Source organism: Mizuhopecten yessoensis, unplaced genomic scaffold (assembly GCF_002113885.1).
Source record: "Mizuhopecten yessoensis strain PY_sf001 unplaced genomic scaffold, ASM211388v2 scaffold8149, whole genome shotgun sequence".
Classification (NCBI taxonomy): Eukaryota; Metazoa; Mollusca; class Bivalvia; order Pectinida; family Pectinidae; genus Mizuhopecten; species Mizuhopecten yessoensis.
Window position 1 is genome coordinate 167,458 of NW_018407403.1, and position 72,089 is coordinate 239,546.

Genomic DNA, 72,089 nt, shown 5'->3' on the forward strand with positions numbered 1-72,089 from the left:
TTGTCATAATAGATTGGGGAGGACGAAAAGGGCGAAAGTTAAACGACAGCGAAAATGTTCCGGTATATATACCAACCTTTCACCTTTAACATAACATACCGTTAACAGTTATTTTACAGATATTATAAAGATACCAATATTTACGTCAAGTCCAATTCCTGTTTGTTAGACTAACAAGGCGGAAGGAAAAGTGAACATAGGATTAGACTGACTTCCAAAGGGTCTTTATTACAAAATAAACTCACAAGTAACACACAGGTGTGTGTAGGTTTTACCTGGTAACTATAAAAAAGTCTGCTTATTTTACCTCATATTCAAACAAACATACGTCTTGTAAATATATACTAATTTTTCCATTTTTGCATAAAAAATAATAACTAATGAAACTGAACCGTACACTTTGATAGAAATACGGTAAAAATGTTTAAAAACGTGTAAATTTGGTACATAAAACGATTACGTTTTTCCTGCATTAAGTTGACCAGGCAGTGTCAATAATTGTGTAACGCCGGGAGCCGTCTTAGTAGCCTTGTTTGAACATAACTATCGGTTTTCAGTACCTGTATAGCGACTCTTTGATGTTCTCTGGTTTAATATACTGTCAGAGAGAGAGAGTCCAAGTCCTTAAAACTTAAACAAATATTTGTGAAATATTGTTTGCACTAGTAATATTTGTTTATCTTGAAAAATCTGACCTGCAGGGCTCATATTCCGCCATGTTTCACAGACCTGGGTTAGGACGAAGAGTGATTATTGTATCTTATTAACCGGCGGTGGCGTCTTGTATTACACTAACACGTGTGCAGAACAAGTATTTATTTGTCATCTACCCTTTAGATTTGCTGTGTAGCACATGCTTTGATGAAGTGCAACAGTTACATTATTTCGGTTTTAACAAAGGATATTTTCTTTACTTGTATGTTCTCTGTGTGTGTTCCGAATATATATGTGTAACACCTATTGTCTTAATGTAAAACCTACATTCATATTATATTGCTGTTATTTGGTTCCGTCATATTTCTTTGCTGCTTATTTCTGACCCCACACTAATGTGTGTCAGAATGAACAATAACATCTTCCAAATCTTGAACTGTCTTAATTTGCTTGTTGCATCAATTGCCAAACACCCATTGTCAAACACCCGTTGCCATACACCCGTTACCAAACTTTATTCCTGATATCTTTCACTTTTATACAAGCATCATTTGTTTCGAAAAACGACAATGAACATTCAACATCTGCTTAGAGACCTCTGTTTATATCTTCATTGTAAATTAATGCCCAATAAAAACACAACTGTGAAACAAAGTAATCATTTAAAATAGAAACTTTGTATTATCTATTGCATCTTTTTGTCTTATATAATATGCTGTGTCATATTATATATGTATACAATGTCTAAATATTATTGATATGGCGTCTATTCCATTATAATATGAATAGGAATCTGGCTATTTTAGAAATGATTCATATGATCCTGTCCGGGGAGCTTTCCAAACGTCTCATTGCAGCGCGTGATAAACATGTGATAACTTGCCTTGCTGAAGGTTTACGGAAATAGCTATGTGTATCCGTCATACTTCGTGTTTCACAAATTTACTAAAAAATGCTTGTCATCAACATAATTAGACAAAATCAAAACTCGAAGTTGAACCGAAGAAAATTCAAAAGAAATTGATGGGACAATCACTGAAACAATGTACCATAAATGAATAAACAATTCTCGTCGCGAAACCTGGTAACCCGGGACGGTAATAACGTCAACTTAAGTACGTTGTTTACCATAATATACGCAGTTTAAATGTTCCTGATATAAAAGATGACATAGGTCATACATTGACTACATTTTCCATGTACGCAGAACGCAAACATGTATGATGAAACGTCTTCCTCCTGCTAAACACTTGTGTTCCAGGTCACAGGTACAAATAATGTCAAGGAGTAAAACAACATGTGGGTTTTATCATTTCATAATATACCTGTTTGCAAATTAGGTAATGCTGATTTGGTAGCAAATCGTTTCTGCTTGTGTTAAGCGAAATGCATGTTTGCCGTTCTAAACCGAATCCGTTGGATAACTATACGCTGACGTAGTTTCCTTCAAGTAAGGGAAATTGAAATTAAAGCATGTTAATGTATAAAACAAATGCTGATTTTTTTTATTGAGTTCTTTAAATTCCACAGATCTAAAAATCATCTCACGTTCTCAGTAATGCATCAATCATAGAAGGAATATCAAATTGATCGCCAGCACCACTATATTGAAAATTTCTTTTAATCCATTCATGTCACTAGATATAAACATTTTATTCCGCATTGTCTAATGGTTGTCGATATGCCGGATAAAAAAAGTTAAAGAGTAAAGCCCTCAGAAGAATAGAGAGTGATACATATTTTTTGCAATAAATATTGAAGAGCGACTGTTTGTTTTCGAGTCTTAATTCGATTTCAAACTAAAAATGTAGCGATTCCGAGTAAATAGTTGATGAGATAGCGATCCTCCACAGATAAGGTGTATAATGAGTTAAACTCATATGGCGGTAGCATCCAATCGACTTCTTTGAACTGAATTAATTAACTTTAAAATGTGTTCCCTCAGCCTATATCATTTTCTACCCTTGATTGTATCTGATAAATACTTGATACCGCTCATTAAACAGCACTTGCATTATTTCTAAGGGAACATATTCTGTTTAGTGGGTCTTTTCTTCATATCAATATGAACACCAGTATTCAGCACAATCTGGTTCGAAACATTTGTTCTCCCTGCCAAAATTATTGTAGCATATGACAGGTCGTTATCTGATCTTTATTGGCCAAATATTAAGACAAACAAGATTATTTTTAATGCACGATTGCTGGGATTCTGCACGTTATTGCTTAGATATAAACATAAAATAATCAGCAGATCTTTTAATTTGAAAAAAAACCCTAGCAGCATTATCTTCCGATTAGAAAAATAACCAGTTATTGTTGATTCCTTATTTGAGATAGTGATTTTCCCCTTTTTTCTCACTTTGAAATTAACATTAAATTAATTATCAAAATCTTCTAAGAAAATAGCTAGATTAAATCAGTATTTTATGGATCAATATAACAACTTTATTATATCAAAGGGTCCATTTTTTTTTTAGAAATCTGCAGATATTCACTCATTGAACATGTGACCCAAGTTATGCAATGAACGATTTCCCGAAGATAATAGTTGGAGTTTCTGCGTTATCTTACAAATTTTTCTAAATGTATATGCTGCATTGTTTGAATCAGTGTAGTTATGTAAAAAGCGCGGAAACAACAAGTTGCTTTACGTAATAAAAATGTGTCTCAAAAATGGCACAGTTAGTCATGCAACCATTATTGCTTGCTACAGCTGTTTTAACAAGCACACTTGTGAGCAATGCATGTATCACTACATGTGACGACACGTGCATGGCACGCTTAGTGATTGGATGATGCAGAGTAGGGACAATAACATTGAACGAGAATGGGGAACAACACTGCAGCCGGCGCGCAGAAGACGATGCGACACTGACAGTGTGACACTTAATAGTTCATTTGTGTCTGCAGCTGTTATTCAAAACATCCTGCTGCCTTATTATTCTCCTATTTATCCGCTGGAATGTAGTTTAGCAAGAACACATCGTATCATGTTAACGTCACATGGTCAACAATTGAACTTCCCGCCATGCCAAGCTTTCGCCGTTCGCCGGTATATTCCATATTCGCCTAATATTATTTCGCCCCTTACGTTTAGTTACATTGTGTATTATGCTATTTACTTATATTCACTGTAATGAAAAGATAGCCCTCATTACGGAGGGCGAACATTTCCGGGTATACAGTAGCTCGATTTGTTTTGGCTGAAATCTTGTATCGTACGGGACTTATTTACACTGAGTGCAAGGAGTTCAGGCTTATTTTGGTATAATGTTTGGGATATTTGTCGGTTTGTAATAAGGTACATTACAATATCGCTCCCAATTCAAAGATCCAATTATTAACATAATACAACAATTCATCGTATCATTTTGAGCCCAGGATATGTTTTCATATAACTGTTCTCCTGCTTATACTTATAATAAGTTTGATGCATTACACATTCTCTTCGGGCTCGAGTACGCAATATGAATCTAAGTATGAGAATGGTTTAATGAACGCTGGATCTCTCTGCTACATATGTACATCAAACAATGTGAAATATTGCTGAATCTATGAAATAATGCTGAAACTATCTATGAACTATTGCTGAATCTATCTATGAACTATTGCTGAATCTATCTAAGAAATATTGCTGAATCTATCTATGAAATACTGCTGAATCTGTCTATGAAATATTGCTGAATCGACCTACTCTCTCTGTCACGTTTTATTTGATTGATGTTATTTTGTTTGACCTCTTGTTACACACTTTGTGTGTCAGAGCGTAATACAAATCTTGAATCTTGCTAACGAGTGGAACAGACCAGGATTGGAAGTCGGTGACCGTTATATACAGGTTTTAAGTTTATATGTTACACAATATTATTATCACTATTTTTTTGTTAGCTCGCCCGTACCGTCAGACATATTCGCAATACATGAGCAAGGTAACTAAATAGGTTTTCTGTCTACCTTTACTAATAATCGTATATATACATGGTCAGTAATCACATTATCACACAACAGGCGAATATGAGAGATATAATAGATTATTTACAAAACACACATGATATCAAATATATATATATGAAACCCGTTGCTCTTCTTGACAACTTTAATGAGTTCATAGAGCAAGAAAAGCGAAATGTCTAAAAGTGCGTGTTTATCACAGAGGTCATGCGGTACAAACTGTCAGATCCCCCAGGCCTGTTTTTTGCACTTCCGTTACAGCTGACATATGACGCTATCTATATTTACAATCAAAACAAATAATACCCAATACATATCCCTACTACAATAACATCTACCTTATCTCTGGTAACGTCAGGTTGATAGTGGCATAACTACTATGATCCACCGGCGGATTGATTTTGTTTGTATTTACTCAATGAAATATTCATACGCGCGAGTACATACTCTTTAAAGGAACACGAGATACAATTTATTTTTTAAATGGAGTTGAAAATATATTTAGAGGGGAATTTATTATATACAGATGTTTTTTATAAGTTTTTATAGAGAAAAGATATTGATCAGTGATTTTTGTTTGTTTATTTTGGTTCGAATTTGAAGTAAAATATGTAAAAATTGTGACACTTCATGTGTATAGTGACACAAAACGACAACATTCAAACTAAATAACGACAATAAAGACAATCACTGCAACCGATAATTACAATATATATTGAGTCACTTGACCGACCACGTGGGTTTCTTCGGCAACTCTTGTTTCCATCCATATGAAGACTCCCTGCACACTCTCATCCGGACTGACAACAGTGAGTTATACTTCTGTTTTTGGACCAAAACAAATGAAGTCTATTTAACAAAAAGACTTGAACTCGGTAGACACAAAAACAAAGGCAGCACAAATCAAACATCAGGATCGCGAACCCAGGACCATTTTCAAGAAATTGTTTGCATTGTTACATCTGGAATCGTGCTCAAGTCCTATTCCTTGTTCTTGTGGTAAAACTTTTCAAACTTCACATGTTGTGCTTATGATTTGGAGGAACTTTCGAGTAACTTGAAGCCGAAATATGTTTCCTATTTTCATTTTTTGACTGTGTCGTATGATTTCAGTTTTAGTCAGAGTAGAGAATCATTGCCTGAGGACAATTGAGACAATAGCTATGATGTCATGACATTGTGTAACCTGTAGCAATGTGTAGCAATGTGTAGCATTGTGTAACCTGTAGCAATGTGTAGCATTGTGTAGCATTGTGTAACCTGTAGCAATGTGTAGCAATGTGTAGCATTGTGTAACCTGTAGTAATGTGTAGCAATGTGTAACATTGTGTAGCATTGTGTAGCATTGAACACAAAAGACGTGTAGTCAAAATAGCAAAATTCAGCACTTGACGTTTCTGTATTTTATTTCCGTTTAAATAGTAAACCTGTTCATTTCACATTATTAATTGAACTTCAAAACGTTTTCGTATGACTTCCAAAAAGTAATCCTCTCCCATTTGCCTTTAATATTGAACTGCAGTAGTTTTCTAAGGACATCTATGTTGTTCTGCTATTACGAAATTTAATTGTTGAAATAATAAACTTGACCCTTTTCGCTTTAATATACAACGATTATTGAATACCACCCGTGTCAGTGTTTCACTGTGTCAACAGTAGAATTGACTGCCCTATGCTGTCATTGTCAGCTGTTCCCGGTAGGGTAATAACATCGCCTCAAGGCTCATTTCAAACTATCGATTTGATGAGAATCATCTAGTCTATGTTTGCTGATAATTATCTGGCCCCGGATGCACGAAGCGTGGTTATCTTTAACAAGTGGTTCGAGCAAAACGCGAATATGAATACAACATAATTCAGATGATCAGATATATTTTCACTGTAATAATTTTGTTAATACGTATATGACTGGTGTTTTATCGAGAATTGATTTGGCTTTTAAAGCCATTGTTTCTTATTGGCAGCGATTAATTTTCACTAACAACTGGTTTAAGTTGACAAACCTTTGAACAACCGGAGCCAGATTGAAAACAAATAGTACAATGGGTGTAAAAACATCTTCTGTTGACTATACATTGGTTTAGTAATAAATAAATTCATCGGTCATTAGGTACATTGCTTTGTTAACTGTTAACACTGAGGAAATAAATCAGAGGTAAATAATGACCCATTTATCATAGCCGATGTACAGACCTCGTAAACCAGGTGACATGAACAGTTCGCTTCTTTTTTTATTAATAAAGAACAAGAATTCGGTAGATTTTGTTATATTTATGATATGGTATAAAAAGGTCATTGTTTCTGTTACTGAAAGTGTTAAGGACGTTCAGGTCAAATACAATTCAAAAGAGAAAGCAGAAAAGTTACATAAAATAGCAATGGTATGTCTGTTCCCTCTGTGGAGGGCACACTACTTCTCCTTTGTCATTTCCTGTATGTGATTTGTATACTTAGTGATAACCATTTGACATATGTACGTAACACACACTCACACACCACACACAGTCATAAAAAGGTGAGTACACCTTTAACATTTAGTAACAGATACTGCATGCCAAACAATGATTTTCGCTACACCATACAGCTGTCTCTTCCCTCTAGGGTCATCGGTGCTTGTAGGGGCAAAGCAGTTGGACATTCTAATTGTCTGTACTTCTGTTTAAATAGAGGTACAGGGGTTATTTCGTCAATTTAGATCTCAAAGGAGGAACTTATATATAATTAAGGTAAAAAAATGAACAATCCATGTAGAAATGCATTTAGTATTGAAACATATGTAGAATAAAGCGAAAATAGAAAGGCGTTCATTTACTCTTTTTTTTTCTTTGTAAGAACTTGTTTGTATTTTATGCGGATATGCATACGTTTGTACACTGCTACACATACACATGTTTATATTCATATACTCGCATACAGAGCTATACATGTTCATGTATAATATACATATTCACATATATTCACATATACATATAGACATGTACTACACTCAAAAAATACATACATGTTATTACTTTTTTTTACCAACAGATTTACAACGATGTGTTTGTTACCACTGATAATTTGTAGTTAAACTAGTATTCAAGTAAACTCTGCCAGAAATGAGTCCAAATTCAAGGCTGTAACCAACCCTAGGAGGCAGATTGTCCAATATCGTAAACTTTGTTAGTTATCACCAGATATACGATTAAAAATGTATGCATGTCTATGATAAACATTGAGCTGTTTTTATCGCAGAAAATATAGCATCTTAATATCTGATACATGTTTGTTTGTGTTTTACGTCATTCTAAGAACAACTATGGTCAAATATCTGATGCAGTGGTTAATTTGTTTGTCTAATTCTAGTTTATAGAGAATGGTGATGACCAGCCTTGTAGCTGCCATGTAAACAAACAAGCAGTTGTATGCACATAAAAAATACTCAAATGTACTGACAAACGATAGAAACAATTATCTGTAAACAATCAGTGACAATTGCGTATTCGGAATTGAACGTACTGGATGACAGTTATAACATGTAGTTGCTACGCTTTCGATTCACACTATAGATATTTTGTTTACGTCTATCAGTAGTATAGAAGTACTGAACTTGTGATTTATTTGATTTAAACATATTTTTCTTTACATCTAATATACAAAAGGGGTTGGGCACAAGTTGTCCAACTTATGTAAAGCCCTTTCCCGATAACATAATGAAATATAAACAAAATGGCAATTAATTAATATGTTCAATTAAGTGTAATGTTAGTTAGAGAGGGAGAGAGAGAGAGAGAGGGGATGGGGGGGGGGAGGAGGTCATAGGTTGAAGATAATTAATGTGAGATCGTGGTAGTGATCTTTGGTTTATTTGTTTCTATCCAAATGGTATTTAGAGGTGTTGGGGTTATGGTATATTTCTTTGTAATAAGAGGATGGTGAATATTAACCTGTAGTCATATATCAATATTCGTATACTTCTAAGTAAAAATGCTTTCATTGAATTATAAAATTGATTCCTTGGCGATATTTAGAGAAAAAACAACAACATATTTTCCTTATTAAATTTATAGAATAAAATGTTATTAAATAAGAAATAAAATGTTTTATACCGACGGCTATCTGTTAATGTTTTTTTTTTTTTATCTACGTCACGTCTCAATAACGTCTCTTTAAGGTCGACTTTCCATGCCGGGCGCTGTTGTTAAGCTGTTTGTGATAATGGTGAAGTACATATTTTACCGTTAAAGGAAATCGTAAATTAAATAGATTATTTATGATTTATAGTAAAACTTACATACAGGATATTGACAAAAAAACGTCATGGGAAGAAACCACAAAAACCTAATGAAATTATCTTCTTTCAAAAGTTTCAAAAGTGGATAAACCATTGCCCGACATATTTAAATATCTCAATTACTATCGGAATGAATGGGATTCATGCTAACGCATATCATTTTTACATATTAAAGTGTTTTGAACCTAAATAACGAAAGGAAATTGATATCGTCAATAACGAGAGCACGTGCGTGACGCCCGTTCATAGTTCGATAAGGTACAATGATACAGTAGAATTGACTGTCCTACAAGGTGTTGAGAAGTGATTTTTTAAAATCTTTTTTCTTTAAATTTAATTTAAAATATGGTCTGTTCATTTTAATATATATATATATGCCGAATGTACATATACAATTCGTAACCGAAGTGAAGTTATTTGAATTATTTAAAATACATAATAATTTGAAGAAATATCTGTCATTATTTACTCGAAGGATATTTATTCAAACAATCAATTGTATTTATGTTAATAACAAATAATTTTTGAGTGTCATTATTTACCAGAGATAAATAATTTCTACATAGAATTCAAGGGTACATACAGACAGCACCGCGAGTCTGCCAATAACAGACTTAAATTCCGACATTTTATTCCGTTTTACATTTCTCTGTCGAGCAAACTTTTACAAATGCAATTATAAAAAATGATATGCATGAAATAGTCTCGACAAATGACATGGTTATTTCTTTTGTTTGAAGATTTTACATATTGATTTCATAACCCAATACCCATCCTCAATACTCCAGGGTTAACTTTCGCTTTCTGCACTTTTCATTGGAGTATTGAGGATGTCCAAAACCGTTACCGTTTTGCACATGCTATCGTAATAGATGTTTAATTGTCAAATCTTTAAATAAAGTTGTCCTTCTGCTGGCTGTCATATGATCAGATAATGAGCTGATATCATGTTGACTGTTCCAGGATTATAAAACCACTAATGGGTTGTCGCGAGTAAGGTACTCCTCAGTATCGCCGGGTTAATTAGGTGTGGTAAGTCAGAAGGCACACGTGCTATATGTAACTGTCAATACATGGTGTCTGTGCGTACGTGATATGCCGTGTTATATTAATGTCCCACGCAGGTCGCTATCAACCACAAGTTTGTCGCTTAAAATTATGATCTTTGTTATTAATGTTTTGTCAGTGGTCATACAGTGTTTAAACTACACGTTGAATCACACGCTGAGCTATAACGCATTGTTATAAAACCATCACATACATTTTTCATATGTACATGCGTAATAAAAAGCGTTGTGGTAAAATTGGGAACAATGTGATGACGACTTGAGTTGCCGCAATCGTAAAAATGGCGGGAATCTCTGTTTGTTTGTCTATATTTTGCTTAAATGGGACCAAAAAGAAAACTCCTGAAGCCTAGGTTAAGCATGAATTATTTACATACATGTTTAATTTGCAGTAAATTTGTAATAGAATATGCTAAAAAAAATAAACATGTGTGCCGAGACTGGGTGACTTATTTCTTACCAATTGAATCAGTTGACTGCACGAACATGTTTGCTTTTGCATATCTAATCAACTTCACGTAATATATGAAATAGCTTTCCGAGTATAAAAAGAGCAAAATTAGCTCCCATAGACGTCATTACCATTACATATTATACAATAGCAGGTGTTATCATTAACCTAAATTAGAAACCTTCATGTCTCATATAATCTGTTATGGCTGCCTATCACGTGACTCTTTGTATGAAGGTATTCGAAATAATCTCTCGTTAACGTTGTAATTATATTCGCATTTTAATTCGCTTATTTCTACTGAAGTACATAAGTAGAGAGCGTTGAAACATCATAAAGCATTGTTTTTATCGTTATTATTAATGGATAATGTCTCGTGCAATTCACGTATTTTTTATGTTTCAGTTCTTGTAGTTTGTTGTCTTCTGGTCTACATTCGTCTTATTTATATCTTATTTAAAATGTCCTTTTGTTGCATTGCACTTTATTATGTTTGTCAGAAATAAATGCAAAGAATTAATTAAAAAGGCCTGTCATTAGCATGGTAATTACATTTAGGATCCATTAACATCGTGTTTAATGACTACACCGGAGTTCACCACACAACGTTCTTAAAAATGGTTACGGCACATACATATGTAATTCTGGACAGATTGTTAAAGCCACGTTTGGTTAGGATTAAGTTTATAAATCTTAGAGTCAAATCAACAGGTATGGACATTTATGGACGTGCCGCCATATGTACAATGCATGTGAGTGTGCAAAAAGAGTATGTTGGTTTGATTTTGCCTCATTGCAATAGCGCTGATCAAATGAGTTTTATATTGCTGTCTCACCAAAATCCATCATATTTCTAAAACGTAAACGTTATGCAGTACTTTTTTCAACGACGAAACAAATACTTAAAATACGGTTACAGATAGAGAGGTGTTATCTTGGCGTTCGGGCACCTCTTGTCCTGTCATTTCTTCAAACAATATTTTCTCCGCGAAATTGTAAGAACAATCAACGAGTAGCGCCTGAGAGTGGTGTAAGGAAGGTCACGTTTAAGATAAACCATTCACCTTATTCTACGATCCCTGTGACCGTGAACACTGTCTGATAGGTATTTAGTGTTCAATCTTAATGATTGAGAAGATAAGTATCTTTTTCATCCCACGCCATATGGTGCAGAATAAAGGTATGTCGACTCGATCAAAATGTTAGTTTTACCGATGCGACTAGCCTACCAATCATGGGGTCACGCCCCCTCACACCCGGCCCATCACAGCAGCGCCGCCCACCTCACGGTAGACTTAGCATCGTCTTTGATCCAAGGACATCGAACTAAGATTCCCGCCCCGTAGGGAACATGCCACAAATATATACTTAAAATACATCTGTCTCGGTATTTTAACTGCTGTACCAGTGATCAGAGTAAGTCAATGTCTGTCCCTACAGACTATAAGGTCTTCAGTTAGTAGCACCTGTTCGGTTAGTCTTAGGGCATAGCAATAAAACATTTTCGGTGACAACGCGCAGCAATCACCTGCTAAGACATGAAAGGACAGTGATCACATTTTGTAGTTATTTCAGATAAAATGAGCAATAACTAAGACCACACGAACAGTTACACTCAACAGTTAAACTATACAAATATAATGAGGTCACACATACCGAACATCATTTATATTTTGCGAAAAAACACACCTGTCGATTAAAAGCAGCTAAGTTGTATATATTTTTATAGTAAACATATGAACTGAAAATAAATAACAATCCATAGTCATTTAAACAGTTGAGGTAATTCAATGTTTTGCTTCCACGTGCATAAGTTGTACATGCATGCTGGAGACAAGATGTATTGGTGTATTGGCCTCCTTGTAATAGCGTGGATTTGATGCCGTTTTAGAGTGCTATCTCCCTGAAATACAATGCCGAAGGAACCCAGCATAGTATACATTCCAGTAACATGATACTGAAAATGAGTTAACAATTAATAAATTTATTTTTATAGAGTTTAGTGTTCTGTTAACGGGTAAGGTCCTTTAAGGACGTGATTCGATGTGAAATTAATGCGTGCTAGAGGCGGTATGTTGGTGTAGTTGCCTTCTTGTGATAGCAAAGTAAGTCAACTGGTCGCATTATACTGACTACGAGTATGCTTAAATTTACCTGAAACTTTAACAAGGAATAAGAAATACCACTTTAAGGACATCTGTCCCACTGGCGGCAATCTTCTAAACTTCCACTGAGTTGGTACATACAGTAACCACCCCTTAACATCGTTTTGGAGAACAGGATACTGTCGTTGACCAGGTACACGTGAACCTCGGTCGGTTAGAGTGATAGTATAATGGTCGGATGTTCAGGATTCGAATCCTAGTCTAATCCCGTAGCATTTTGACACTTTGAATAATGTTGTTTTTACGATATAATTATTTTTGTTATTTCATCTTAATTATTTGTTTGTCATAAAGGATCGGCAGGTACGTGTTTTTTTAAGAAATGATTTCTTAAAGCTATAAATAGGAAAAAGTTTCGAATTCATAGATACAGTTCTTGGTAATGGAACGGGAATAATTAAAAACACTGAAGAATTTTTGTTATTCCTGTTGTTTCTATGTATCCGTAGCAGTCTTCTCGTATTGAATTTAAGTTCCATTTTTGTCCTCCTGTGTTGACGTTGTGATATTTTTTTGCTTTGCTATTCAATATAAAAAAATGTATGTAAACTAATACAACATGAATAGTTGCAGCTGCAATGTATCTAACTGCTTTACGTAGTAAATATAAGATCATCTACAATCGTTGTCAACAGTAAAACATATTGGCTTTTGAAGTAGGGCGTTGCTCCTCTAAAACCTTCAAAGGACCAGTATCTAGTGATTGGTCATTTTTTTTTAACAGACATCAATCAAATAGCTAGCCATGTGCTTTCAATTTTGCCATGACATATTCCAGGGGTGCAGAGAGCGAAAGTGAGCGTAACCCCTGGATATCGAGGATGGTAGAGTAAGTTGAGCACTTACAAAATCTCAATACTAGATATTGGCTTGCCAAACGTTGCAAAATTTGAAGCTATTGTGACTTTTATTATAAATCTGTGATTTTAAAAAACATCTCCTGTGTTCGATATCTTGTGATTTATGTTGTAATACTTGATATTTAGTGTCAAAATCAAGAAATATAGATAGAAAATGTATTATTTATACAATAAATGTTCTGATAGTTTTTCAAAATATGGTGATGTAAACGTATGTAATCTTAAAAAATAAAACAATTGTGATTTGAATCCAAAACCTGTAATGTATATTCATTTAATTTCGATACTTTATCTTTTGATAATGTTTCTAAAATCTCCCTTGTGTATCCTCATTTTCGTTCGTTTGCGTTGGCTTAAGATCAATGGATGTTCGTTTCAGGGTATACTGTTATTATATTTGACTTTAGGTGCCTTGTTACGTATTACCCACTTATCAACCACAAAATCATACACTTCAGACTCTAACTATCTTTCTTTACATTTCGGTGCCTTCACTTCCATTATTAGCTCATTACTTGAGCCACATTGATAAGCCATCTGCCAAGAAGTTATTTCAACTGTCATCGACTAAATTGGTAGAGGAAGAGCTGTCTCCTCTCAAGCTGTTGTCTACTATAAGCCGGGAGGTCTTCTTTTGTAGACGCCCATCATTAATTATGTTCTTGTTTATTCATACGACCGGCTTCCCTGCTATCTATTCCAGAGAGGATAACATTTTAATTGGCATAAAATCTGCTGCTTTTCTGTGCGGTAGTGGGTTTAAACTAAACCAAAACACAACGCTAGCCCGGAAACTTTTGTCCCCACTTGTCACTTTGACAAATAAATACTCAACGAAAATTACAGGTCTGTCGTTAAATACACACTGCCGTTGTATTTGTGTCTGTTGTCCGGAATCTGAAGTCCCGAGCTCGGTTTAAGAATTACATGGCTATATTCACGAGGTGATAAATTGATATACCTGTTCGCGTGAGATTTTCATTCTTTTTCAGAGGCTTTTGAAGTGATGTTTATCAGTCATACGTCTCCATCGTTTTCGAATTGATTGAAGGTTTAACTTTTATCTTCGCCTCTTCGGGGCAGAGATAAACCCGTCCTCACACAAAACACATAGCAGATGAAGTCAGCTGCCTGGCCAGATAATAACACGGTACAGGATTCCATTGGTTAGAAAATCCGGAAAATTGTTATAAAATTAGTTTGACAGTAGCGATAAATCAGTTTCCTTCTCCATCCCGAATTCGTTTATTTAGTAAGATTTAGCGTTTGACCTACAGGTGATAAAGAGGCTTTCGGACCTCCCAGGAAGGTTAAAGGTGAATCTAGTCGGGGGTTTCGTCATTTGTACACTGTCTTATATTTTGACAACCACACGACTGAATTCTGTCTTAAATAGACTATTAAAGCAATACAATGCAGAGCAGAGCAGAGGACAGATGTCGTTTTAGAAAAACGGCACGAATCACATTGGCAATATCATTGAAAAAAATCGTTCATAAAAGAACATTAGTGGAATGCCTGTGACAAATATCTCGTTTTCAATTGAAATGATTGTTTCCTTTATTACTATGTTACTGCTTTGTTAATTAACTTGGTCCAGACAAGTGATTTCAAAGAAATATCCTCTTTATCCTCATCTGTATCATCTGAAGTGAGCGTCTCCATAGCAACAGTAGCTTACTCCTACTCCTTTGTAGTATTGCAATGACCGAAGTCTATTCATACTGATGAAGAAAGCGTATCCTCAAAAGTGATGGTGATCTCTAGCGACTGTAGCTTACACTTACTCCTCTATACTGACCGTAGTCTCTATAGCTATTATAGTCTACAGTTTTCTCAAAAGTGATAGTACTCTCTAGCGATTGTAGCTTACACTTACTCCTCTATATTGACCGTAGTTTCCAACATAGAGACCCCCTGCCCGTCAACATCCGGGTCAACAAGAGTTGAAAAAAACATGTTTCATAATTGCTGTAATATAAATAATTTTATATTTATACTTATTAATACAAACAGAAACTAAATTGAAAAAAGTTATATTTATACTTATTAATACAAACAGAAACTAAATTGAAAAAAAGTTGTATAATTTAGAATTCGGAATGGTCGATTGCATGTTACATAGTACAATGGAAATCTTTTCCTGACCTACATTGTGTACATTGACTGGAGTAACCATTATTTTAGATCACATGATATATTATAGCGGTTAACCATTGTTTTATGTCTAGTTAATCAGTGCCTGAAACAGCATTATGGTTTAAAACCACGAGGCAGTTTGAGCATAAAATGTTGAACCTAATCGATAATACAACGAAAATCAAATCAAAGTATCGATAATGAATGATAAGTAGTAATAAACATTGCTAAAAGGGAGAAGTACTAAACATAACAGTTCCCCGGCATCAAAGCACGTAGGAAAGGTGTACACATTTCTTAAATCGTTCTCCCTGCAATCATTCTCGCGCTCAAACGCGGTTTCTGAACTCATGATATATTCATAATGATGAAAGTGAGAAAAGGATTTTCATACCTTCCTATTGTCATATTTACTAAAGTTACTTAAGATGAGGCTTGCAACACATCGAATATTTTGATTTTACTCTTTGAATATGTCGCAAATCCGTGCAGGTTAGGGGTAAGAATAGGCCTGCTGTATCTACATGATCGTAATAGGTTACTAATGTACCCCCCTCCCCCCTCCCCCATACCCCCTTGCGCACCTGCACCCCAGATTCCATCCTCGATATCCAGGGGTTACGCTCACTTTCGCTCCCTGCACCCCTGGAATATGTCATAGCAGAATCAAAGGCTCAGTGTGCAACACCTTGTTGATGAGACAAGAAGACTAGTTCTATCCTTTGTGTACATAGAATATCAATATTGGGCGTCTCTCCTTTGTAATCTTCAAAAGACAGGTACCAGCCTAGCGATTGGCCGTTTTTATTTTACCCGAGACCAATCAAACAGCTATATTCGTGCCTTCAGTTTTTCTATGACATATGCCAGGTTATGTAGAGAACGTAAACCCCTGGATATCGAGGATGTCCAGCTCCTCGCTTTCAAAACAATAATTGCTAAAATTATGATTAAAAAGTGAAACAGAAATAAAATAGCGTCATAACATAAGCATTTGAAAATGTTTAATGATGTTAAACCAATAGATGAAATGATGCAACATCAACAGAAATGGAATGGCATAATACACTTTAATGAAAATCAAATCTAGGTTAGAAATAATGAAATGTATTGGTTAACTAGTACTGGAGCCATCTATCCCGAAATTATGGACTTTGGCATAACGAATTGATTGTGGTGATGTAAAATCCATAAGTAGGGAGGCTGATATGTTATCTGTAAGAAAAAGAATGCTAATGATCGTGAAATGATTTCGCCACAGAATTTGAAACTGTATTAACATTGTTGTCATACTGTAGTACAATGGAATAAATGAGGATAGTGTAATCAGCTAACAGTTATGTCATACTTGAGTAAAGTAGGATAGGTAGGAAGCTAAGGAGTCATCTCTGATGTAAGTAAAACCATTTTCACGAATGCTCATCTCTGTACATTCGTCAAACCTACAAAAAGTTATACAATGCACTCCATTGTGCAAATACATCTGATGAAATGTTCACCAACATTTTGTTTTCTGTGTTATAGTTGTAACAGTTTCAGCATTTCTATTTATAGGTGTATACAGAAGGAGACAACAATAGATGGGTAAGATTGTCATCGGTGCAGATCCAATATTTCATGTCAGCAGAATCTGTTTCATGGTTTGCAAGTAAACACATTACATTCCCGTCCTGTGTCTCTTTGATGTAGACTTTTATTTTATTTTTGCAACATGCCTTAGCTAGTGGGATGGTCCTGAGTATGTCCCTTTGCTATATTCATTCATCATATGAATTTGTTTATGATACCTAGAGTTGTCTAACAAAAATGGATGTTCGCTTTGTGGTTTTCGTTGAAGTATGCCTAAGGCAGTGGGATGATCCTGGTTATAATTTGTTGTTATATTCACTCATCATATACGTTATGTTTTCGGTAACTGTAGTTGTTGTAACATAACTGAATTTCCATCTCGTCTTCGAAAGAAAAAATAGAGAGAGCTATATTCAGAACTATTTGTTCATCCTTTGTAAAGAAAAATATTGTATGTGCCATCTATTTAATATTCCCTGTGGTAATTAGATGCTGCATTATTTCATATATTGAAAAATCGGAATATCCACTGTACACACATTAATCATGTTCCAACTTATAATGTGTCTTCCAAAAGGATAACATTAACACACATTATCCTATTGAATAGAAGCTGAATACAAATATTAGCGAACACAAAAATATCGCACTTTGTCATTTCAAAGAAGTGTATCACATAAGATATACATAATTGATTTTGATATCACACATAATAAGATTTTTAACAATAGACATCAGTCTTGCAAAAAGATTGATTTTCCTCCCAGGCTTAAATGAGATACATATGCATGCAAGACACTAGTTCAAAATGACAAAAAAAGTTCACATTATTAATAAGTAAGTTTTCGTTGTTTTTACATTTTCTCATCAGGAAAGTTCATTATGGCGATGAAACCCGCTGATATTTGGGCCACTCAGGGGGCAATTTGATATTGCAATACTAAACCATAGGCAATGTGAAGTACGATAAAGGAACAAAAGTATATTTCTGTTGTAACACAGTAATTTGAAATCTGTAAGAAAAATGCAGATAATCGACTTTTTATCTAGCTCTGAAAATATAGACTTACGCTTAGATTTATATATTCCAGGATTCTTAGACGATGTTCCTTTTCCTAAAACATCAAACTATCCTTTCTATTTGAAAGTGAATGGAATTGTTACTTTTATATAAAAGTACATATACATTCCATGATTACTTTGGGAAGAAATTGGAGTATCGCATGTAGTCTGCTCCTGTTTTGGCACATATCAAAGAGAAGCTAATTACAGGTGTTCTAATTACAGGTAACGAGTACGTGGTCGGTTAGGGAAGTTGTCTGATTCGTGATGAAGGGTTATTTATAATCGGGATAGCCTAACCCTACACTAATGACAAACCAATCGCCTGACATTTCCCCTATCAATCACGTTAGCACTAGTACTATACCCACAGACAAGAGCATGTTAAGGAGCACTCTTAACCAGACTCCTACTTAGTGTTTTGCTAAGCAGCTAGAGTTACCCGAGTTGGCCGGTTTTATGGTCTTCCTGTGGGTGCCATCCCTCCGCTCTTCCCTTATACCGCGTCCAACATCTTGGATAAACGCCAGGTTACCAGTTTTCGGCCCAGGAGTCGTCTTGCAAAATTATAATATCTCCCGTGCAGGACCTATAGGACAGACGACTCCTATCTTCTCAACCTCTACCCTCTCCCCTTCTCTCCTTTCGCTACATGCCTTGTCCATTCTATTTTCTTTTCTATCTGTTCTTAACCTGAAAGGCCGTTATAGCGGACGTAAAACTTTCAAAATCAATACTTGGCCATTAAAAACTCACCTCTGCACTTTATAACAAACAAAACTTTAGCTTAGATAAAGTAAACAATATCATATGCTTTCGTTCAGACAAATATGTGCCTTTGAAGGGTAAAATCCATATTCGCTTAGTATAAATTCGTCCTTCAGTTGTAATCACTATAAAATGTATGTTTTGTACTAATAATATTTGTTGTTGTGATAATTCGCCTTATTTTCAGAGGACAAATCAGGCAAATGTTAACCAGAAAAAGTGTGTACAATAGTTTCTGTATCTACCATCCTCGATATCCAGGGGTTACGCTCACTTCATCCTTGATATCCAGGGGTTACGCTCCCTTCATCCTTGATATCCAGGGGTAACGCTCACTTCATCCTCGATATCCAGGGGTAACGCTCAGTTCATCTTCGATATCCAGGGGTTACGCTCACTTTCGCTCTCATCCTCGATATCCAGGGTTAATGCTCACTTGCACCCCTGGAATATGTCATAGCAAAATCGAAGGCTCAGTGCGCACCACCTTGTTGATGAGACAAGAAGACTAGTTCGATCCTTTGATATACATAGAATCTCTCCTTTGAAATCTTCAAAAGACAGGTATTTACCTGAAACCAATCAAACAGCTATCTTTGTGCCTCCCATTTTGTTATGACATATTTTAGGGGTGTAAAGAGCGAAAGTGAGCGTAACCCCTGGATATCGAGGATTTTTATTTACATGCATGCTGAATTATATAATTATGAACAAGTCCGTTTGTTTTTGTTTTTTTCAGAATATATTTTCTGGAAAAAATGGTGGTGAAATTTAAAATAGATTTATTTTTTTATATTATGGTGCGATAAGAGTGGTATTATATTACAGAAGATCAAACTAACAATACATTAAAATATCAATACCTTATTTAACTGTATCAGGTCTGAGGCCGATCTGTTGACCACACAGATATATTATTACATATTTGATAATCTTGAGGTCAAATGAACGCTTCTCTTTCGGAACAATTAACGTTACCAATGAGCCTGTTATAAATGGCGCCCTACGTCGTCAGTTTACGGTTCCGTGTGACCTTGTTGAAAACGTCACGCTCTGCTGAGTCAGGCTTTTGAAAGCCTTGTCAGCTTTATGACATAATAATTCAACTTATTTATCTTTTACTGAAATTGTATGATACAAATGTAAAAGGTTCAATATGGACTATCTGCTACTCAGAAACACGTATTGTGTATAACGTCAGGAATGACTGGGAATAAAGATGATTTTAAAGACACAAGTTATCCTCTTTTAAGCTAACTAGGTAATGAGCACATTAAAACCTGTCTGGACCTACCTGTGTAGACTACGGTATATAATTGGTAATAAAACACTAAGTTTTGTTGTAATAGGCTCCATACATGACATGTGTTATGTTTATATGACCTCGTTGGTAAGTAACTAACAAGGGAGATAACAACCTCCAATTAACCTGTTCCAAAGGGAGATAACCAACTCTAATTAACGTGTATTTCCAGTGTCACGTTACGGGCCTAAACGGTAGACACGGGAATGTCCCGTTTGTTACAATACATGAAATTGAACTATTAATTATTGATAATGTTTATGGCAATATAAGTTAAACTTTTGGTTTGAGCGATTTTTAGTTCTAATAACGGTGTAATTGACACTTTGATGATCCCTTCTTGCTTTTTGAAACTTATTTTGCTATTGAATTATGCATTACGTTGATATTGTCTGTCTAGCTTTCCCTATTCCAGCACATTCAGTAGTAGCGATTTTATTCGTACACGATAAAAGACGTTCATTAGGAGACTACGTCGATTACATTGTGGAAAAGTGAGTTTTTTTTAATTCGAGTAGTTGACAACTAGAATAAAAAGTACCAAAACGAAAACAAAAACAAAAATACAGGAATACAAACAGAGGACCTAAAAACTCGAATCTTTTACACTTACCAACGTTACTACAAGGGAAATATTACTACAGAGCATCAACATGATCAATGCATATCTTGATACATGATGTATAAATCATGTTTAAATAACCAACGCTGATCCATTTCCACTGTACAGTATGAACATCCAATGAACGTGTACGTAGTTTCGACAATTTAAACTAAGATTGAATAGGTAAATAAAGATAAACAACGGACTTTAGAATTGTCTGCAATTATCACTTTAGATTAAATGTACTTTGTGGATGATTAAATGACTGTGTAACAAGATTAACGCAATATTTCAAGTCATGGACAACATCATGGAAAGAAATACAAATCATAAACAGATACACTTTTATTTTAGCTGTTCACAATACGTACCATATCAAGAAACTGTAAAGGAGTAGATTTTCGCGGTGAGGAAATGTTCGCGTTTTCGTGGTAAGCTATTATGCGCGAAAATATCTTCACGCTAATATTTATTTATAAGTTATACAGATTATAGAAAAATAGAACATATAGATTTAAGAAATATTGTTAACACGAAACTTTCCACACCACGATCAGTTAAAAGGGTCATAACTCGAAAATTTCCAGAACCGAAAAAAAATCAATATTTAGAGAATTTCAGTGAATATGTGATCACTTGAACACTTACAAACATATGTTAATATAATATATATGACTGTAAACTGTAAATAAAGTAAAACGGAACAAACCATGAACAACAATCTGAATGGAAAGTAAATTGATATAAACCCTTTGATTTAGTCATAAACTATTAAACAGGAACAATCTCAAACACAGTGGACATCAAACTGATAATTAGTTCACAATCAAAACAAATCAATAAATATGACATTACAACATTATATACTTTTAAAACGCGCAGCCCGATCGATTCAGGCACCTTTGAAGCATTGAGTCTACCTGCGGATCCGAAGCTATACGTTAGTAAAGTGGGACAAACGTTTGTACAGTCAAGGGCGTGCATTGCCTATTTCGGAAAAAAGGGAGATGACGACATAATTTGACCTCGTCCTATTTATTTTTAAAGAATGAAAAGAATTCCTGTTTATAAAACAACAACAAAACAACGGCGAGCTGAATAGCATCTCAGATCGTTAACTCCCGAGACAAGGTAAAGAAAAAGGAAACAACAGCAGAAATACAGCTAATGTCTTAATTTAAAAAATCGCATGGACAATACAGGAATTTGGTTACACATTTTTCTTATTGATAAACTATTTCTACTTGATTCAATGGCGTTATCTGTGCGTTGAGGCGGAATAGGGATATTTTGAACACTTTCTGTTATTATGATAATTAAAGTCAGTTAAATTGTCTGTTAATTTCTTACACTTTTCATTTTATCTGTACACACATCTTCAGAGAAGGTTTCACTAGCACAAATGACCTGAAAGGAAGTAAAAGACAGTAATATTTGTCAAACGTTTTAAATTAAATTGTTAAAATACCCATAACAAGTGGTATCAGTTACCTTACTCTGATGATTATCAACGTACACAGGTGATAGCAAAACAAGCCAAGAACGAACATACAATAACTGTGATCAATTAATTTGACAAAGACATTCGTTATGACAATTACCTGTCAAGATGTTGAGGAAATACCCCGTTATACCATTACCGACACAACAATAACCTGTTTTCCAGGGTATGGGAACCATTCACCAAAGTTATAAACTTATACGTAAAATGGTTTTCCTTTTTGTTATTTACCAAAACAATATCATAAATACATATGTACGTCATCGAAAACCAATAATTCAGTTATGTGATTTTCACATAATTTAATAAAGGGGTTTAAGTAGTTTTTGCCTAATCCTTTTAGTTGTTGTTCATCAATGAAAGAATGAATTATTTTTCAGTCGTTGAAAGCATTCATTAAACATTTTAAGCTAAGTCTATTTGTGCCTTTTTTCTTGCTATCCATTTTTAGACAATTGTACATATGAATGTCAGAAGACAAATGACGAAATACAGCGAGGCTTTTGGGAAGTTTGTACTGATCCATCTAATGTTGGAGATATATGTGGAAACCTGCGTCTATCTTAAGTCCAGGTATGGCAAGCCAACTTGAAATTTCATACCTAAAAGATATATCTTGTTTATTTTAGGAGATATATCATAAACGAACCGAGATAACTATACTATTTTGGATTCATTTCAAGGTGTATCTATTTGAATTAGAAACATCGCCATTTCTATTAGAGATTTCTCTGTTTCATTTAAAGATGCAATAATTCTTTAGAAATTATATTTGTTTTACATACCAAGGGGTCTCTTGTAAGCTTACAAGTATTGATCCGAAGGTCATCCTTATCATGCAGGAGTCGACGTCAAAAATATTAGTCTATTCCCGTTCATAATTCACGTAACAGCGTTTAGTCGCGGTTAACAATAAGCTACATAGCCAGGGATTTCTATCAGTGAGGCTGAACTCGACGTAACAGCGTATAGTCGCGGTTAACAATAAGCTACATAGCCAGGGATTTCTATCAGTGAGGCTTGACTCGACGTAACAGCGTATAGTGGCTGTTAACAATAAGCTACATAGCCAGGGATTTCTATCAGTGAGGCTGAACTCGACGTAACAGCGTATAGTCGCGGTTAACAATAAGCTACATAGCCAGGGATTCTTATCAGTGAGGCTGGACTCGACGTAACAGCGTATAGTCGCGGTTAACAATAAGCTACATAGCCAGGGATTTCTATCAGTGAGGCTGGCCTCTACGTAACAGCGTATAGTCGCGGTTAACAATAAGCTACATAGCCAGGGATTTCTATCAGTGAGGCTTGACTCTACGTAAAAGCGTATAGTGGCGGTTAACAATAAGCTACATAGCCAGGGAGTTCTATCAGTGAGGCTTGACTCTACGTTGTGAACATGTTGTGTACGTCACAACGACACAGTGGCGGATCCAGAGTTTTTTTGGGGGCTTCAAGAACCCCCCACCCTGATAAATCCTGTATTTTCCTTAATTTCCCCCTCACATGGAAATTAATTAAACCCCCTGGAAATCTGCCCCCNCCCCCCCGATAGGTCTCTGGATCCGCCACTGCTCCATCGTTGTTCTCTCTTGCTTATTCTTTCCTTTCTCTCCCTATTCCTCCTGATCATCGGTGTCTCATCCCTCGACTCCCGCCTTCGTATGACCTTGACCCTCTAAGATCGTTGGGGTTTCACCTGTAGGCCGTTTTTCCTGAATTTTATGTGTGGCATCGTTATGACACGCGATGCGTAAATCCGGTGTTTTGTTTGGTGCGCGATGGTCTTCCTTTTGTTGGTGTATATCGGCATCAAGTTTGTGTTTTGTTCTGATGTGATGACGCTATATTACATAATTATTCCTGTTTTATGACAAACTATTTACATTATTTTATATTTATGTTATAGTTTGTAGTTTTGGCTATCATGCGTGTGTGGTGGCAGCTACTGGGTTATTCAATTTTTCATATAATTTTCCATATATTATTGATTTTATGCTAAGAGCTCTAGTGTGGCTCTATTGATAATGATAAATTCAATGTCACAAATCGGGTGGCCATTTTCATTCATATTGTTGTCCGAGTTTTGCTTGTGATGAGTGCAGGGACATAAATACTATTAACATATAAAGACTGACCGACCGTCACCATTACTGACCGGCTGGTGTGGATCGTGAAGCGTTCTTAATGCTGGGCCCAATGTTGCAGATATAAGGAGTAAACGTACAATTTTGACTCTGTACTTCAATCATTTTTATTATTATTAAGGGAAATCAGGACGTGTTACCATTAAATTTGTATAGAAACCATTATTGACTCGACTAGGCACTTAGGGACAGACTACGAGTACTTTCCATTCCCACAAGTCACGTTTTACTTGAGAGACTTTATGTCTTTTTTATGTTGACGTTGTGGTATTTTATTTTCGATTTCACTAAAGAATAAAAGTACATGACGACCTCGTTTGAAATTCTTGTCCAGGACAGCCCATTGTGAGACAAAGAGATCGTCAACAATAACACACTCGGCAATTAAAGAACCTAGAGAGGTAAGAGGCAGTCACACCAATTAAATACGTAAAGTGTTAAATATGGATCAGCAGATAGGAGCACCAGTCACACCAATTAAATACGTAAAGTGTTAAATATGGATAGGAGCACGGTCACCTTACACATTAAAGCATTTCTGTATAATGAGGATTACCTTGTTCAGCAAAGGAAGAATAAATAGGGATGGAGCCTAAACAGACCGCCGTGTTTGTTTAAAACGCGATGTCCGCCGTCGTGGGTAATTGGTAACACTAATTGTCATTACGTAGCATAGAACAAGACACTGTTCAACTTGGTTTTAATAGAAACCTGTTTGTTCTAGGTTGAATAAACGCAGACACTATGACTTCGTATATCAGGTGTAAAACGCGATGCTAATTATGATAAGGTAGCATTAAGCGCAACAATCTAAATGATTACGTCAAAACTTCTATATTTGATATTTATTTCAGATTTGAGCTCCATTATTTAAAAGATCATTACTTTTTTACAATATCATAATTATAGCTCTGTTTCTATTTATGACTTCATTGTCTCTTTTTAATTCACACTATATTAGTGTATATCCTGTACATTTTTACACTTTGCTACATCAGCATATATGTACTTAACACTAGTATATAGTGTCTTAACTTGTCTTTTGTAACACTTGTGTGATCTCATATGCTCTACTGTATAGTTTTAGCATATCTAATTTGAATTGTTGTCCTGTTTTTATATTTATATATATTCATAAGTACCGTGATCCTTGTTAAATCTTATATATGTTTTGTGGCAAGAATAGCACTACAGTGCTAATGCTATTGTTACATGTATATGCGATAAAAGTAATTCTAGAAATTCTTGTTAACCAACGACACACTATCATCTGGATTTTATATTGAAGGATCGGGCAAGTGTCTCATCTCCTTTCTTAAAAGAAAAAAGAATCCATAAACAGACCAGCTAGAAATGGCCTAGTATGGAACACCAATTGAACTATCCTATCCTTCCACGTTTCCGACCAAACAAAAGGTTGGACAATGTGTATATCACCTGTGTGCAGTTGTGTTGTAGTAATCTGTAACTCATTCCTACCTTTTATTGCAAAGAACAAGCAAGTTTGCTGAATAATAGCTTCATTATGTCGTCTTTGCGTATTGCAGAGTTATCTTCTCTTGGGAGCAGGTATTGATTGTTACGTCATTGGTCTGTGTGATAAAATTACGTTGTTTTCTCAAAAATTAATGACGTTATTCTCACAAACAAGTGACGTAACAGTCAATACCTGCTCCCAAGAGAAGATAACTCTGCAATATGCAAAGACGGAATTAAGCTGTGTCTAACAAAGTTGTTATACAGGGGCTAAGGGAAGCAACTCCATTTTATATGCAGTCAATCCAGAGTGTGACTGTCCAAATTTTTATTTACTACACTCCAATGCCTCTAGGAACATTAAATATGTTTTTCTGGTCAATCGGTCAGATATACAGAACCAGCTACATGATATCTGGTCAATCGGACATAGACAGAACCAGCTACATGATATCTGGTCAATCGGCCAGATAGACAGAACCAGCTACATGATATCTCCCATCTTTAATTAAGGTGACGATAGCTAATTCCAATGTTCTGTACTTCTGAATCACAAAAATCAACGGGCATGCCGACTTCTATGGTAAACAAGCAGTGGATCAGTTTAGTCTCACAGACACAACGACTCAGAGACAACAGAAAAACACAAGAAATCTTGAAAAATATTTATAAAACTTCAATTAGAATGAACATGTTGACACATCTACCAGTATCATAGATTTTGGTATAAAACAACTTGATTGCAATGAATATATGCAAATCATCTTGCATATATATATATATATATTTATCTCTCTCTCAACCAGCACTACTAAGTGTTTGTATCAATAGAACCAAGAGCACAGCCTCGCGGAGCATTATAGAATATCAATTTATTGGTGAAAGGAAAATGACTATTGTAACTAAAGCTAAGTTAGTTCCATTAACTGTAAGTTTCAACAATAGATCTTTCAAAGGGAATTTCAGCAATTACTATTTTTTCTGCTAGTGCAAAGTGGTGGAGTTATCCAGGAACCATCCTGATGCATTTGTGAAACTTCGGAAACGTTACAAGAAATTCTCATAGAAATTGAATGTATCTTGTGCATGTTGAAATGGGGAAACATATCTTCATTCACTAGCCAGAAATAATACAATGTTATCTGGTGTTTCTTGTTATAATTTTACATTTTTTGGAAGGATCGTCTCCCATTGCCAAACTATTTTCAACTAGCATTCTAAGGTTCATAGATGCTGGAAGAATAAGAAACAGCCATCAAGTTTCCATCAAAAAGTCTTACACAGTGTTCGTATTTTATAATATATGTACACTAGTACTGTAGACTGGAAATTTTTGCCCTGCCAAACTTTTGTCCCTTCAATAATAACTAAATTAGCTGCAGTCGCAAAGTTATGTAAAATGATAGACTGTGTCAAAAAGAAAATGGAGTACATAATTCACTTCAATGTCTCAGATAAATGAGGTAACATGAATGATATATCACATTTCACATATCAACTATTACAATGAATAAGAAAATCAATCTTCAACATGAACAATTCAATAGAATCATCTTATACATGTACAGCTAAACCTGTTTAAGCAAGCCAAAATTGGGACCAGAATATATGTCAGAAAGATACGAAATTGAAAACTGAACAATGCTTTTCACAAATCTACTTGGTGACACTAAAACTCAGTGGATAAAAGGGATCTTGGAATAATTTTCATGCTTTAACTGTGAAGTAAATTATATAAATGGATTTTAAAACAGTTTCCATTTTGTATGAAGTCTGTGAAATTAGTCTTGAAATTTAAAATTTACCAATACCTTCGCTCCATGCTTGATCATAAACAGTGACTTAGATATGCTGAGGAAACTTGAATGTATTTCAAGAATTGTGGTCAAGAAACCATTATTTTAGAATTTTCAGTCAAGATCATAGGTCATATTGAGCTTGGAGTGACCTGGTTTTAGGATGGAAAACACCAAGTCTTATGCCAATTCGTGAAACAGTGGATTAGAAATGTCCCTGAATCACATTCAGCATGGATGGGCAAAGCCAATATTATATACCCCAGACTTTGTTGTAGAGGGGGTATAACAACTCACTTCAAATACTTGGGATCCCAGGTTGATGTTTGGCCAATATAGGTATCAAGGTATTTCAGTGACTGGTTTATACAGGTTAATTAAATGGTTACTTTGGACAGGTAATTCTGCTTCATTGAATCAGGTTTCTCCAAAACTAGCTTATATCAACTTAAATGGTTACTGATAATATCACAAGTGTTTTTGCATTAAAACATAGAACTGGCTCACAAAATCATTTGTATATCGAATATCTTTTTTTGTGTGTCCAGTAATGAAAACAATTGTCAAAAGTATTCATACCAAAATTAGCCAAGGCTGCAACTACACATTAAAGGTAAAGTTCAGTAACTCTTAAAATGTACTGTTATAAAAATTATAGTACTACTTGTACAAAGAGGACATAACTTACATTTACTTTGGAGAAATGTAAAGAAAATTTTCCCATACAGAAGAAATAAGCACCCAGAAAAGATTTCATATAAAAAGATCAAATAATTATCATTTCAAAAGTCAAGAAATCCCGGAGGGATACTGGCACCAACCAGCACAGGAGATGGAGTCGTTTCTAAGGGAAATAACTCCTCTTTGTGTCTCACACTTTTGGTCCAAGGTAGATAACTCTTCTGAATGTCAGTTACTAACCTGGCAAAAGTCCTATAATCTGTGAATTATGAGGGCCTGCTTCATACAGGGAATATAGTCACAGCATTTTTTTAATAACAATAAATTGTTTTTAACACATTCAACCACTATCTGTTGAAACTCTTTAATAAAGTAACATAATATTTTTTATAAACAAACATTGCACTACCTCACCGAACTCCTCTAACAGAACTCTTACAACTTCATCCAACTCAAGCTTTTCAATCTGGTATCCTTTGTGATTTGATAACCTCCAAGCTTTATCTGTCATTGTATGTCCATACTGTGTGTGGTCACATGACCATCACATGGTATGTCACATGTCCACTGTGTGACCTTCATCATAGGTCAGTCATGCGACTCATTTCCAGTTCTTTCTATGCCCGATTGGTCCTGACTTTTTGCGATACACCAGTATCCTGGTTGCCTTGAGTAAGGTGATCATGAGGAAAGAATCCTGTCTGAATCCAATCTCATCATTTGGAGTTGATGGATAAAGCACCCATATTCTGCTGCATTGCTGTATAAGAAATATGAGAAAGAAGTAAAACTTGCCCAATTCTAAAATCTATCTCAGATTTCATTTTATTTATAGACAGTCCAATTATCATTCAGAAGTAAACTGTGAACCATTTTATTCCCGATACTAGATATTATTCTTAATTTTCCCCCCTGCTTCCCAAATAATGGTCACTAGTCAGGGTAGGCATGAAGGACACCAGTTAATACTAGTGCTGGGCAATCGGTTTGAAATCATAATTGGTTTGTAATCGGAAGTAGTTAAACGATTGATGATTGACTGCATATTAAATCAGTTCCTACTTTTATGAGACTGAATACCCTAATAAAGTGAAAACACTACCACAACATCATTAGACAGAGTTGTAAACTATACATTAGTTTTTTCTTTCTTTTTTCAAGCAATTATTTATGCAGTTTTATCAAAAGTATGAAACACTTTGATTTATATCGTGATAAGAAAGGGCAAACCGATTAATTTTCGATTGTAATCAATCATCAGCCCATCCCTAGTAAATACATAGGAAAGTTGACTGGAGGAATTCAGACAGGTGCTAGCTTGGTGTATAGAGCTGACTACTGATTCAGCTATTGTTTATTCTTAAATGCAAACAATATATTAAAATAATTCAATGAGAACATGCATGTTTTTATTGTTATTATGTAAACCAAGATTTGAGTTCAGAATTAATATTTTAAAGAGGTTGTCAATGTTAAATCTTTTATCCTTCAAACAATGTGATGTGGATTGAATTGCAAGACATGTTAGACTTAACACAAAATTGTCTAGCTCAAAAAGAATCACAATGAAACTTTTTAATACAGATTTGAAGACGCAAAAGCACTTTTAGAATTATACATTTTGTATCGCTAAATTAACCGATCATGCCAGATGTGGATAGGATTTCATACAAATGTTAACAGAAATCTTGCGATCACATTCACACAACGATGTTGGGACAAGATTTGGTGATAGTTTCTAAGATTCAAACAGAATTATTGAGATTCATTTTGTATTACTGGACTTACCAACCATACCAAATGTGAATAGGATTACACACAATTGTTCATAGAAACCTTAAGATACAATTATACAGCACTGTTGCCACAGGACTTTATGATAATTTCTAGGATTCAGTCATTACTATTCATTTTATATCTCTGGACTTACCAATCATGCCCGGAGGTGCGTAGCCCCGGCCTTTCGGTACGTTGTTGACAGTATATCCTAGGATACCTCTTCCTTGTCTACGCATCATATCTATAAAAGGAAAAACATGTCTAGAGTGCTGGCAGATAATTCCGGAACATGTGGAAATCCCACCATACATGTTTTTAACAGCGATTTTTGTTAAGAGTTGCCTCCCTTGAAATGTTTGTAATAAACTGGCTCCCTTTGGCATATTCGGTTCAACCAAATCGTCTGTTTTTAAATGTATCATTTTGGGTTAATCCTGGAGGACCTGCAAATGTTTATGCAGGCCTTACATGGCTTTGTCAAGGCTCGCCTGAAAGCAGCATCAGATTACTAGGTCCGACCTTATTTCATATACAAACAGCTCTGATCCAACCGATTCAATTATTTGGATTGCTATAAATGAATGCAGCCCTAGAAACAATGGTTGACAGGCTGACACATGATACACCTCTGTGTTACACTTATTGGGAGTGTAGCTCACACAATATGATCAAAAGGTAAAATGTACATCATAAAGGCTACCATGGTCATGTTTGTATTAAACATTTAAAAAAGTTTTCAGAATTTTACCATGCAAATGTGAACATAAAATCAAAATTATCCAGCCGCTGTCAATAATCATACACTTATATTAACTCATTCATCCCTAAAAACACATCTGAACTCTTCCAATTCAAAGGTCGGAATAGTTCATTATGAAATTTCAGAGGTGAATGAGTAAAACCAGGGGACAGATAACAGTTCCAAAAATATGAATCGATTCCCTTTTGAACAACGTGAAATTGAAATATCAAAAGCATGATTACTAAGAACACAACTTACCAACTATGCTGTCTCCCGATTCTCCACCATTAGGTAGAGCAGGCCGGTAACCATCTGTCTGTAATCGTGGTGCGGGTGTCGCCTCTGGTGGGGATGAATCATTAATGGCAGAAAAACCTGGTGGGGGTCCCTGTGAGGCTTGTGGTGTCCTGTTCATGGCACTGGCACCACTCTGTATGAACATCAATACAAAGTACGAACATAAATACAAGTAGGTAAGTAATGGAGTGTCAACACCAAGCATTCTGTAAAGGTAGGGTTTAATAGGTTTACATGTTTACAGGCCAACCATCATCAGAACCATTTTACAGTATCATTAACAGGATGTTGGATCTCTACCTTATAATTGTGTTGTATGAACATAATAAGATCATAGGAAATTTCATCACAAAATATAGCAAGATTTGTTTTCTCCTAAAAGCAAATTTCATCATTCACAATACCATAGCTTTCATCTTTTGAAATAGACGAGTCAAAGTGTGGTGAACAATCCAAGTGCCCCAAACTCTGTTATCAACTACAAAATGCCTGTAAGTAACGTAGGCCTGGACCTTGAAGTACAGACTTGTTCGAGGTATTCTCATACTTAACCTTTACATCAAATTTGGTCAAAATTTGTTGCGCGTGAATTCACTAGTGATGAAACTGAATTGGGATTTGAAAAGATGGACAAGTGGAACACAATTCTACCCACACCCCAAAATCATGGGGACATGGAAACGAAGTTCTATTACTCTCGATGAAGTGGGGGACAAGCCCCAATTTCAGTGTCTGACACTCAACAAAATCAATAGGTACTTGCATACAAACATTTGCAATAATCGGCAACAGAGTATGAAACTAACAGTATGATACACTGAGGACTAACACACTTACTGATAGTGCAAATCTACCGTTCCCTCTGATTGTACTGGGAAGGGTCTAATAAAGAAATATTTTTTCCCTCTCATTGTACTGGGAAGGGACTAATTAAGAAATATTTTTTCCCTCTCATTGTACTGGGAAGGGACTAATAAAGAAATATTTTTTCAAAACAGCAAACACTTTCAAGAATGTGATGAAAACAATTCAAAAGTAACTAGAACACTGCCAGGTCAGCAAGGCCCCCGTCATGTGCCTGAGCCTCCCCTCCATCCCCCCAGTTTATTTTTAGTAACAGCAATCTTGACTTGAAAACTTTCGAAACTCTAATTGCACATTTACATATCACATTGTTTCATCATGTCAAATTTCTAAAAAGATTAAGAGTTTTCGATTATGAAATTAGGACTGTTAACCCCACAGTGAGTCTATTTATGGTAACATTGTGACCTTGACCTTAGACAATTTTTAAACCCTTATTGCAAAACTACATGTCACACAATATCACTATGTAAGATTTTAAAAAGATTTTAGTTTTGGATTCCTAGCTTAGAACTGTACCCCTCACAATATATTTTTAGCAACAGTGACCTTGCTTTGACCTTTGAAAATTGTTTTAAACCCCTATTGCATACCATCATATTACTGTGTATCACCATGTCTAATATCAGAAAGATGAGTCTTCCAGTTTCCTAGATAACCTCCAGGATCGAAAGTGTGGACGGAAGGACACGCAGACCATCACCGTGATTATAAGGACACCTACATTTCTGATGAGCGTCCCTAAATATTAACGTATAGAATGCGACACATAAAGTATCTTACATGAGTTTCCAATTAATATGAGATTTATGAAACGAGTCTAAGAATTTTTAATATAGTGAGCCTGTGGCAAGCTAAAATGATTTTTTTTTGACGAGTTTCATAAATTTCATATGAAATAAAAACGAGTGTAAGATTCTTTTTATCACATAATCAAGATTTATGGCATTTATACGTGTAAAACAACAATTTTTATGCAACCTTGAAATGTAAAAGGCAGCCATTTTGACCCCAGTGTGTAAGTTTGTGACGTTATGTTCTTGTCCTAGGTGTAATGTCACAATTGAAACAATTGAAACTTACAACCAATCACAGGGCTGATAGCACTTTTGGTAAGGAAACGCTGCATGAAGTTTGAGTGTGATCAGCCCAAGGAAACTCAAGTTATCGCACGAAAACCTCGGTGCGGACGCCGCCGCCGCCTCGGCCGACATAGCAATACCTATGTGTCAACAGCTTTTCGCAGGTGACACAAAAAGGATAACGAACAACTTGCTGTTTGTATTAGTCCTTAACAAGTTGGTGCCTATATTCACTTAGGATTTGGATTTGAATAACAGTTTCTTGCACGGGTAACATGGAAAATACCTGTGATGGTGGGGTAACATCAGAGATGGCAGCGTGCCAAGAAGAAGGTGGGGGCGGGGCAATCTGAGGACCAGGCGCTCCCTGACGACCGGCAAACTTTTTAGGAATTTCATTATCTACAAGTGGAAGCATTAAAACAATTACTTTGACAAACATATTGGTAGCAACCTATCTCTGAATGTTATCTTTTGATTTGAGACTTTGAAATTCATTTAATTTTTAAATTGATCTCAAAATGACCCAAGCCAGACTTACCTGGTAAGTAAAATTTACCCAATGGACCCACTACCTTATCTGTCAGACCCAATGGACCCACTACCTTATCTGTCAGGAAGTGCCATAGACAAGGAAGCTTACATTAACTGCATTTTTTCCTTAAATATGGACAAAACAAGTGGCCTAATGTTGCTTTCTTGTGCACCTCAAACGTTTAAGGCTGCATTAACATTTTTCAGGTTCGTTAGCCTTTATCCCAGAAATTTTAAAAGAAGGCAAAGAGATTTTCTGCATAAACAAACAGGCCTAAATCTTCAAGGGCTATTATCCATCTATTAGTGCCTGAAGTTATATAACCATAGTTGAAACTAAACAATTCTTTTTTGATTTTGAAAACATCCATTAAGCATTTAGATTAATTTACCTGGTAAATTCTTAGGTACTCCTCGTCCTATACCAGCCATTGCTGTGTTCGTATTGCCTCGCCCCAGGGAAGGGAAGTCAACAGAGGCGGGCATGTATCCTCGCCCCATTGGCAGTCTTGGCCCAGTTTGTCCCAGGTTAGGGTAGTTCTGTGTAATCTGGCTTGGCGGGACCACAGGTCTGGCCATGGGAGCGCTGGCGGACCAAGCAGGCTGTGTAGGGGCAGTGGAATTATTGGCTGACCAAGCTGGCCGTACAGGGGCAGCTGCCATCCTTCCTGCTGACCCAGGGGCTGTAAATCAAAATTCACCAACAGTTTATCTTAACTCATTCACCCCTCAAGACACATTTGAACTCTTCCAATTCAAAAGTTGGAATAGTTCATCATGAAATTTTGCTCACCTCTTTCCATACCTTATCTAATCTAGTCAATAAGCTAATTGGATTGTTTGCTTAAACCCTAATGACCCAAGGAAAAGATACCCTGCATAAAGTTATTTTTTATTGAAGTTTCAAAAAATATTTCTTTTCTTTTATCTTAATAAATCCTGGCAATTAATTTTGTCAGCATAACTGCCAAGTGACCCAATTTCGTCGAGTTACACCTGGAATTTTAGCCCTTCACCCGTTTTAATAACTTCATACGCCGTGTTACGATTTTGACCCGGATTTCGTCAATTTCACCCTTTTTCGCCCGGAATCTTTTTGTATATTAGAAGTTATTGAAGTCACTCGGAATTCTCTAGACTTTTCCATGCTTTGTCATAAGGAAGACGATCTATATCCATTTCTCACTGAGCGTTAAGTTGTGAGTAATTAGTAAGATGTTTTAAATGAATAATTGAGTTATTTTTACAATTGTATCTATGTTGTATAGATCGCATTTTGAAGGTAACTTAATGTGTTCTTGAAGGAAGAAGTCGTTATCGGAACTTGCAGGTTCTACTACATAAATTCTAAAAGAAAAGATAATTGTGCACATATCAATTGAGTTATAGTAGATAAAGTTCGGCAATCGTGGACCAAACGCTGCATTCTGCACTCTTTTGAAAATCGCATATTTCAGTTGGATCTGGTGCTAAAAAGGATTTTACTACAACATTCAAAACACACACAGGCATTTGTTTCTGTCAATAAAAATGGTCCTGACAATAAGAATTCAAAACCTACTCTGACATATAAAACTGATATTTTCTTATTGTCAGGGCCATTTTTATTGACAGAAACAAAATGGTATTTTATATGAATAGAAAGTGACATCTTATTGTCAGGACCATTTTTATTGACATAAACAAATGCCTTTGAAAACACAGTATCATATATATTACTATGAATTAATTTTATGAGTTTTGTTAGTGACAAATCTTTTTATTTTTCAGCTTTGAATTTGGTATTGTGGATGAGGATCAGCTAGATCTGCTGGAAGAACAGTTCAATGAATGAAGAATATACCTTTTACATTATTGAAATATAGAAGTTCTAATTTAACATCTACTTTTCTTATATTTGTTTCGAAAAAAGATGTCACACGCTTTGTTTTGTCGTATTTCTGTTTAAAGCAAAACATAGGAGTTGTTTACGATAATGAGTATCATCAATACCGAAGAAAACAAGATGTACACCAAAACATGTTTTTAAAGTATCTATTAAAACAAGTACAAGAGAGACACTTCTAAAATAAAACAAATTAATTTTCCTATCTACCTACCCAGTCTTTAAATCCTGGGTTGGGTTCAGGCAAACACATGTTTTATTCATATTGGCCTTGGTTGGATCCTTTCCTGATAACTTTTGATCAGATAATTAACAAACACACTTGCAATAGCTATTTTGAATTTGACCTGATGAAAAATGACAGAAGCATTTGCATTAATTGTGATTGGATTTGTTGGTGGTTCTTAGGAAGTTTGAAATCTCTCAACATGATAATACATAATATGGAGTAAAATATGTTTCTCTCTTAAAGATTAGGATTAAAGTGTAATGTCTTACCTGGCATGTTGGGTCTTCTGAGTGACTGGTATCCAATATCATCGTCACTGTCATCTGTGTCGTCGTCATCATCTACTCCGTATGATGCTGCCTGTTGTACAGAAAAAAATCATCTGACACACGATCATGTTTGTATTAATAAACCTCTCTAGGTTGCTTTACGATACAAAGACATATAATTCATACAGTCAATTTCATTTCAACAAATTTTATTGTTTAGAAAACAAATGGATTGGACAACAGGCAAAGCCTATATAAGTCCTTTCCAATAGGTACCACATATATACAAGTCAAAGTGAATAAAGTAAATAATAGATATCATAGCCAGTAATATATATATATAAAGAGAACTAGATTTTAACATGAAAGCATTGATGGTAGTATTACACAATATTCAGAGAGTATAATGATTACTTCATATAGTCAATTATGGTGTAATCAATATAATTTTGAAGATTTTGCAGACTACAACTGGTCCTATGTCATCTTGCTAATACCTCCACATCTGCACATGCCTTGATGTGTGCTCGGTGTGAATTAGTGTTCTGCTTCACAGTAGGACTGTGTTTCTAACAGTATCCTAAAGTCTAGAATTCACACATGCTTTACCACTTATTACTATCGTTATTGAGTAGCCATTCTGTCCTACATTTCATCGAGAGATCAGTTTTAAGTTGATGTTTAAGAAACATAAAACACTGTAGTCTATGAGAATTTGGTGAGGTCTACAAAGTCTGAAAATTCCAATGACCTATTATCTACGGCAATTGATGATTTACTTTCAGACAATGTTGTCATATACTCTTGTTAACTAATAAAAAAATCATAATCTGTTGCAGCCAGCACTAACTGCATTGCATGGTCATTAAAAATAGATGAAAAATTCATTAAAAGTTTTCATAAATTTTGCATAAAAAGTGCATTAAATTAAGCATTAAAATATGGCATGATTAATGCCCATGAAATTCCCCTTAAATTGATGGCCTTGAAATTTAATAGTATTTTCAACTGCATTAAATACTTTTACATCAATACCTTTTTCCAAAATTAATGCTAATTTAATGACCATTAATGCCGGCATTTAATGATACAAATTTATTATCTGTTGCAGCCAGCTGATTGCTCGTAATTTAATAATACAAACCACTTTTTGTTTGCCTGGAGGCTGCTGACTACCAAACATTTGGGGTGTGCCGCCCCTCGTTTGTGGGGGTTTGTAGGATGCCCCTCCAGCCTGCCTGGGAGGAGGGGCATTCCCCTGTCTAGACTGGATCCTCATGGACGATGGGGGCAGCACTGTACATCCAGTGTTCACGTTGTTGCGGATTGGGATGTGGTTCTTTGTTAGGTTAACATCGTACTTCTGACATAAACTGTCGGAGATGGCAAATCTGCAACACAATCCATGCAGTTGTGTCTATTTTCATGCGATTTGATTCAAGATACTGATTCATTTTCCCAATATGTCACAATTCAATGATATAAACTATGTACCTTTTCAATGATACAAAGTATGTACCTTTTCAATGATATGAAGTATGTACCTTTTCAATGAGACAAGGTATGTATCTTTTCAATGATATATAGTATGTACCTTTTCAATGTTATAAAGTATGTACCTTTTCAATGATATAAAGTATATACCTTTTCAATGATATATAGTATGTACCTTTTCAATGAAACAAAGTATGTACCTTTTCAATGATATGAAGTATGTACCTTTTCAATGAGACAAGGTATGTATCTTTTCAATGATATATAGTATGTACCTTTTCAATGATACAAAGTATGTACCTTTCCAATGATATGAAGTATGTACCTTTTCAATGATACAAGGTATGTATCTTTTCAATGATATATAGTATGTACCTTTTCAATGATATGAAGTATGTACCTTTTCAATGATATAAAGTATGTACCATTTCAGCCTTACTTTCAGTGTAAAACTCGCTTTGATTGGACAGTCTCTACACTAACAACAAATCAGCAACAAGAAAACAATTTTCACAAAATATTTATGGATGGTCTATTATAATGCTCTAACAAACTCAAAAATGGAAATGTGAACATATTTTCAGTTTTGTGCAATCTATGTACCAAAAGAAAAGTTAATTAACCTTTAAAATGACAACAAGGAAATCAAAGACAAGAAACTTAGCACACACAGGGGCATGTGAGGAAATATTTGCCCAATTCAGTTTACACAAGGCATTGTGATCAAAGCTTAGTTGAAATAACACAAGTAATTAGTCCTAAGGCCTAACAAAAAAATATGTTTGTTTCTGGTTGCCTGACCGACCCTACTTTAACTGCATGACTCGAACAATTTTACGTCAAAAATCCGGAATTTCTGGATTTCAGTTTTCCGTTTTACATTTTAGACGCTTATAACAATCAGGGTCATTTAAGCGATACAGCAGATCAGTGTATTCAAGCTTTCTTTTGACACAGACTGTGTTTTAATACGGCTTCCCTACACACAGCAGTGCTTGCATTTAAGTTTAATAAATGTGATCACGCCGGTGAGAAACGTTTAATGGCGGCAGTACCTGCAACTAATAATTGAATGGCAGACGTTTTTGAAAAATACCACTCGGACACTTCACTGTTCTAGCGAGTACAGAGCCTGCATCTGAACAAACTTTTGAAGTCAGGAGCGGCCTTTCAGTGGACGTTATTAACTTTGGAGTAAAATATCTCACTTTCGAGTGCCACGGGATTGAAGAGGAGACGATTGGTGGGAGTGAAGAGGAGACGATTGGTGGGAGTGAAGAGGAGACGATTGGTGAACACTAGTGACTTAGTAGCATTTCCATTTTTTTGGTTTTTGTTAAAATATCTGCCCAAGCAATGGATTGGCTTGTGTTTGTTATTCATCGCTTCAAAAGAACTGTTTTGTTTTGTTGTAATAAATAATTACTGTTAATATTTCATTGTTCTGTATTTAACAAGTATCACTGGCAAATCTGTCTTGGGCACCTAGTTTTAATATCTTCTACAATGTAGTTTCATGGTTGATGTCAATATTATCTTTTTGTTTTGGTGTTCAATTTCATGGATAATCAAAATTAAAAAAAAATGTAAAAAAAAACCCACCAAACCCTATCCCTTACCCTAATTCTTTTCCAGCATGTAACAGGAAACAAACATACTTTCTTGTTAGGCCTAAGGTCTAGTAGAATAAAGTATAAATTTGCTAGTCCTTAGCCAATACAACTAGTCAGAGATATATTTCCTGAAGAAAACATCCTCAGCCCTAAAGAAATGTTGAAAAAAATGCAAAGAACTAAAATAACCTGAAATATAAATTTCAACTGATTTTAAATTCTAGCGTCATGTCTAGATGCTTTGCCTTTCACCATTAAAGACTTGCATTCCATGTTTCACAACTGTACTGACAATACTTACGCATATCGTTTCAGGATTCCTATTGAGCAGTATTTACATTCCAATTCTTCATGAAAAGCACACCTAAAATACACAAACAAACCATGAATTGACTCAAACAGAGTTATCTGCCCCTTATTTGCCCTACTGATAAATTCTGTCATTCAATTTCTCGGACTGTAATACACCACTGTTGTGTATTGAGCTTGTTCACTACACAGTTTAAATGTTAAATTGTTTTCAGGTAACTCTTCAATACTCTCTTAAATATAATGGATGCTATATTTATATAAATTTCTACATATCTTACTTTTAAGATTTACATATTTTTCATTACTTCAAATCAAATTATCTATAAATCATCATTTCACTAGGGTCACTTTTCAATTTTAAAAGAAGAATGGTCTTTAATAAGGAAATAATACTGTTGTGGTATAGCAATGGTTTGTCATTTTCAATACCTAGTGTTTTGTGATATAAAGCATTGGTTGGCAGGCAGCTGATAACAAGGCCATTTTTTTAATTTAATTTTTTTAGTTATATTAACATTGGAATAAACTTGCTGATTTTCCAGTTGATGCTGTCATGGTCATCTCTTCTCATTATTGATACAATATTTCTATGGCCGGACTAGTGAATTCTATTTAAAGAATCCATCCACTTGGATCTCCTCCCCCCACTCCCAAAGTAAATAATAAGAGTTGTTAGTTAGATATGTTTACATCAGAGAAACTTGCATTAAATGTCACGTGAAAAGATAAAAGAATAACAATTTGCATATACATGTATTAATGTTCCTGTTGTAGACAGTAGGTAGTGGTAGAAATAAGTGAAAAAAATTGTTTTGTTTTACTGGTGACGACTGAAAAGTGGATTTTCTTTTTAGAAATCATGCGTACATCATTAAACAAGATATGCATGGTTATTAAGTACAGTGTGTATTGAATCATTCATGAGATACAGAGTGGACAAGCATGCAAGTCTAACACCTGAATGGTTCTGATTCACATGTATGTTTAAGAATTCCTATAATTCATTCAGTTTGACATCTATTTGGAGATCTCCCATCCTAATCTGAACCTTTGATGAACATCAAAATAATCCCGTGACACATAACAGTACAATTTACTGGAGGAGTGACAACAAACTTCAAAGCCAGTCAACTTTACCGTTTTGCGACCAACAGATTCTTTTGATGTAAAACAAAGAATCAAACAAGTCTTCCTGTCTCAACCACAATGTGGTGCACACTGAGCCTTCTATTTTGCTGCGACGTATTCCAGGGGTGCAGAGAATGAAAGTGAGCGTAACCCCTGGAGTATCGAGGATGGAGATCTCCAACACTATAAAACTTTAAGCCCATTTTGGGATCCCCAAGAAACAGTCAGGATATTAAACCATTAGGGAGTCACTGCATCATACATGCACGTACGATATAGTCAAACATCTGTAGACTGAAACCAGTTGTTTCCTATAGTACCATAACTTAAGATATGTGGAAACTTTATCAAACAAATAACACCCGATACATACTTAGTATTTGGTTCGAAGTCCCAGGTGCTGGAGGTTAGCATGTCTATGACGGAGGATTTGGACGGTGCTGGACCGATGTGTGCAAACAGCTCCACTACCAGGCCTTCAAGCTCGTACACTTTCTTTAGACGGTTTGGGACCCCAAGGGCGGCTCCCCCCAACACCCACTCCAGACAGTACGCCATCTCCTCACAGTCATCACCCTACAAGCCAATGACATCCATGAACACTGTTTAAAACCGAGGTAATTATTGAGATCGATTAATTACCATAGCATACTCAAAAGATTTGGTCGGAAACTGAAGAACTAGTGCAGGGCTAAAAACTAAGGGTAGTCTGATAGTCTGAGACTAGTGATATCTAAATCAGGACGAATAGCACTAAAAACTGCTAGCCCTTTGGAATCCTCAAAATTTAATATTGCTTATCTTGGAATTTGAACATGGACAAGTTAAAAATTGGAAACAAATACCCCAATGGACTAGTGGTATTGAAAATTAATTTCTAGACCTACTAGTGTCAGTCACAAGATTACATATAAACATTATTAGCATGACATGATAACACATGATGAAAATGACTAAATGATGTTTTTCTTGTACATAATAATTGAAGAACTTGTACCAGTGAAAAATATATTCATTTATTTTTAGGGGACTCATACAACTTCTGGAAATACTTAAATTCAATATTGCGGGACCCGTTGTTTTTACAAATACAGTTGAAAAGGACCCATGAATATAAATTGCAGATAGATCACTGTTGTACATTTTTTTTAGTTGAAATACATGTATACTCACAGTGCAGGTACATCCTAGACATATTACAAGTCTCCTTGTCAAAATACAGTTCTCCAATGTGTGGTAAACACTTATCAATGTTTATTTCTCAGTGAAAATTTTGATCCATTTGTTTGGGTTATCATTACCAACTTGGCAAACGTAAGTTTAATTGAATAATGGAAATAGAGAATAATTTCACGATAGATTTGGAATAGACAGTACTACCAAATAACACAATGAACCTGGAAAGTGAATGTGAATATGTTACGACCTACCAGACAATACATGGGAGGGTATTCTGGTTTGTCCCCGTTGGGGTTGACGAAATTCTCAAGTTGAATCCAGATCCCCCTGTAATTATCGTCTGCCTGATCGAATCCAGACACTGGAATCTGGTGGTAATCCGTGCCTAAAACACAACATGAAAAGTCCCTGAAACTTGGTACTTTTTAACCATGGAATCACTTACTGGAACGAAGGGTAACTGTGTCAAACAGAACAGACTGATTGGAATAGCTTTATTTGCCGATTATAAATGGTATTGGATTCCAAAATATTCCCATTTTTGCTTTGAGATGTTGGTTTTAGAGATATGTATTTCTCGTTATCCTTTTTAATCTTGACTAAATCTTTCTAAGTTAATCAAATCAAAATATCTGTATACAAGGGTTTCCAAGGCCATTTCAATATTTGTGGAGACTTGTTATTATGTTGGTTGACTCAATCACCCCTGAAATTTTATAATAAACTATTCCAACCTTTGAATTGGAAGAGTTCAAATGTGTCTTCAGGGGTGAATGAGTAAACATATCTAGGTGTGATATAAACAGACATTCAGGTAAAGGGTACCAATGCATCAGTTACAACTCACTGTACTGAAGAATTATTCTCCGTAAAGATTTATTTTAACTTGGAGTTATCTCCTTTAGATGAAGGAACCTGTTTTAGGGCTTTCTGCGTCCCTTTGGATGAAGGAACCTGTTTTAGGGCTTTCTGCGTCAAGTTATCTTACAACGTTCTTTCTTATTTTCCCAGACTCTACAGCCCATTAATTGAACTGTCATTCTAGTACTGTACATGTACAAGTTCAGGATGGTAGTATTAGTAAATGTATGCTTTGCATTGTAATGGATATATACAGGCCTTATTTATGGCCGAATTAGGGTCATTTCCCCTCTCCAATTTTGGCATTATTTCCCCCTATTTCAGTAAAACTTCCCTCACTTGTAACTAAATACCACCACATGAATATCCGTTTTCATTTACCTAGTGATTTATTTCATTTTCCCTGTGTTTATGTTAATTGACACTGCTGATATTTTACGACACGGTTTGCAGATAGCCTGTTCACGGTTTACAATATCACCGATATTTTATGACACAGTTTACAGATAGCCGGTTCATGGTATACAATATCATAACAGTCACACAAACATTTTATTCTAATGCATATCCGGTGGTAAATTTGAAGCATCTATAATGAACAGTGAGAAACAAAAATTTAGGATGTCATCCATACGTATAATATGCATGTACACTCTCCCTGGCTCCGACTTGTGGCCACCCTTAACTTCCTACTGGCTGGTCATGCACCTACACCGCATATTTCCCCCTATTTCAAAAAAGGGTACTAACTTTCTATTCCTGCATTAATATCTGATTGTTCATGTCCAGAGTTCTCACCCTGCTGTTTTCTTTTTCATTCTATTTTCAAACATTCAAAATTTATACTGTAGTTCTTTAAAATACATGAAAACATTTCCTTTTTATGAAGCACTTTTCTATAAAAGGATTCAAACAAAGAGTTACCATAGTGACAGTGGATTAACATAGTTCAACTCATTCACCCCTTAACTTTCATAATGAACTATTCCATCCTTTGAATTGGAAGAGTTCAAATGTGTCTTCAGGGGTGAATGAGTTAACTTGTTGATACCCTTAATGTTAACAATGCTACACCAATGTACTTACTTTTCTGTTGACACTCATATCGGTATCCAGTTGGAATTCTCCCTAAAAAAAAATCCATAAAAAATATGGTCAGTGTTCATTTTGATTCTGATGAAGTAAAAGTCACTAGGCTGGGTTCCTGATCATCATGTGTGGGGTATCACACCTGAAAATGTAAAAACCTTACGCAATACTTGATAAAATATTTAGAAAATATTCGGTTTAAAACAACTAGGCTTGGCCAAATTGTTCATAAAAGGCAGAAATGTTAAAAGTGATTAAGAAAAATTGATGAAAAGTACCAGGTAGTCATGTCATTTTGTAAATGTCACATTCCATCTACATCATTTTGAATAGTCAAATAAATTATGGAATGTAATCACCTTGTCAACATCGAGGGCTGGTAGAATTGTTTAAAACCTGCCTGTGGGATAACACTTTTAGTATGAAATGTTCTTGCCTGTCTAACCTGTTCATGTGGGAGTATGATCTCCAGGTTATGTACACTGTACCTCAACACAGTTTAATATCCCTGAAATGATTTGGTGACATGATAGCCAAAATAAAAGGATAAGATGTGGAAGTCACTTTAAACCAAGTCACACAAAGAGAACAGCATACAGTTATACAGAGGAAGAAACACTAATTCAAGAGAACTTATCATGAGGCGAAAAGTGACATAAATTGATGAAAACGATAGGAGAACTATTTATATACTGCATTGAGGCAGTTTTTTCCTATCAATCAGGAATATTGTCTAAATCTCACTCAGAATCGAGGGCAAAATAGCTTTTGTCCCTAGTTTTGTTAGGGTCAACAACCTGTTATTGGCTATGAAATGGAGAAAACGTCACTGACCTGGTTCTATAAATTTATGGAACACTCGTTGGATTCCCTTGCGTATATTGTATTCTATGACGGCAACTTCAGCAGGCAAGTATTCGCCGTCCACAGTCTTACACAATGTCTGGAAGTTCACAAAGTAGAAATTCTCTTCGGCAACCGCTGTGGAGCAGAAAGAAGGTGTGAAATTATGATTCACATTCAAAAAATATTTCCCTGGCAATTTAAAAATAAATAAATCATTGTACCTTATTTTAGCTGTTATAAGTTGTAGCTAACAATTAATACTTGGGTTTCCTTTATTTTGAAAAAAGAAGTAAACTATGTTGCAATTATTTATATAACGGTATAAAGGCCTGATTGAGTCAATTAAACAGCTTAAACAATATCTAAAATCAGAACTGATTAAATGCAATTAGTTTAAATTTTATTTTGAAATTTAAAGACTTCTTCTCAATTAAAGAAAATATTGTGACATTCCAAAGATCAGAAATCATCAAATCAATTAAATACTATTCTTTGATGTATCGTTTGTAAATTGGTCCTTAACTTAATAAGTGATCCATTCTTCAAACTATGCAAAACGATCTATTTTTGCATTTTACAATCTGAAATTATTTAGCAAAACACTTTAAAATTAAATTCACAAAAGTGAAACAGTAATGAAAATGAAAAAACACTGAATTGGCAATGTTTCAAACATGACATTTTTCAAAAATATTGTTTGTCATAAAACCTGTAGACTTTAAGACATTTAAAACCTGTTTGCAATTGGAAACCCTGATCTAAGAGTCAAAGAATGGGTAGAACAAGGTTTTTTCTTCATAATTCTGAAATAAAATGCCTAACGAACACTTCCTGATTTTATTCATTCTTGAGATTAAGTCAGCATTTCTTCAAACATGAAAACCATTTAACGAACACTCATATTCAGACCAAGAAACGGTGAGAAGTGTTGAAAATGACATACTTTCAAATCAGTTAATTTTTAACAAACATGTGTGGATCTGTGTTGCATCTTAATATTTACAAATTATAATTAGTATGCATAGGATTGATCCAGAAGATAAAGAGATATAAATGTTTGTATTAAAAGACAAGCTTGTATTGAAATATTACGATTTTAATTGGAAATTAATGATCTCTGTACATTTCCTGAATTGCATGCCTTCTTCAGCATCAATTTGAATGTTTCTTTTTATCAAAATGATTTGTTATTCGTTAAATAATATCAGGGCTAGACATTGATTTCTAAAATCACAAAATCACAAGTCAGCCAGGCTAGCAGTTTCCAATTTTACTAGACCAGTGCGAATTCCACTAACCCAATATCATTTAACATGATAATTTATACCAAATTTGGACTAGTCAATCAGGCTAGCAGTTTCCAACTTTACTAGACCAGTGCGAATTCCACCAACCCAATATCATTTAACATGATAATTTATACCAAATTTGGACTAGTCAATCAGGCTAGCAGTTTCCAACTTTACTAGACCAGTGCGAATTCCACCAACCCAATATCATTTAACATGATAATTTATACCAAATTTGGACTAGTCAATCAGGCTAGCAGTTTCCAACTTTACTAGACCAGTGCGAATTCCACCAACCCAATATCATTTAACATGATAATTTATACCAAATTTGGACTAGTCAATCAGGCTAGCAGTTTCCAACTTTACTAGACCAGTGCGAATTCCACTAACCCAATATCATTTAACATGATAATATATACCAAATTTGGACTAGTCAATCAGGCTAGCAGTTTTATAGAACCACTAGTCCAGCTGGAGATTTCTCTAGTCTCAGTCTAGCAGCCTACCCTTATTGTCTGGCCCTGAATAAACATTGAATTATTATCTTTAAACAGACTGGAATTTTTTTTGTTGTTTTTGTTTTTTATCATATCTCCTTAATAATAATAAATAATAATAATAATTTGAGGTTCTGATATACCACTTTATCACAACCTAGTTCCTAGGTTGTCTCAAAGCGATTCACATATTATTATCCATGGTTATAGGGCCTTTGCAACCAGCAAATATCTGTCTCAACTCCCTGGGGAGCATACAGCCGGTGCTGCCATTTCGGCGCTCAAAGCTAGCATTCAACAATTCCAACACTGCCCCACCACGTACTCATTTACAGCTGAGTAGACTGAAACAAACAGAGTAAAGTATCTTGCTCAAAGATACAACACAGTGTCGCGACTCGAACCCACAACCCTTCGTCACGGCGTCCTAACACTAGACTACTGCGCTTCCAAGATCGAGATACACTGCAACGACAAACAATAGTGCCACCAGAATTAGTCCTCGTTCACCTTTGCCAGCAGGAAATGTTTCTCTCACAGTCTTTATCTCTCTAGCTCTCTTCTTCTCTCTCTCTGCTCTCGGATCAACTCTGTGCTGTAAAAAATCAGACACACTCAAAATTTATACAAACATATTTGAATACATTGTAGTCATATATGTTCATAAATTAATCATATTATGAAAGTTAATATTTATACATATGTCAAAATTTTAATGGTGAAATACAGGGTATGACAGGTGACTGTGACATCAAAATTAAATGTCTTAGCATAATGTTATTTTAGACAGTCAAGTACCAAGCACCCTGCTCTTTCCCTCAATGTATTCAAATCTAATATAGATAATATTATAGCTGTACATGCAAAACCAACTATATGATGGATTTTAGAAATAACCACTCGCCCAATGCAGGTTCTGTATATAACATTTTATCACTAATAAAGCACCATAATATTTAATGAACTATACAGGCAGCGCCATCATCGTCTTATATTTATACTCAATCTGTTTAACCCTTTCACCCCTATGTAACTTTAGTAGACTCTACCATGCATTGATATGGATGAGTCCATTATGGTCTACAGTGGTGAAAGGGTTAAGTGGTTTTTGAAGTATAACCACGGTAGATGTGCTGTAGCCTACTCTTGCAATTGGTACAATTTCTGAAGTAGTTTTATTAAGTAGTCATCTTAATATTTACCAGCGAATGACATTGCCACAATATAACCCTACCAAATTCAGTTGGCATTCATATAAGCTATGAATGCCATGGACTGATTGTTAATGTCATCATTATTATTACTTCATAATTGTTTTGTTGGACAATACTGGCCATCCCCTATTTAATTAACAAGAGGCCCAGAGGGCCTGTATCGCTTACCTGTTTCTTTTGTTACATGCAACTGACATATAGGTAACTTAAGACCATTTCGTAGCTAGAACACAAGACATTTTAACAACTCTTAAACGGTTCTGACTGTTCTGAAGATATTGTTGTTTTAAACTTAATTTTTTTAACCAAAGTTGACATTTGAATCCCGATTTGCGCTTAAAGTTGACCTTTGACCTCATTTCTGTAATGAAGAAAACAATTCACACAGCTGGTCTACATAACAAACCTAAGTATCATGACTAGTCCAAATGGTTCTTAGGATATTGTTGTTTGAAGTTTTTAACATATTTGACCCCTGTGACCTTGAAAGAAGGTCAAGGTAATTTTAATGAGGAAACTTTATAGCATTCCATCCCAAGAACCTACTGGCTAAATATCATGACCCTGGGCCTAATGGAACTTGAGAAGGAGATTGTTAAAGCTTTTAACCAAAGTTGACATTTGACCCCCCGACTAGCATTTATAGTTGATCTTTGACCTCATAACTGTAACTGAGAAAAATATTCGAACTACTGGTCTACATAACATACCCAAGTATCATGACACTAGTTCAAATGGTTCTTCGGATATGGTTGTTTGAAATATTTAACATATTTAAACTCTGTGACCTTGAAAGTAGGTCAAGGTCATTTTAATGAGGAAATTTTATAGCACTCCATCCAAGGTACCTACTGACCAAATATCATGACCCTAGGTCCAACAGTTCTTCTTCAGAAGTTGTTCAAAAGAAAAAGTTGACGGACAGACGACGGACGCCGCAGTACAGCATAAGCTCACATGGCCCTTCGGGCCAGGTGAGCTAACAAGCATACACGATACATATATTGCCTATGAATGCCAACTAAAAGCAGTTCAGTGCTTAAATGAAGTTTGTTAACTGTTCAGTCAAGACCTGGTTTATTCTTTGTGTTTATAAATTGGAAAATTGACTTTGTTCAATATTTAAGGATTTTCTAGGTAATTACAAATATGACAATTCTGAAAAATTATTTGATAAATCAGTTTGGTGCATGATCTTAAAGCTATCATTCACCATTTTTCTGATTTCCTATCTTGGGTTTGGTCATCAGAATTGCAAAAATACATTCCGTGCCTAAAATTAGAAATATTGCTCATGTTTTTTTCTTCTCTTTTTTTCAAGGCTGATTTGTGGTAGATAAGTTTACATACAGCAATGATATTGCCCGTATTGTCCATCCGCACATTGTTGCCCTCAACACCCCTTCTCTGCCCTTTGTATTCCTTTGCCATACGCTCAAACCTCTGTTTCTCCTTATCAGGTAGCGCCTGAAAAATATAAAGGTTATAAATTTTATAAAGAAATCAATTACTTCAGGGGTCAAATTAGTTGCGATAACATAGCTTCAGACAACGAGGCATTTTTTTTTATATATTGCGTCGGGACAGAGGACGGGCAGGCCTATTAATATAAGTACTTGGGTCGAACAGGATCTTCGGTGGGCTCTGATAGATTGATATTATATAATAACTTGATATTTGGAATGTTTTCTACATTTTTGTAAGAGGTTCGTTGGTATTTGCGACACTTGTGAGAGCCAATTTGATTCCGTTTTGTCAATATTTCCTGGGCCGTATCAGTGGCGGATCCAGAGACCTATCCGGGGGGGGTTTCCAAGTGAGGAAAAATTGAGGAAAATGGTGAAAATCCATGATTTTTAAAGACAATTCTCAGGGGGGTTTCATGAAGCCCAAAAACCTCTCTGGATCCAGCACTGCGTATGGTGGGCACCAATGTTAACGAGGTTATAGTAATTATTTTTTTAAATGCATTGAACCCACACTGACAGGGGCTGGACACTGACCCACGACACTATAAAATAAAATGATTACCAGTTGATCCATCGTCTGCTGGATATAAACCGAACTACTTGGCAGTGCAGCCGACGTAAAACCACTCAAACAATTTTTGAACCCCTCCCACATAAGTCCGTGTCTAGTCAATGTGCTCGAAACCCATTAGAAACCCCTCCGCCACCATTAATATATGGCAATATTGACTTGTATGATTGCTTGGCTCGTTGGTAGTGCGCGCTACCTTACAGAAAGAGTAACTCCCGTGCGCGCTACCTTACAGAAAGAGTAACTCCCCTTGGTCGGAACCCTCCCCCTCTTCACTTGTCCGATGTTCGACACAAATGAGCTAGAGAAAGTCACAGGTGCTCGGGTTCTGGAATATATGTGATATATTATCGCACCCACTTATACTAATATGATTTATTACTATTAGGGGGTGCGATAATATATCACATATATTCCAGAACCCGAGCACCTGTGGGGAAAGTCTCTCTAATAGACCGTGTAGGAAGCAAATTACAGATGTTTCTCTCGTGGTAAATCTAGATGAAATCATAGCCTTTACAGTGGGTTCCATCATTTAGGACATACCTTCCATCTTGGATGCGCGATTGGAACTACATCCTGCATGCCATTCAAAATACGGCCTTCACGCCTTAATGCAGGCTCAATTTCACACATAAAGAAATAAAACGCATTTCTGACAGGTTTCTTAGGCATTTTGATGTGTTATGTGTAACTGTCTATATTGGAATTCTTTACAAAACGGCATCCAACTGTTTCCCGTACCCTCGTGTTTCCACGACTTGTCAAATATTGACGACTCGCGGGAAACCCCTAAATTTCCAAACATATATCTTTCGGAACATTTACAAGATATGAAACGAAACGAAATATCCCAAAGTAGCGGAACGAGATAATAAAACGAATACAATTTTTTATAATACATGTATACCAAACAAGAAAGAAACATGTCCATTTCATCGTTTTATTTTCTATCCAATTAGAAATAAAATCAAATAGTAACGTCAGTGTACATTTTAATGCACCCAAAACGGGACACTTGTAAGAAAACAGGCCAGGTATCGTTATATACGAATTACTTTTAGATATGCATGTGATTGGTTATATTGTTATATTGATAGTTTAGGGTACAGAATTATTTCGAAAACATTACTTTCTTACTTTTTGTGCTGTACGACGCAATTTGTACATATTTTTTATACAAATGTTTTCCCCAAAACTAATGCTAGTATGTAGAAGCAATTTAATCAAAATTTAAAAGAAGTGTATATGTATGTATGCACCTCTTTTTCAGATAGTAGAGAGTTCCCTATATAGTACAGATACAGATCCACTGTCAGTGTAAACCCCGCGACCATAGTTGGGGTAGGTATTACGTATAAAACGTTTAATACGTACGTTGATTGTGTATAAAGTGAAACCTTGATATTACATATCTCCAAACTAATGAATCGTATTGAATCTATATAAGTACTATCTAGTGCGATGAAATTACAGTCTTTGTAAGTTTAAAATATTATTCCTATTGTGAATATAACTTATTGTGTGTGAATGTATTAAATACGTACGCACCGAATGTAAATCATGTTAAGACATACGTAAGCGCTGTGTTTCATTATATGATATACTGTATTGTATCTTTGTAGGGCTTTACTTTTGTTCTACATACGACATATATATCCCACTGTAGAAAATAAATGCAACATTCAGGAAACAGTCTGAATCGCTCTTTGTCAAAATACACTTTGAGTAAAAAAAGAAGAACTGTGTCTAATTTTCTGCTTACATAGACATCAGCCACTATAAGCCAATCCTCGGTATCCAGGGGTTACGCTCACTTACGCTCTCTGCACCCCTGGAATGTCATAGCAAAATTGAAGGCACGAAGATAGCTGTTTGATTGGTGTCAGGTAAAAAAGATACCTGACCAATCGCTAGGCTATGGTGGCTTATATATGACCATTGAAGATTACAAAGGAGCGACACACGACTTTAAAGCCATTCAATGTTTACCGTTACGTGACCGCGATATGCTGTTGATGTACATCAAAGGATCGAACTAGTCTCCGTGTCTCATCCACAAGGTGGCGCACACTGAGCCTTCTGATATCATCAATTACATTTCTGCTACGATTAAATTATTTCCTGATGACACGTCGTTATATTTAATTGTTGATGTACCTAATACCACTGCTGATATTTTAAATACAAATCTTGATATAATCCTTAAGTGGTGCGAAAAATGGCTCGATACATTTAACCCTTTAAAAACCGAAACTATGACATTCAGTTAAAAAAGACACAAACCAACTCACCCTCCCGTACTAATGAATGATATTATCTTAAAGGAAGTTGACATTAACAAACACTTAGGTTGTTATTTCTCTGAGGACGGGAACTGGGCTGAGCATATAAACATGTAGTTAGCAAAGTATCAGGAAAGCTAAATATACTGCGTAAATCAAATTTTGAAGAAATTGAAAAATTATCACTCCAAAAATGTACATTTCTTTCATAAGGCAAAATTTGTAATATAGGGATATATTTTAGAACAATATACCAATTGCTCAGTCTCAAATGCTAGAAAGTTTACAACTAGAATACGCACGTATGGCTACCGGTGGGACCAAACTTACAAGTTTAATTTATACAAAGAAACTGCGGACTGGAAACCCCTCAAAATTAGACGTGACAACCATAAAATTATACAGATACATAAAATGATACTTCGAACAACCCAACATATCTTAGTGACATTTTACCTCAAACTCCAACATTCACGATTACAGAACAAAAAATCCAAACAATATTCGACCTACACAGATGTATATACATGTATGTACACTGTAAAACAACTGCACATCAAAAGCCGTTTCTCCCTGCTTGCACTGAATTATGGAATAAATTGCCAGAAACATGAAAAAGTGATCTGCCAACAGAAATATTGTTGCTATTCATTCCCCTTACAATAACGGTTCCCGAATTGGTGAAATCGACCATACCAGGCTATGCATGTAATTTAGTTCTTTAAACAATTGTCTCTTCCAGAAACATATTGTCGATAGCCCTATCGGTTCATGCTTGCTGCAAAACAAACACACATTTCCTTAAACATTGTCACAAGTATGAAACTCCCAGACGCTTTAGCTAAAGCAGGCAGTTAAAGTGTATTGATTGGAGCTCGAGTTTATGAACATGTTTAGCAATTCCGCTTGATGTATTGGCTCTGTATATAAGCATACCAGAGGTAGAACAATATCATTTCCGTTTCATTTGTGGAACCTGAATGGATACAAAATGCAGATTGCTATTTCATCCATGTTATTGGCTTTGATTACAGGTAAGTTTAACTCTGTCAACAGCATTGGGGATGGAGACGTCTCATGACTTACCAGTCACTAAAAACAATTGTAACTTAGGAAAATTACGAATCAAGACATAGCAGAATGTTATAATATCTATGTATGCTAATAAAAGACATGAGTGAGACTGGATTATTACCAAATCAATTCACTTTACTGTCACTGAAACCTGTTTTTATTAAGGGGTCTTTCATCTTTTCTTCGTTCCCCAGCCTTTAGGATGTGCTATCTTTAATCATAAGTATTATAAGTTAAATTAATGCTGTGTGATTATTATTATTTACATTTTTCACAATGTTATGTTTTCAAACTTTTGTCTAGATAATGGGATTAATTTCCATGAAAATTTGAAAAACATAGTCGGTGTTGTCGTTACTAATCTTTGATATTGAATTATTCTATTACATCAGACGACTCATCCCAAATCCATGTTTTCCTCAGTTAATATTTTGTTCCTTTAGTACGGCCTATGTGATCCTATTTGACTTTTAGTTATAGATGTGTCATATTTTGTTTAAACAAATCGACCTCTGCATGACCGTTTAACCTTATAACTTCTAATAATTCGTTTTATCAAATACAATAAAATTTCTTTCAAATAAATTCATACTTCACGTAAGAACATGTATGTTGTTCTACCACTAAATTTAAAGGATTTACTTGATTGAGTAAGAGTGTGAATGTTCTTACGAATTCTATTTTATTATCATTATCAATTTAAAATTAACCGGTATTCCTCTAAAATTTGTATTAAATGGACACTTCTGGGTTGCCTGCCTTTAATCTGTAGTGATGATATTTAAGTAGGGGACACTTGTGTAGGTTTCATCCACAAAAAAAGGCATTAACAACATTGATATAATTAAGGGTATTAATGTTTATATTAATAATTATGGGCGTTCTGTTTAAGAGTAGTTTAGACCAGTTTGCATTTCCAACTTTCGGCTCCCTGTATTACCGCATCCTCGATATCCAAGGGTCACGCTCACTTTTAGAGGGCGTACATGAGCATAACCCCTGGATATCGAGGATGGTATTACCGATGAGCCACAGAAGCAGGAAAAGGAGGAGCTGATGCTGTGAACACACATTTCTGGAATGATTCTATTATAAAATTGTAACGGTGCAGTCCTAAGTGTGTGTCTATTTACCAACCACACCTACACATTTACGGATCATCGTGTCACTGTCAAAAATGTAACTATGGCTTAGAAACATTTTTCTCGACATTTCTATATCTTTAATAAATCATTACTGATATTAAAATCCTACCTTCCGGAGCTTTTGCTGAAATAGAATAATGATTAAATTTGTACTGTTCAAGCCATATATTCCATTTCCTGAATAAAATACAATTTAAACCAAGTATGTAAGGGGACTGGGCAGGCTTTAGATATAAAAGACAGTTGTAGTGTTGTGTATTGGTTGGAGTTTATGAACGTGTTAAGATGTTCCCCTTGTTAACAAACAATAATAATGAAAATAATAATCAAGTAATGTTACGATGAATTTATTTCCTAAGCTCAATTCATGTACTTTTTGAGATTTGGCGATAACAGGAATTGATTAGGTACGGGCGAACGGGTGGACAGACGACAGACCCACGAACGAAGGGTGATTTTATCAGTCCAACCTCCGATAATGGCGGGCTTATAAATTATCAACTGTTCCAGTGACTGGTGTTCCGCAAAAATAAAATCAATAACCAACAAACATCCACTCTGTAGTCAGGGTGTTGTGTTACGATACTGCACTCAATTATTCATAATCAGCATCTTATATTTATAATTTGTAAACCGGTTATTTCTTAGGATATATATCCTGTTCAATTTGGTCAGCTTCTCATGCCAGGCCATAGGTCAGTATCCCAGGCCATAAAACACAATCCCAGGCCATAGGACACAATTATTTATAATCAGCATCTTATATTTTCCTGGAGTCAGTGTTCTTCTCTTTTGGAATTTCCAAGTCAAGTGTGTCCAAAACTTTCCACTCCATAGTACAGGCATTAGACACATCGATAGTCCCACAATTTCTAGGTCCGGATCACTTGACAAGAGAACAGTTGCTCGGGCACAATACTGTCTTTTCAGAAGCATTTTTTGGAGATAAAGCCACTGCCATATTAGATGGCACCTATATTTATATCCAGAAAAGCTCCGACCACAAGCTCCAGAGAATGTCCTACTGTGGCCAGAAGAAGAGAAACTATCTCAAATTCATGAGCATCGCCTTACCAGATGGCTACATTCTGGACACAGTAGGACCATTCACTGGCAGCGAAAATGATGCTACAATTACAAAAAAAGTCATGGACAAGCTAGTTACTTGGCTACAACCAGACGACAACGTTGTCGTTGACCGAGGTTTTAGAGATGTCCTACCAGTTCTCGAAGCCTCTGGCCTCAATGCTAGCATGCCGTCATACCTGAAACCCGGTCAAAGTCAACATTCTGACGTCCAAGCAAATCTTGACAGAACTATCACCAAATCGAGGTGGATTGTGGAATCCTATCATGGTCGTCTGAAACACTGGACGTTCTTCCGAACGCAATTGGTGTCTAACAGCTTTATCAATGTCATCGAGGCTTTGCTTCGAACCGTCACAGCCTGTCTGAATGGTATTAGAGGACCGATCTACCAGAGATCTCCAGAGAGAGATGCCAAAGATAGGCTAATGGCTGAACGTATGAAGGACCGTTTGACAACACCGAATGGTTTAGCTCAGAGAGTCAAGACAGATCCGGATCTATCTAGACGGGCAAGGTCCGAGTTTGTCAAGATGGATGCATCTTCCGTACTGTTTCCCCGTCTCGATCTTGATTACTTGAGAACCATTACGTGTGGAACGTATCAGATATCTCTGGCTCCTGGTTACATCGCCGAACATTTAAGTGATGACGGAGACTATGAGGTGTGGCTTTACCAGCACTCCCCAGACCTTCTCCGATGTCAAATACATTCTCGACACAAAAGCCAAACGAAATATAACGTTTGGATACGGTTCACCGTTTCACCCGATGTTGAGGCCCCAATAAAGGACTACTACTGCCAGTGCCCAGTTGGAGAGAGAACGATGGGAATGTGTGCGCACATCTCCAGTATCTTGTACTACCTTGGGTATTACAGGACGCTGGAAAACCCTCGACCATTACAACCACAGGTAAAGAAATTCCGACAAAACTTGAAATAGTTTTCCATGCGGCAACGGAGTGCATATGTCGAAAGTATGTTTGGGGCTCGATATGAAAGATCCCCGTTACCATGTGACTAACCAAACTTATAAATATAGGTATTATACAATCGCCCGTAGCTATGAACACTCCCGTAAATGCGAAAACCAACCAAAATCATAAGGAACACGTTTTGTTTGTTGTTCTGTCTATTTGTCAGCCAATGTCTTCAACCACGGGGACTTGTGAAGTAGCCATCTTGGATTTTTTTTATGAAAAAGTGTTTCTCTCACTTTTTTTCATATCTGTGTACATATTCTCAACATACCGAGCAAATACTCTCGTTTTTTTGTTAATTATCTAAAGAAAGTCGAAAATCGGCAATTCAACCATAGGCTAATTCAACCCAACATTTGAAAATGTTCCACCACTTACATTTTGATGATTTTTCCTCTCATCAATAGCATATTACGTACTGTTTAATAGGATAAAAATTGGTTTGCATCCAACGCCCATAAAAGGGTGTATTCTCTAAAAAACACAGTTTTTGTGTCTAAAATGTTATCATCGAAAATGGCATTTTTGAGATTGTTTCTTCCATAAAACAGCCAAATGGCGCGATGGAAACATGATTTTTTGTCACAATCATGCCATGAATGTATTCTTTACGGTGACCATCATTTGATTAGATTTTCATTAATATTTTACATAACATGCACATTTTATCAACACTTAGACAGCTTCTGAAAGGTACAACTTTGAGGAGCCATAAAAAACAAACCAAGTGACCTAAATCTTTATACTTTATAGATTTGTGACCACAACGGCATGGGCAATGCACCACCAACAGGAAATTTGAATCAGAGAAGGGGCCGTTTTGGAAACCGGCCCTTTGTAATATAGGGATATATTTTGGAACAATATACCAATTGCTCAGTCTCAAATGCTAGAAAATTTACAACTATAATACGCACGTATGGTTACCGGTGGGACCAAACTTACAAGTTTAATCTATACAAAGAAACTGACTGGAAACCCCTCAAAATTAGACGTGACAACCATAAAATTATACAGATACATAAAACGATACTTCGATCAACCCAACATATCTTAGTGGCATTTTACCTAAAACTCCAACATTCACGATTACAGAACAAAAAATCCAAACAATATTCGACCTACACAGATGTATATATATGTAAGTACACTGTAAAACAACTGCACATCAAAAGCCGTTTCTCCCTTCTTGCATTGAATTATGGAATAAATTGCAAGAAACATGAAAAAGTGATCCGCCAACAGAAATATTGTTGCTATTCATTCCCCTTACAATAACGGTTCCCGAATTGGTGAAATCGACCATACCAGGCTATGCATTTAATCTAGTTCTTTAAACAATTGTCTCTTCCAGAAACATACTGTCGATAGCCCTATCGGTGCATGCTTGCTGCATGAAAAACAAAAACACATTTCCTTAAACATTGTCACAAGTATGAAACTCCCAGACGCTTTAGTTAAAGCAGGCAGTTCACGTGTATTGATTGGAGTTTATGAACGTGTTTAGCAATTCCGCGTGATGTATTGGCTCTGTATATAAGCATACCAGAGGTAGAACAATATCATTTCCGTTTCATTTGTGGAACCTGAATGGATACACAATGCAGATTGCTATTTCATCCATGTTATTGGCTTTGATTACAGGTAAGTTTACCTCTGTCAACAGCATCATACCTTACCAGTCACTAAAAACAATTGTAACTTAGGACAATTACGAATCAAGAAATAGCAGAATGATATAATAGATATATATACTAATAAAAGACATGAGTGAGACTGGATTATTACCTAATCAATTCACTTGACTGTCACTGAAACCTGTTTTTATTAACGAGTCTTTCATCTTTTCTTCGTTCTTCAGCCTTTAGGATGTGCTATCTTTTATTGCTGTGTGATTATTTTTATTTACATTTTTCACAATGTCATGTTTTCAACCTTTTGTCTAGATAATGGGATTAATTTCCATGAAAATTTGAAAAACATATTCTGTGCTGTCGTTACTGATCTTTGATATTGAATTATTCTATTACATCAAACGACTCGTTACAAATCCATGTTTTCCTCAGTTAATATTTTGTTCCTTTAGTACGGCCTATGTGATCCTATTTGACTTTTAGTTATAGATGTGTCATATTTTGTTTAAACAAATCGACCTCTGCATGACTGTTCAACCTTAAAACTTCTAATAATTCGTTTTATCAAATACAATAAAATTTCTTTCAAATAATTACATACTTCACCTAAGAACATGTATGTTGTTCTACCACTAAATTTAAAGGGTTTACTTGATTGAGTAAGAGTGTGAATGTTCTTACGAATTCTATTTTATCATTATCAATTTTAAATTAACCGGTATTCCTCTAAAATTTGTATTAAAGGGACACTTCTGGGTTGCCTGCCTTTACTCTGTAGTGATGATATTTAAGTAGGGGACACTTGTGTAGGTTTCATCCACAAAAAAGCATTAACAACACTTAGCAATTTATTTTGAAATTGATATAATTAAGGGTATTAATGTTTCTATTTATAATTATGGGCGTTCTGTTTCAAGAGTAGTTTAGACCAGTTTGTATTTCCAACTATTCGGCTCCCTGTATTACCGCATCCTCGATATCCAAGGGTAACGCTCACTTTTAGAGGGCGTACGTGAGCGTAACCCCTGGATATCGAGGATGGTATTACCGATGAGCCACAGATGCACGAAAAGGAGGAGCTGATGCTGTGAACACACATTTCTGGAATGTTGTTTCTATTATAAAATTGTAACGGTGCAGTCCTAAGTGTGTGTCTATTTACCAACCACACCTACACATTTACGGATCATCGTGTCACTGTCAAAAATGTAACTATGGCTTAGAAACATTTTTCTCGGCATTTCTATAACTTTAATAAATCATTACTGATATTAAAAACCTACCATCCGGAGCTTTTGCTGAAATAGAATAATTATTAAATTTGTACTGTTCATGCCATATATTCCATTTCCTGAATAAAATACAATTTAAACCAAGTTTGTAAGGGGATTGGGCAGGCTTTAGTTATAAAGACAGTTGTAGTGTTGTGTATTGGTTGGAGTTTATGAACGTGTTAAGATGTTCCCCTTGTTAACAAACAACAATAATGAAAATAATAATCAAGTAATGTTACGATGAATTTATTTCCTAAGCTCAATTCATGTACTTTTTGAGATTTGGCGATAACAGGAATTGATTAGGTACGGGCGAACGGGTGGACAGACGACAGACCCACGAACGAAGGGTGATTTTATCAGTCCAACCTCCGATAATGGCGGGCTTATAAATTATCAACTGTTCCAGTGACTGGTGTTCCGCAAAAATAAAATCAATAACCAACAAACATCCACTCTGTAGTCAGGGTGTTGTGTTACGATACTGCACTCAATTATTCATAATCAGCATCTTATATTTATAATTTGTATACCGGGTATTTCTTAGGATATATATCCTGTTCAATTTGGTCAGCTTCTCATGCCAGGCCGTAGGTCAGTATCCCAGGCCATAGAACACAATCCAAGGCCATAGGACACAATTATTTATAATCAGCATCTTATATTTACAATTTACAATGCCTATTAATCAATTTGGGCCTGGGCAGTTTCGGCCAATGATACCGTGGCAAGTTCGGCGCATGTAACACATAAAAAGTAGTAAAATCGGCGGTAAAATCTGACTTTGCATGCTTTATGACGCCATAATTAAGCTGATTACAATGGGGGCCGAACTTACCCGAATGCCTGTTCGAACTTACCCCATGACGGGGCTCGTTCGGCCATCCGATCTTACGAAAGGAAAAGTTAAATAATGTTCAAAAGTAAACGTGCTGTCATACTTCCCAGAACGGATTTCGATAAAAAATGGCCAAACTTGCCCCGACCTCCCCTTATTGTTTTGTCGATCTTAATCTCATTAGAGCTTTGGTTTAATTTGTATTCCCCGACTTGCCGACTTTAAATAAAGTTTATCTTATTCTATTCTGAAACCAGAATTCTGATATCAGAGATCAACAAAAGCTACGCTCTTTGAAGGCTTTGCCTTTTCATATTAGTCGGCAAGTGCCACCACCTCATTATGTCAAGAGTTATTGTACAAGCTAAGCTTGCCCAGAAGGCATGGCATGGATTGGAAATTGAGAAACACCCATCTTCCCAAATATGGGCATACGTTGAATATAGGCTATCTATCTATATCTTGCCATTTCAAGTGTTGCCTTTGTATTGTTCAAGTCGTAGTTTCGAACATTTCTGTTGAAATGCGAGAGTGTCAATCATAATGTAGGTATATGTCATTAACAACAGTTGCTGACATAGGTAATGTAATCACGTCTTCATTCATAAATATATACTGGTTTTTCCGTTTTAGTGACGACCGGTACAATCCAGAGTAATTCATTCATCAGTTCAGGAGAAGCAGGTGGACTGACATTTGCCAATGAACACGTGAATGCTGGAGTGAGATCGAGGCTGCAATGCGCGTCTCTCTGTGACCAGCACACATGGTGTATCGCCATCAGCTGGGACAACAATACAAACACATGTCAGGAGTTTAATAGGACTCTCACTCCGCAGGTCACACCACATCTTACCTGCACTACTGACAAAGGTGATTGTCTTGTAAAAAACCCAAATAGTAGTTATTGCAAAAGACCGAGCGAGAAGTAATATAATCGAAGCTAAGTAAACTGCATTCTTCAATATTGTTTAAGCATTGAACTGCTTTCAGTTGGCATTCATAGGCAATATGAATGCCAACTGGACAAAGGTAAATTCAATGAAGCGCGCTAGCGCTTCATGTTGGATTTGTCTTTGTACAGTTGGTATTCATACTGCCTATGAATGCCACCTAAAAGCGGTTCAATACTTGTATTTACTATTTTTGGAATCTGTTCATCTCATAATAAATTCGATTACACTTAATATTTTTTAGCTTTTAGTTCAATTAATGTATGTATCGTGTATGCTTGTTCAATGAATAGAACAGCCATCACCCAGGGAAGGTCAGTGGTATTCAATGTAACAATTATTACGTCACAATAATGATGACGTCAACAATCGGTCTATGACATTCATAGCCTATATGAATGCCATCTGAATTGGTAGGGTTATATAGTGACAATTCCATAAGATGGTAAATATGCTGGAATGCATTTTATTTGCGTCATATTGTCTTTTAAAAAAGTTATTAACAAAATCTTTATTCGAACTCAAAAAGATAAAACTAGGGCAGAAGGGAAAATGTACATGGGAAACCTGAAACCTTGCAAAAGTACAAAAGGACTAAGACCAGGTGTTCCGAGAGGGAAAGATTCTTCTCGTGTCATGTAAATAAAATACAAACTTTAATTATTTCAAAGACAATTATGAAGCAAGTTATATCAACTCATATCAATCACTCTTGTGGTTCCGTATGTCAGCGCAAGGGGGGATGTCTTAATGTGGGAATAATCTTTGTACCCGGTGAAAGCCCAAGTAGTCAGGCAGGTTGACCCTATTCCTATATCTTTTTAGGTCCGATCGGGGAATAAAATCCCGGCCGTTTTGATGAAAAGTGAGTTCGCTTTCCACTTCGCCAACCAACCACCCGTCATGTTTTATCACAGAAGTTATGATATTTGGAGTAAGATTTTGAAAACTTAATCAACTGTGACATGGAATCACCGTGTGATGGGGGAAAGGGATGTAACTATCAAGAAAGGGAACGTTCACGATCGGGATACCATTATCGATACGTGCGTTCTAACGTTATGAACGTTATAAAGATTATCTATAAAGATTATCTATTCATTATAAAGATGCCACGATCCTTTAGCACTGGCTTATCTAAGGATAGCTTCCAATAGAAATCCGTAGCATCTCCAACTATATAGTAAAACACGTTTTAAAAAGAAAAGTATCCACCATTTGCAATATTAATTGATAAGTCGATTTCTTTTTGTTAAGATCAAAATTTTGAAAATAAAAGGTCATCGTCACGAAATTAATAAACGAAATATTCCACGTAATCTTATACAATTCCTTTTTTTTTAAATTAAAGCATTTCTCTCTTATCAATCCTCGAATGTAACTGTATTCTTGTAAAATTAATAGCAGAGGCTCCAATGTATTACCTATCTGAGTTTATTAGTTGGCAAAAACATAGCATTTTACATTTAATCACATTGCATTTTAAATGTTTTAATAAAATACATAAAGAGATTGTCAAGATTGATTAGCACAGAAATTACCAGATAAACAGAAAGAAATAATTATTAAAGAAACCTACAGTTCATTATTGTTTGTTACAGCATTGTTTATAGGACACGGCTACTCTTACATGGCTGGAATGATGATCAAGTTCTTCAGCGCTGTTGGGAAAATGTCCTGGAACACGGCCCAGAGCCATTGTGTCCAAGAGGGTGGTAGACTGGTTGTGTTGGATACCATGGAGAAGTATGAAGCTATCCATGAAGCTATTGAGAAGGATCAATATCTAAATGGTTCGTTATGTATGCAATGTATTATCACATATCTGACCCATTTCACTATATCATACACCCATGCCATAAACAGGGTAATACACAGTGTATAAAACTGAAGGTGCTGCGATTGGTCAAAACCGTGGGAACTTATTCTTTTATTTACTATACCACATGATACATTTACTGTTAGTTTAAAGGAATTGTAGTAACACTCGTCAATATTAAAACAAACTGGAACTTCTTTGCACTGAGCAGAACGACATTATTATGATAGAAGTACTTTGGCCCGATAATAAATAAAATAATTATAAATGTTATGTGATAAATAGAATCTTACATGAGTGCCATGTCATAGTGAACTTATTAAAAGCATCCAATAATTTGATATGACACTGGCATAAATTAAAGGCTCGTGTCATATCAAATTATTGAACTCCTTTGATAAATTCAATATGACATGGACGCTCATGTAAGATCCTCCATTAATGCTATTTTGCTTTCACAATGGTGTACATTTTTACGTGCCAAAAATAGACTACATGAAAAGCTAGCTTTTGTTGTGTAGACACAGATATGTAAATGGCAAAAATTGTAGCCTGAAACCGAATTCTATTTTTTTTCTTGAAAAATTATGAAGCCCACATAGTCCACTTCATCATTTATGTACCAATTTTAGTGCTGATTTAAAAAAAACTTTTGATACATGTAATATTACATGGGTTATTAATTGTATAAAATTATCACCCGTGGCCACCGTACGCTACTGTACACTTGCTACCTAGGGGATACTTAAAAGTAATATAAAGAAATGACATTATTCTTATAATATTAATTAATTTCCTACAGGCATGAACTGTTGTTTTATATATTTTACAGAGACGATATGGTTTGTTGGAGCAACTAAGATTGACGGGACCTGGACATTAACGACTGGACAGGCCCTGGACCCGGGCGTTAATGTAATAAGCGATCAGGGTCTTACATGTCTCGGATACTATTTCTCTGTTCTGAATGACAATTCATGTACTTATGACTCATACTTCATTTGTGAAAAGTGATGCGAAAGACTGCAGAGGTGAAGATTTATCAAATACATATAACATGTAATAGCATTTATGTAAAATATAAATATATTATAAAATCACAGAACGCGGAATCATAACGACCCAAAACACACATAACAAAACGCGGAATCATAACGACCCAAAACACACATAACAAAACGTGGAATCATAACGACCCAAAACACACATAACAAAACGTGGAATCATAACGACCCAAAACACACATAACAAAACGTGGAATCATAACGACCCAAAACACACATAACAAAACGTGGACTCATAATGACCCAAAACACACATAATTGTTGTAAACTGTGATTTTTTTTATATCACAACATAGGATGTTATTTGTACAGTATGTCGAAATTTATTATTGTTGTGTAAAGTATGTGAAACTTTGTTATTGTTGTTCATTGTGACATTTTTGCTATGACACAGTAAAGTATATTGTTTGTTATAATGTTATCCATACACAATGTGCAATTTTTTTATATTGGTTATTACATTTGAAGTAATTTTATCGGTTGGTAATGCCTACTGAATTATATATGCATCCAAAAGTGCAATATTATTGTATGTTGTAAATCGTATCTATTACTTTTTGGCATTAAGAATTATTATAAGTACAAATGTAAGAGTTGTCTCTCTTTTTTGTTTAGTTTTTAGCTCACCGTCCGACCGTAGCTCACCGTCAGTAAACAAAAGGCCCAGGGTACTGATATTGGGCCTGTAGCATGCATGGATGAATGGCTACCAAGTTTGTTCAAATGAATGACCTTGACCCACTTTCAAGGTCAGTGGGGTCAGATGTCTAAAAATATTCTAACAACTTCTCAATAACCAAAAGGCCCAGGGTACTGAAATTGGGCCTGTTGCATACTGGGATGAAGGACTACCAAGTTTGTCCAAATGAATGACCTTGGCCAACTATTAAGGTCACTGGGGTCAGATGTCTAAAAATCTTCAAACAACTTCTTCTCAATAACCAAAAGGCCCAGGGTACTGAAAATGGGCCTTTTGCATACTTGGATGAAGTGCTACATTATGTACCAAGTTTGTCCAAATGGCAGAAAGACCCTGGCCCACTTTCAAGGTCACAGGGGTCGAATGTGTAAAAATCTTCAAACGATTTCTTCTCAATAACCAATAGACCCAGTGTACTGATATTGGGCCTGTAGCATGCTGGGATGAAGGACTGCCAAGTTTGTTCAAATGAATGACCTTGACCCACTTTCAAGGTCACAGGAGTCAGATGTCTAAAAATCTTCAAACGACTTCTTCTCAATAACCAAAAGACCCAGGGTACTGGTATTGGGGCTGTAGCATGCTGGGATGAAGGACTGCCAGGTTTGTTCAAATGATTGACCTTGACCCACCTTCAAGCTTACAGAGATCAAACGTCTAAAAATCTTCAAAAAGCTTCTTCTCAATTACCAAAAAGCCCAGGGTACTGATATTGGGCCTGTAGCATGCTGTGGTATTGAGAAGTTGTTTGAAGATTTTAACATATTTGAACCCTGTGACCTTGAAACTGGATCAGGTCATATGTGTCAAATATGTTAAAATCTTCAAACAACTTCTCAATAACCAAAAGGCCCAGGGTACTGATATTGGGTCTTTTGCATGTTAGGTTGAAGGACTACCAAAATTGTTCAAATGAATGACCTTGACTTATATTCAAGGTCACAGGGATCAAATATGTTAAAAACCTGTTATACAATTCTTCTGAATAACCAAGATGCCAAGGATGATGATGATGATATTTGGCCAGTAGCCTGCTGGAATAAAGGACTACCGAGTTTGTCCAAATAAAAAAAAACTTTTAACAACTTCTTCTGAATAACCAAGAGGTATAAGAAGATGATATTTTGCCAGTAACATGCTCGGATAAAGGGCTACCAAGTTTGTTCAAATGAATGACCTTGACTTATATTCAAGGCAACAAGGGTTGACTATGTTAAAAATCTTTAAAAGAACTATTTTCGAATAACCAAAATGCCTAGGGTGATGATATTTGGCTAGTAGCATGCTAGAATGAAGGGCTACAAAGTTTGTTCAAATTAATGACCTTCATCTATTTTCAAGGTCACAGGGGTCAAATATATTTAAAACCTTTAAACAACTTCGTCTGAATAACCAAGATGCCTAGGATAATACCAGTAACATGCTGGGATGAAGGACTACTAAATTTGTTCAAATGAATGACCGTGACATATATTCAAGGTCACAGGGGTCAAATATGTTAAAAACCTTTTAACGACTTCTTCTTAATAAGCAAAAGGCCAAGGGTGATGATATTTAGCTATTAACATGCTGGGATGAAGGACTTCCAAGTGAATGACCTTCACCCATATTCAAGGTCACAGTGGTCAATATATGTTTAAATCTTTAAATGATTTGTTCTGATCACCAAAAGGTCCAGGGTAATGATATTTTGCCAGAAGCATGCTGGGTTGGAAGACTATAAACTCTGTTCAAACTAATGTCCTTCTTCGACATTCTAGGTCACAGGTGTCATACGTTTAAATCTTATGAATCAAACACTGGTATTCTGCCTGTAGCTGTATTTTAGTCCACTTTTAAGATTGCATGTGTTAGATTAGTATCAGGTTAGCGATGCAGGCCCATTGGGTCTCTTGTTTATGTTTATTTCCAATAAACCATTGTTGCATCAAATAATATGTTGTTTTTTTTTCATTTTGTTTTATTAAAAACTAAAATCAAAACAAAGATTCGAAAGGGCCGGTTTCCAAAACGGCCCCTTCTCTGATTCAAATTTCCTGTTGGTGGTGCATTGCCCATGCCGTTGTGGTCACAAATCTATAAAGTATAAAGATTTAGGTCACTTGGTTTGTTTTTTATGGCTCCTCAAAGTTGTACCTTTCAGAAGCTGTCTAAGTGTTGATAAAATGTGCATGTTATGTAAAATATTAATGAAAATCTAATCAAATGATGGTCACCGTAAAGAATACATTCATGGCATGATTGTGACAAAAAATCATGTTTCCATCGCGCCATTTGGCTGTTTTATGGAAGAAACAATCTCAAAAATGCCATTTTCGATGATAACATTTTAGACACAAAAACTGTGTTTTTTAGAGAATACACCCTTTTATGGGCGTTGGATGCAAACCAATTTTTATCCTATTAAACAGTACGTAATATGCTATTGATGAGAGGAAAAATCATCAAAATGTAAGTGGTGGAACATTTTCAAATGTTGGGTTGAATTAGCCTATGGTTGAATTGCCGATTTTCGACTTTCTTTAGATAATTAACAAAAAAACGAGAGTATTTGCTCGGTATGTTGAGAATATGTACACAGATATGAAAAAAAGTGAGAGAAACACTTTTTCATAAAAAAAATCCAAGATGGCTACTTCACAAGTCCCCGTGGTTGAAGACATTGGCTGACAAATAGACAGAACAACAAACAAAACGTGTTCCTTATGATTTTGGTTGGTTTTCGCATTTACGGGAGTGTTCATAGCTACGGGCGATTGTATAATACCTATATTTATAAGTTTGGTTAGTCACATGGTAACGGGGATCTTTCATATCGAGCCCCAAACATACTTTCGACATATGCACTCCGTTGCCGCATGGAAAACTATTTCAAGTTTTGTCGGAATTTCTTTACCTGTGGTTGTAATGGTCGAGGGTTTTCCAGCGTCCTGTAATACCCAAGGTAGTACAAGATACTGGAGATGTGCGCACACATTCCCATCGTTCTCTCTCCAACTGGGCACTGGCAGTAGTAGTCCTTTATTGGGGCCTCAACATCGGGTGAAACGGTGAACCGTATCCAAACGTTATATTTCGTTTGGCTTTTGTGTCGAGAATGTATTTGACATCGGAGAAGGTCTGGGGAGTGCTGGTAAAGCCACACCTCATAGTCTCCGTCATCACTTAAATGTTCGGCGATGTAACCAGGAGCCAGAGATATCTGATACGTTCCACACGTAATGGTTCTCAAGTAATCAAGATCGAGACGGGGAAACAGTACGGAAGATGCATCCATCTTGACAAACTCGGACCTTGCCCGTCTAGATAGATCCGGATCTGTCTTGACTCTCTGAGCTAAACCATTCGGTGTTGTCAAACGGTCCTTCATACGTTCAGCCATTAGCCTATCTTTGGCATCTCTCTCTGGAGATCTCTGGTAGATCGGTCCTCTAATACCATTCAGACAGGCTGTGACGGTTCGAAGCAAAGCCTCGATGACATTGATAAAGCTGTTAGACACCAATTGCGTTCGGAAGAACGTCCAGTGTTTCAGACGACCATGATAGGATTCCACAATCCACCTCGATTTGGTGATAGTTCTGTCAAGATTTGCTTGGACGTCAGAATGTTGACTTTGACCGGGTTTCAGGTATGACGGCATGCTAGCATTGAGGCCAGAGGCTTCGAGAACTGGTAGGACATCTCTAAAACCTCGGTCAACGACAACGTTGTCGTCTGGTTGTAGCCAAGTAACTAGCTTGTCCATGACTTTTTTTGTAATTGTAGCATCATTTTCGCTGCCAGTGAATGGTCCTACTGTGTCCAGAATGTAGCCATCTGGTAAGGCGATGCTCATGAATTTGAGATAGTTTCTCTTCTTCTGGCCACAGTAGGACATTCTCTGGAGCTTGTGGTCGGAGCTTTTCTGGATATAAATATAGGTGCCATCTAATATGGCAGTGGCTTTATCTCCAAAAAATGCTTCTGAAAAGACAGTATTGTGCCCGAGCAACTGTTCTCTTGTCAAGTGATCCGGACCTAGAAATTGTGGGACTATCGATGTGTCTAATGCCTGTACTATGGAGTGGAAAGTTTTGGACACACTTGACTTGGAAATTCCAAAAAGAGAAGAACACTGACTCCAGGAAATGTCGGTTTTCAGTTTTACCCAGAACAGTAATAGAGCATCGTGTGTAGTCTTGGTATATATACCAGATGAAAGATATGGGGAACAGTGCGAGTGGATTTCGAGGAACTGATCTTTGGACCAACCTGTCCAGGCCATGCATGCCGAGTCATCAAGAGAAGAAAAGCTTATTGTAAACGCAGACTGGTTCTGTGAAAGGACGTGCGACACCTCTAGGAGGTCATTAATGATTTCGGACGATTTTGATGGTAACTGAGATTCCAAGGAACCTCTACCATCAAGGACAACCTCTGTAGACGGATCTAAGTCGTTACCAATAAGGTGAATGGAGCAGACGCGGGATGAGGTGGGACACCACAGTTTGTGTGAATAGATCAGGTGATGTCTTGCACGTTTTGGTAAGACTGATGATTTTGTTCCATTTCTTGCAAAGGTAACAAGACAGAGACAGCATTTTTTGTGTGAAGATGATCCATTCAAAAGATCATGAAGGGTCAGCAACGGCAGGATATGGGACGGGGAGTCGTCTTCTTCCTCTATTTCCTGGTTCTGCTCGGGTTCAGGTTCAGGCTGATTTTTGTTCCGAAGATACTTCATGTAGCACTTCTGGCAAATAAGTGCTTGTTCCTTTGCTGACATCAATCCTTGTTGCACCAGCGTATCTAGGAGCCATTTATATTGTGGACTATTTACATTGCGTGCACTTCTGTTCTTATTGCCACTACGTTTCTTGAAGTATACTTGACACCCTTCTCCAACACATTTACCCTCCATCTTGAAACAATAACGATTGGTTTATGAAGCGTCGATAAAGTAACAAAATAGCAAGCCACCGATGATTGCTGTAAACAGCTAATACTTAGTAGTTTGGTACAATTATGCGAAAATGTGTGATAAATAACGAACAACTAATTACACAAAATAACAAGACAATATAATAAATCACATTCAATACCTCCAAGAAGCGCAGAATTGATTGATTACTTAGAACAAAATAAAGTATTTCATATGGATAATCTATCTATTCGATGTGGCGTGGTCGGCAGGCACAAAGAAAGTGAGACAAGTCAGGGTCCCAACCCTGACAGAGCCACAACGCTTTGGAGATGGGACAATAAAACAAGNTTTGCCTAGGCGGAGGGACGGGGATCCTTAACACTGTTTCGTCAAACTCGAAACTCCAGCCCCCGCGATCATGACATTTTTTTCAGTCTAAAATTATCTTTGATTAGATTAAGCCAATCACAAATAACGTCATTAAAAGTGATGCCAAACGTTATTGGCCAAGCAAAAACTAAAGTCTAAGACTGTTTCACGATCCCAGGGCTAGGAGTTACGCTCTCTGCACCCCTGGGAAAAGTTTCATTGCAAAACTGAAGACACCTGTCTTGCTTTTTGATTTGTCTCCGGTAAAAAAAGGACTGACCAATAGCTAGGTTGTCACCTCTCCTTTGAAGATTATAGAGAAGAGACACCCGACTACAAAGCCGGTCATTTTTACCGTTAAGGTGTCGCAGGATTAGTTTGATGTTACATCAAAGTTGATTGATTGTTTTTTTCGTCCGCTTCACTACCGAGTAGGTCGGTTATCTAGCAGACGAAGAAAAGAAGGGGAATGAGTAGAAGGGATAAAGTATGGAGTGAAGGAATAGAAAAGGGAAACAGGGAAGAGAAGGAGCCGTCTATCCTATCTGTATTAATGTATAAGTCTAATTTGGTAAGACGGCTCCTATGCCGAATGTTTGCCTTAACCTAACACTAGTTGTATAGCAGCACCAAGCCTGGACCGGAAGTGAGGTACTGAGCTGCCGCCAGTTACACCAGCCTATTCTATACATTTTGTTTGGTATATATATATTAGAAGTCCCAAATGTCTAATAAAGAGACCCTAGTTCTATCGGCCGACAACAAATCTAACCCTATCCTTTGTGCTGGCGTGAACATGCCTACACTTTTTCGAAAAATTCCGTGCGAGATTGGACAGTTCTCACACGGGACACCATTTATAGTCCCATCCGACGGTATGTGTGTTAGTGGTTAGAGTCATGCATGTGCTAATTTTTGTTGTCCGTTCATGAAGTCCGCTCCTCATCATTCGTCACTAAAATACAACTGACTGTAGTTTAAAGGATCAAAATAGCCTTCTTGTACCATCCACCAGATAGCACAAATAAGCTTTCGATTTTGTCATGACATTTTCTAGGGATGAAGAGAGCGAAAATGAGCGTAATCTCTAACGCATATCTGATGTTTTTTGTCCAATATACAATATCTGATTAAATATGCATTTGTTTTCTACTATTAAATTATTTTGATAATGACATTTTTGAAACTAAAGTGTGTCTAATAAACCTTTGTGGTTCTGTTGACAATTTGGTATTCTCTTTTCCTTTTGTTTCCTTCCGTGTTCAAGGGTTACGCTCAACTACGCTGTCTGCACCCCTGGGATATATAATGACAAAATCGAAGGCTTGAATTGTTTACCTGTACAACGATGTGACGAAATTGTATATTTCTTATGTCACTCGAACAGGGACGTTTCGCCTATCGGTAGAGTGTAGATACACTCTGTATCGAATAGGCTACTGGTAGGTTGTATATCTATCCCCCTCTTCCGCTTAAGTCAGTATCGGGTCGTATAGATGACTCAACTGGTGTCCCCCCTCGGCTCTATACATGTTTTGAGTTTTCCTGATTTTGATTGCTTTTTTTATATTTGTCTTGGACATTTGTTGTTTTTCCCGTTCAACTATTTTGGCATTGCCCCAATCGACGATGTGAATTTGGGTCTTTGCATAATCTGTTAAAGTCGATTTATTGTTACTGAGTGGCGCATGTTTTGCGTGTGGTTCTGGTAAAATTGGTGTTACTCATTTTCTTTACGTCCTTTTGATGTTCTTAGGACGTGTACCAAAATTCCTCCCAGTTTCTCCTATTGATGACTGCTGACATTATTTTTTGCACGGAATTTGAATATCTGTCTTGTATTTGAAGTGCACAAGTAACTGTCTTGAGTGTTGTCATTTGACTCATCGGGGTGCTGAAATGGTGTTTCCTCATCAACCGGGCAAACGCCGCAGACGTCCCTTTCACGTAGGGTATTGTGCACCAACATTTGTGTTTGGTTTGGCTCTCATCTCTTTTCTACTGTCTCTGTTTTGTTTTTAATTTTCTGTTTTTCTTTTACAGCTCTTTTCACTTCGTTTATTGACCTGTCGGGGTAGTCATAACAGTTGGGTACTTTTTATGTGCTGTCCTTCACGGTGTCTATCGTTCGGCTCTGTAATTATATTGTTGTATCTGTCGAGAAGTGTGGGTACGACTCCAAGCTTTTTATGTAGTGGATCGTGCGAATTGAAAGCCAAATATTAATCCGTGTGAAGACTTACAG

General features: G+C 36.0%; 1 protein-coding gene across 1 annotated transcript; it reads right to left on the reverse strand.

Moving 5' to 3' along the window:
- Positions 1-26,643: 26,643 nt before the first annotated feature.
- LOC110455150 (protein maelstrom homolog) lies at positions 26,644-50,507 on the reverse strand. The gene is made up of 15 exons (XM_021505115.1): positions 50,263-50,507; positions 49,027-49,143; positions 46,973-47,057; positions 44,662-44,808; positions 43,825-43,866; positions 42,129-42,262; positions 41,072-41,274; positions 39,560-39,622; positions 37,296-37,542; positions 36,152-36,242; positions 34,161-34,451; positions 33,521-33,636; positions 31,250-31,421; positions 30,401-30,490; positions 26,644-29,230 (listed from the first exon to the last, which is right to left on the reverse strand). The coding sequence occupies exons 1-15, from the start codon at positions 50,389-50,391 to the stop codon at positions 29,187-29,189; spliced, it is 1,971 nt and encodes a 656-aa protein (XP_021360790.1). The 5' UTR covers positions 50,392-50,507; the 3' UTR covers positions 26,644-29,186.
- Positions 50,508-72,089: the final 21,582 nt, after the last annotated feature.

What these genes read in the sequence shown, in the direction of transcription:
- LOC110455150 (XM_021505115.1), bottom strand. Translation starts at nt 50,391, where the DNA reads ATGCCTAAGAAACCTGTCAGAAATGCGTTTTATTTCTTTATGTGTGAA. An exon ending in CTCCAGGCAAACAAAAAGTG is followed by an intron (nt 36,243 to 37,295) that starts GTTTGTATTATT and finishes TCTGTACAACAG; the next exon opens with GCAGCATCATACGGAGTAGA. An exon ending in CGCACCTCCGGGCATGATTG is followed by an intron (nt 29,231 to 30,400) that starts GTAAGTCCAGAG and finishes TTTCTTATACAG; the next exon opens with CAATGCAGCAGAATATGGGT.